Source organism: Dama dama, chromosome 9 (genome assembly GCF_033118175.1).
Source record: "Dama dama isolate Ldn47 chromosome 9, ASM3311817v1, whole genome shotgun sequence".
Classification (NCBI taxonomy): domain Eukaryota; kingdom Metazoa; phylum Chordata; class Mammalia; order Artiodactyla; family Cervidae; genus Dama; species Dama dama.
In genome coordinates, this window is record NC_083689.1 from 16,969,296 (window position 1) to 17,041,384 (window position 72,089).

At 41.1% G+C, this 72,089-nt stretch overlaps 6 protein-coding genes and 1 pseudogene across 6 annotated transcripts; 1 reads left to right on the forward strand and 6 right to left on the reverse strand.

Annotated features, from left to right (window-relative positions):
• Positions 1–5,694: 5,694 nt before the first annotated feature.
• Positions 5,695–6,636, reverse strand: LOC133061227 (olfactory receptor 1M1). Its single transcript, XM_061149218.1, has one exon. The coding sequence runs from the start codon at positions 6,634–6,636 to the stop codon at positions 5,695–5,697; it is 942 nt and encodes a 313-aa protein (XP_061005201.1).
• Positions 6,637–24,018: 17,382 nt separating this feature from the next.
• On the reverse strand, positions 24,019–24,980 carry LOC133061228 (olfactory receptor 1M1-like; annotated as a pseudogene).
• Positions 24,981–27,193: 2,213 nt separating this feature from the next.
• LOC133062744 (olfactory receptor 7G2-like) lies at positions 27,194–37,196 on the forward strand. The gene is made up of 2 exons (XM_061152144.1): positions 27,194–27,198; positions 36,266–37,196. The coding sequence occupies exons 1-2, from the start codon at positions 27,194–27,196 to the stop codon at positions 37,194–37,196; spliced, it is 936 nt and encodes a 311-aa protein (XP_061008127.1).
• An 8,841-nt stretch (positions 37,197–46,037) lies between these two features.
• Positions 46,038–46,991, reverse strand: LOC133062745 (olfactory receptor 7G1-like). The gene has a single exon (XM_061152145.1). The coding sequence runs from the start codon at positions 46,989–46,991 to the stop codon at positions 46,038–46,040; it is 954 nt and encodes a 317-aa protein (XP_061008128.1).
• An 8,029-nt stretch (positions 46,992–55,020) lies between these two features.
• Positions 55,021–55,953, reverse strand: LOC133061230 (olfactory receptor 7G1-like). The gene has a single exon (XM_061149219.1). It carries the CDS (start codon positions 55,951–55,953, stop codon positions 55,021–55,023), a length of 933 nt encoding a protein of 310 aa, XP_061005202.1.
• A 5,643-nt stretch (positions 55,954–61,596) lies between these two features.
• On the reverse strand, positions 61,597–62,535 carry LOC133061231 (olfactory receptor 7G1-like). Its single transcript, XM_061149220.1, has one exon. The coding sequence runs from the start codon at positions 62,533–62,535 to the stop codon at positions 61,597–61,599; it is 939 nt and encodes a 312-aa protein (XP_061005203.1).
• A 5,643-nt stretch (positions 62,536–68,178) lies between these two features.
• Positions 68,179–69,117, reverse strand: LOC133061232 (olfactory receptor 7G1-like). Its single transcript, XM_061149221.1, has one exon. It carries the CDS (start codon positions 69,115–69,117, stop codon positions 68,179–68,181), a length of 939 nt encoding a protein of 312 aa, XP_061005204.1.
• Positions 69,118–72,089: the final 2,972 nt, after the last annotated feature.

Genomic DNA, 72,089 nt, shown 5'->3' on the forward strand with positions numbered 1-72,089 from the left:
AATACAGTATTGCATATTTGAAAGTTGCCTAGAAGTTCTCTTCATAAGAAAAATAAATTTGTAACTATGTGTGGTGACAGAAGTGAACTAGACTTATTTCGATCTTTTTGCAATATATACAAATGTTGAATCATCATGTTATATCCTTGAAACTGATAAATCAATTATACCTCTATAAAGGTAATAATAATTAAAAATTAAAATCTTATTTGTACAAAACTTCTATGTGAATGTTCACAATGGTATTATTCAAAAGAGGCAAAATGTGGAAACTACTCAAATGCCCATGAACTGATGAATGGATAAACAAAATGTGGTCTGTTAAAACATATACCCCAAATATATATATATATATATATTTATATTTATATATATATATTTTTGTGGTTTAGTCGCTCAGCTGTGTCTGACTTTGCAATCCAATGGACTGTAGCTGGCCAGGCTCCTCTGTTGCTAGGATTTCCCAGGCAAGAATACTGGGGTGGGTTGACATTTCCTCCTCCAGGGGATCTTCCTTGTCCAAGGATCCAGCTGGTGTCGTCTACATCTGTGGGCAGATTCTTTAGTGCTGAGCCACCAGGGGAAGTGGCCCCATAATCCATTGCTGTCAGTCTTGTCTCTTTACCTTCACCTTGACTTCTTCAAATTCTGTCGTGTTCCCCACCCCTCAGATGAAATGGACCCTACATCCTGTCTTGTTCCAAGGTCTCCTCTGGACTTATACACGCTTATTTTTGTTTTTTTTAAATTCATTGTATCTTCCCTTCTCTCTCTCCCACTGCCTCTCTCTCTGTCTCTCTTCTCTCTCTCTCCCTAATCCCTTCCTCTCTGCCCCCCTGCCGCCCTCCCTCTCTCCCTGCCTGGGAAAGAACTGGGCCCTGTGGACCCTCCCTATTTGGACCCCAGACAGTGCTGGTCTGGGGTGTGGTGGGAAGAGGGGGCCCAGATTCCTTGAATCCTGAGGGTGGGTGGAATGGATGAGAAATTCAGAACCCTTAAGGCTACTTTCCTAAAGTGCCCCAACTTGGGAAGCCTTTGGGGAAGCTGTCAGTTTGTGGCTCCCCTGTGGTGAAGAACCTGAGGCGGGGGTAGTGTAAGGACCCAAGATTTGCCAGCCTATGCCTGGTACCAAAAAGGCATTACATGGAAACTTGGAAACTGGTTTCAAGGACTTGAGGGGAGAGAGACGTCCTAGGTATGTGTATCTGCTGCCCCTGTGTGTCTCAATGTGGAACTGCATGAATTGAGTGTCTAGACCAGCACCAATGCCCAGCTTTGGAGAACAGCCATCCTCAACCTCCCATTACACTGTGGGTCAATTCATCTGAAAAGATGCCTCTAGGAGGATGTCAGGGCATCAGGCAGCCTCTAAGGTGCTATGACCCCCAAATCCCTGTCCCCTGGTATTTACTCCGTGTATAATGCTCTTGCCTTGAATATGTGCTGGACATGTGACTTGCTTCAGACAAATGGGATACAGCAAAAATGATAAAAACTCATTCTGCTATTGGATTATAAAGATTGTCCGGTTGTAGCCTCCTCCTCCTCACCTTCACTCATCCCTTCCCCCGCCCCCTCCTTCCTTTTCCATCTCTTTCTCACTCTCTTTTTGTCTCCCTGTGTGTGTCTGTCTCTCACCCTCTTTCTCTCTCTGCACCATGAAAAGGTCTTTATGTCCAGGCACTGTTAGCAATCAGCAGAGAACTGAGATCTGCTCAGTGTAAGACTGGAAAACAGATCCTCTATCCTCAGTCAAGCTATGAGATGACCACAGTCTTTGCTAGCATCATTTGTTTTGTTGTTGTTTTTTTTGGCCACACTGTGTGGTTAGTTCCCTGACCAGGGACTGAACCCACACCTTTCACAGTAAAAGTGGGAGTCCTAACCACTGAACCACCAGCGAATTCCCCTTTCTAGCATCTTGACTGCAATGTTATGAAAGACCCAGAACCAGTCACCCAGCTAAGCCACGCCCAGTTTTCTGACCTAACAAGACCGTAAGTTAATGACTGTTGGTTGTTTTAAGCTGAGTTCTATGTTGGGTTGATAATACTTGCAGGATTTTGTTCCAGGATTAAGAAGTGAACAAATCTAAATATATATTAAAAAGCATGGGGTCTTCCCTGGTAAAGAATCTGTGTAAAGAATCAGTGGTAAAGAATCTGCCTGCCAGTGCAGGAGACATGGGTTCAATCCGTGGTCTAGGAAGATTCTGCATGCCATGAAGCAACTAAGCCACAACTACTGAGCTCGCATTCTAGAGCCTGGAAATTGCAACTATTGAGCCCATGTGCTGCAACTACTGAAGCCCCAGTGTTCTAGAGCCCCGGCTCCTCAACAAGAGAGTAAAGCCTACACGGCAATGAAGACCCAGGATGGGCTCTGTAGCTGTGGCCACTGGCTTGGCTGCTCTGGGCGTGGCATGCAGAATCTTCCTGGACTAGGGATTGAACCCGTGTCCACTGAGCCTCAAAGGAAGTCTGCTCTTAACTTCTTAACAAAAAGCAAGACAGAGATAGTTTGGCTGACAGAATCTTAAGAGATTTTTATTGAGGCATTAATGAGGTATTCCACATTGCACAGGAGAGGGAGGGAGGTAAGCAAGTGCCTCAATTCAAACAGGAAACAAAGGGAAAGGTTTGCACGAAATTCTCTGACCCCCGAGTTCTAATAATGTCCCGTCTCTGGTCATTCCAGTCCTCTCCCAACCAGCGTTGTAACGATTTGCATTCTTATGGCAGGAGGACAAAGGGAAATTTTGAGGAGCACTGTGGACCAACTTTCACTTGATTTTTGGTTTTTCCAAAAAAGGACCCAACCAGACTGATGGGTTCCACCTCCTTCTCCAAACTCCGATATTCTGAAATTCTGGGTTTTATTTACCAGAAAATGGAGGATTTCACTGTCTTTCCAGTCTCCCACAGGGCCAGGTCTGGAGGTCTGTTGTTTCAACTGAAAAAGTCTAATTTAATACTCTTGAAAAGAAAGCAACAGTGATGATCCTTAAAGATTATTTATGGTGATACTCAGTCCTTATAACAGTGAGGTCATGTCTCTAGGAATAATAATACATGTGCATTCAATCTATCTGCCTTCTTTTTTCAAAAGAAATAAAAAATAGGTCCAGCAAGTGACCTATATAAGCAATTCAGCTTTGAATGAGGTTGTGTCAAACTAATACGCCTTTCTCAAATGGTAATTTATTTAAAAAATTAAGATATTGGAATAGATAAAGAAATGTGGTACATATATACAATGGAATATTACTCAGCCATAGAAGGAATGAAACTGGGTCATTTGCAGAGAGGTGCATGGACCTAGAAACTGTGGTACAGAGTGAAGTAAATCAGAAAGAGAAAAACAAATATATCTTAATGCTTATTTGTGGAATCTAGAAAAATAGTACAGATTAATTTATTTGCACAGCAGAAATAGAGAGGCAGATGTGCAGAACAAATGTGTGGACACCAAGGGGGGAAAGGGGGTGGGGTGGAATAAGAGATTAGGATTGACCCATATACACAACTGATACTATGTATAAAATAGACAACTAATGAAAACAGCATATATAGCATAGGGAAAGGTCTGTTCCCTCAGTGCTCTTTGATGACCTAAATGGGGAGGAAGTCCAAGGAAGAGGGGAATGTATGTATGCATAGTGGATTCATTTGCTGTGCAGCGAAAACTAACACAACATTGTAAAGCAACTATACTCCAATAAAAAAATTAAAACATTAAGTTGTTGAATACAAGAGTGGGAGAAGGAGATAAAATTGTAGATGAGGTAGGATTGGCCAGAGGTTGGTAGTTAAGTGGCTGAGGAAAGAGGTGTATGGGAGTTCATTAAACAATTATGGCAGCATTGTGTGTGTTAAAATTTTCTATTAGAAAAGGTTTAAATAAATAATTGAGAGATTGTGAAAAAAAAAACAAAGGAAAGCTACAAAAGCAAATTAGATGTAAGATTATGCAAAACCATTCTGCTTAAGATGGTGTCAGCTGCTTAGCACCGTTTGACAATTTCTGGCCCCATTCAAATTCACCACTCTTTCCATTTTAGTTGTAAATCTCGGTATGAGAGGTGCAGTGCTAAAGAATCTGTCTGCCAATGCAGGAGACACACGAGACGCAGGTTCAACCCCTGGGCCAGGAAGATCTTCTGGAGTGGAAATGGCAACCTACTCCGGTATTCTTGCCTGGAAAATCCGATGGACAGAGGAGTCTGGTGGGTCACAGTCCATGGGGTTGCAAAGAGTCAAACATGACTGAGCACACACACACATGCACATACACTCCATGTGAGTATTAAGGTTACTCCACGATAGACATAAATATAATGTATCACCCTTATAGGAACTTTAGAGTGACGAAAAGAGCTCAGAGAAGCATGGTAAGATGGCAGAAATGTGCAATGAATAGCTCTCATTTCTGGTATCAGCTGTGTTACTACTTATTGCAATGCATGGAATAAGTAATGCAATACGCACATAGGTATGTATTGAGAAGGAGACATACCTCGGCTTTCTTCTGGTTTAGAGGTTCATCATCGCATTGACTAATGTTCTCCTCTTTGTCTATGAAGATAAATGCGACAAGTGATGGTTCTTCACTTTCATAGTGTATGGTCTGAATCTCTTTCTCCCTTGGGCCTCTCACAACTTTTATCTAACACAAGCCATCTTGCTCCCCAAGAAGATAGGATAAGTGACAGGAAGGGTGGACAGCTCACTCAAAGTTGCTCCTTGATGTTGGTCCCTGCAAGTCAAATTAACTCTCTGGTTCTCAGGAGAAAGGCCATAGGCTTGGTCCTAAAGCCCTCAGGACCTAGCATTCCCCAAGTCTTTCACCATAACTGGACTTTTCACCTCACAAATGCATGTTTTTCTCTCTTTCGCTTGCTTTGTCACTTTTTCACAAGCTGTCAGTTTTCTGAGGCACTCATTCTCCTCCTTTGGCCCGAATGACACCATCTTACACTTCAGGTTTCTGGCTCACGTCTCCCAGGAGACCTTCCCTGATTCTCCCTTCCAGACTCTGTTGGATATTCCTACTATATCTTTCCTCTTATGTTTATATTCCGTTTTACAATAACTGTCAAGGAACTTCTCCAACTCTCAGCTATAAACTTCAAACTATAAAGATTTTTGTTGCTCCTGTTCATGACTCTATGTTCAGCATCTAACATCAAACCCAGGATACATACTCAATAAATATTTGTTGAGTGCTCATTGATGGCTCACTTGGTAAAGAATCTACCTGCAATGCAGGAGACGTGGGTTCAATCCCTGAATCTGGAAGATCCCCTGGAGAAGGAAATGGCAATCCACTCCAGTATTCTTGCCTGGGCAATCCCATAGACAGAGGAGCCTAGCAGGCTACAGTCCATGGAGTCGCGAGAGAGTCAGACATTACTGAGCGACAACACATCAAAGTAGATTGTGAACCAGAATAAATCCAATCTGCTAGAACTAGACTGATCCTTGTAGAAACACAGCATGAGACATGCTCCAAAGGACCCTTAGTGGTCCCAATAATTGAGAAAATAATTACAAACTTATCTTGAGGTTACCTTTTAAGCTTCTGCAATTCAAAATTTAAAGTGGTATTCTCCCAACCCATGCAATTCCAGATTTTTGCCCAAGGACCCAGCTGTTTACATCATAACTCCCTGGAAGCTTCCAGGTGTCCTGGTGGTCAGGAGGGTGAGGTGATTTTTCTGTTGACCAGCTTCATCAGGGCCCCCTTCAGGTCTCTGTTCCTCAGGCTGTAGATAAAGGGGTTCAGCATGGGGGTGACGGCAGTGTACATCACAGCAGAGGCTTTCTCCTTCACGGCTTTGCGGACAGATGAAGGACACAGGTAGACCCCAATGGTGGTCCCGTAGAAGAGCACAACCACAGAGAGGTGGGAGCTGCAGGTGGAGAAGGTTCTCTTCCTGCCTCCTGCAGAGGGCACCTTCATGATGGCCACAATGATGCGAGCATAGGAGGCCAGAATGCAGATGAAAGGCGTGGCTATGACCATCCCCGCCACAATGAGCACAAAGATCTTGTTCACAGAGGTGTCCGTGCATGAAAGTCTGAGGAGCGGGGTGAGGTCACAGAAGTAGTGAGGCATCTCATTATTGCCACAGAAAACCAGACGGGCCATCAGGAGGATGTGGGTGAGGGAGATGAAGCCAGAAAACACCCACGGGCCACCGACCAGCAGGCCACAGAGGCGTGGGCTCATGATAGCGGTATAGTGTAAGGGGTGACATATAGCCACAAACCTATCATAAGCCATCACGGCTATTAAGACACTGTCCATGATGCCAAAGAAATGGAAGAAGTACATTTGTGTCAGGCAGCAGGAATAAGAGATGGACTTGCTCTTGATTTGGATGTTCACCAGCATCTTGGGGACAGTGTCAGTGGCCAGGCAGAAATCAACCAAGGAGAGATTGGCCAAGAAGAAATACATGGGGGTGTGGAGGTGGGAGTCTGTGCTGATGGCCAGGATGATCAACAGGTTCCCCACTACTGTGACCACATACATGCAGAGAAACAGGGCAAAGAGGAGAGTCTCCTGTTCTGGCTTTTCTGAAAGTCCCAGGAGGATAAACTCAGACGAGCTGGTTTGGTTGTCTGGTTCCATGGATATGATTCTTCTGGAAGTACTGAAATGGTGAAGTTACGTGAATGCTATTGAGATGATTCTGGAAGATTTGAAAAGATTACCTTCAATTTCTGTGCATGCCTGTGTTTAGTCATGTATGACTCTTTGCAAACCTCGCCAGGTTCCCCTGTCCATGAGATTTCTCAGGTAAGAATCCTGGAGTGGGTTGTCATTTCCTCCTCTGGGGGATCCATCCTAAATTTCCAACCTGGACTAATTATGATGTCAAATTATATATGTGTTCCATCTTGAACCACTGATATAGTGTTTACATCTCTTATGTCAAGCTTTGGCTCAAGGTTGCTCCCTTGAATACCTCTGATTCATACAAAGATGGGCAGTAAACCACGCGTGAACTCTGGCTGAGGAAACAACTAAAGGGTTTGCTGCTGCTGCTGCTAAGTCGCTTCAGTCGTGTCCGACTCTGTGCGACCCCATAGATGGCAGCCCACCAGGTTCCGCCATCCCTGGCATTCTCCAGTCAAGAACACTGCAGTGGGTTGCCATTTCCTTCTCCAATGCATGAAAGGGAAAAGTGAAAATGAAGTCGCTCAGTCGTGTCTGACTCTCTGTGACCCCATGGACTGCAGCCTACCAGGCTCCTCCGTGCATGGGATTTTCCAGGCAAGAGTACTGGAGTGGGGTGCCATTGCCTTCTCTGCCTAAAGGGTTTACTTCATGACAAAACAAACTGAATCCAGAAAAAAGCATTACCTGAGAACAATGATCAGCCAAGAAATCGGTAGTAACGTAGAAAAAATCTGAACAAAACATTGTTTTAACATAGTAATAATACAGGTTTGCCTTAGCTCAGCTGGTAAAGAATACGCCTGCAATACATGAGACCCCAGTGTCATTCCTGGATGGGGGAGATCCCCTGGAGAAGGGACAGGCTACCCACTCCAGCATTCATAGGCTTTCCTAGTGGCTCAGACGATAAAGAATCCTCCTGCAATGCAGAAGACCTGGGTTTGATCTCTGGGTTAGGAAGATCCCCTGGAGGAGGATGTGGCAACCCACTCCAGTATTCTTGCCTGGAGAATCCCCTGGCAGGCTACAGTCCATGGGGTCGCAAAGAGTCAGACCTGACTGAGAGACTAAACACACACACAATTTGTACCTGTGCTGTGCTCAGTTGGGTCCAACCCTTTCAGACCCCATGGACTGTAGCCCGCCAGGCTCCTCTGTCCATGGGATTTCCCAGGCAAGGATGCTGGAGTGGGCTGCCATTTTCTCCTCCAGGGGATCTTTCCAACCTAGGGGTCAAACTTGCATATCTTGCATCTCCTGCACTGCAGGTGGATTCTTTATCAGCTGAGCCATCGGGGAAGCCCATGCATGTAAATAAGGGGGATTAAAATACTATGCAAAGTAATATGAGACAAAATGGAGAATTAAATAAAATTGTTGTAATGTTTTTGTGTTGAGTTGCAGGAAAATAGAAACAGTGAACATTTTGGACTTTCTACAAAAATACACATGATTAAAGTTTTAGTATAACCATTTAAATAATGGGTATAAAATATATAATTTTAAAATTACAATAGGGGTATGACAGGCTTCCCTGATGGCTCAGCAGTAAAGAATCTTCCTGCCAATGCAGAAGACGGGGCTTGGATCCTTGAGTGGGACCCCAACTCTGAAAAATCAAAAAAACCTTCTTGGTAGAAGTCTCATGGTTTTCAGAATTGATTTCCAGATTTATAACTCCAACTCCTCACTCCCAGACTTGAATTTCTGCCTGCCAACTCAATTTTTCTACCAGGATAATTTGCACGAATATAGTGTTTCTCAGAAGGTAAAGAATCTGCCTACAATGCAGAAGATCTGGGTTCCATCCCTGGGTGGGAAGATACCCCAGAGAAGGAAATGGCAATGCACTCCAATATTCTTGCCTGGGAAAATCCCATGGACAGAGGAACCTGGCTGGCTACAGTCTGTGGGGTCACAAAGAGTTGGACACAACTGAGCAACTAACACTCACTCAGTGTAGAAAGATGGAAGCACTTAGATAACTGGATCAGACAGACCAGGATTCAAATTCTGGTTCCATTACTTGGTGACTACTAACCTCTCTTGGTGGCTCAGTGATAAAGAATCCACTTGTCAGTTCAGGAGACATGAGTTCAAAGCCTGAGTTGGGAAGATCCCCTGGAGAAGGACATGGCAACCCACTCCAGTATGCTTTCGTGGGAAATCCCATAGGGTTGCAAAGAGTCAGACACGACTGAGCCACTAATGCTAACACTCACACCTCCCCCACCTCCAGCCTCTCTAAACTTCATTTTCTGTATCTTTATCCTTGGGAGTGATAATACCCACCTGTATTTTCTTAGAAGATGAAGTGATGTAGCCCATGGAAGGTGACTGAAATAGTGCCCCAAAATATAGTATGACCTCAGCCAACATTTGGCAGCATCATCTCAGTTTTAAGGAAGGGCTGTGAAAAGAGAAATATACCTGGGTATATTTCTGGGTGTGATTCATGGGCTCACTGCTTACTGGCTAGATGATCTTTATTTATTTTTATTTTTTAAAATCGGATCATAATTTGCTTTCCAATGTTGTGCTAGCTTCTGCTGTACGGCCATGTAAATCAGCTCTAAGTATACATCTATTCACTCCCTGTTGAGCCCCCCTCCTACCCCCATCCCTCCCACCCCTCTCGGTTCACAGAGCCCTGGGCTGAGCTCCCTGTTTTATAGAGCAGCTTCCCACTTAGCTAGGCGATCTTAAGTGGGTTACCTAACCACTAAAATCTCACTTTCTTGGTCAAAAGGGGATGAGAATAATGGTGTATGGATAATAGGCTTGCTTTGAGGATTAAATGAGATGTTGGTGTAAAGTTTTCTACACAGTATCTGACAAAGAATAATATGATTATAAAAATGGTGGTTTTCCTTTCCTTTTCTTCCTGGCACGACAAGTTTATCATGGAAAATACAAAGTCGATTTCTTTTCTGGTGACCTTATTTCCGTGAATAAAATCATCATTGCTTCAGACACCTATGATTGAAACTTTGACTTTTCCTCCCTTGTTACTTCCACTGCCAAAGCCACTCTGTCAATGAATTGCTACGTCTTCTACAAGCTGAACTGTCTATTCTTACATCTTTCCATCTACCTCCTCCCACCACCAACTCGCATCAGGGCTCTTCTTAGTTCTGGTTGTCAAGTATTAGTCTTCATGCATCCTTTCTGTCTCCTCCAAACCATCGTGAAATCACTGGCAGAATAATCTTCCTGATAAGTCAGAAAGAAAGAAGCAAATATCATGCATTAATGCATACATGTGGAGTCTGGAAAAACGGTTTACAGATGAATCTATTTGCAAAGCAGAAATAGAGACACAAGTATAGACAGCAAATATATAGATGCCAAGGGGGAAAAGGGGAGGGTGGGATGAATTGGGAGATCAGGATTGGCATCTACAGGCTACTAGGTATCACAGAGATAACTAACGAGAACCTACCTTATAGCACAGGGAACTCTACTCAATGCTCTGTGGTGACAAAGAGGGGATATATGCACTCACAAAGCTGAATCATTTAGCTATGCAGCAGAAACGAGCATATCATTGTAAGCGTCTTAACTCCAATTATAAAAAGGGATAACTCTGATCATATCACTGTTATTCACTTATTTATGCACTCACTGTCTCCCCCCCACCCATAAACTATTGATGGCTGCATTACGCCAGGATTTGGGGTGAGTGGTGCAGACAAAGACACAAATAGGCACAACCCCTGTCCTCCAGACACTCTAAAGCAGGAGCTGTGTGCCTTTGTTCATTTTTTAAATGTTTATTTTTAATTGGAGGATAATTGATTTACAATGTTGTACTGATTGCTGCCATATGACAACCTGAATCAGCTGTTAAGTTTACATATTTTCCTTCCCTCTTGACCTCCCTCCCACTCCCCACACCATGCCAGCTCTCTAGGTCATCACAGAGCACACTGCTTGTGCTACACAGCTGCTTCCTCCTAGCTATTTTACATATGGTAAATATTTTACATATGGTAATGTACATGTTTCAACACTATGCTCTCAATTTGCCCCACTCTCCTTCCCCCGCTGAATCCACAAGTCTCTTCTCTATGCCTGTGTCTCTATTCCTGCTACGGAAATAGATTTCTTTGTTCATTTTGTAGCCAATGTCTTAACTGGATATAGAAGATATATATCCCATCTCCAATAAATGCATGAATAAATAATGATCCTCTTTTTTATTGTCTCCTACAGTACCAGGCCCTGTTCTACATTCTTTTTCAATCAGCTACTCGGAACAACCCAGTGTTGGTGGGTCTGTGTCACACATAAGGAAGTGGAGATGCAAGGAGATTAATAAAATCAAGTGGAACGCCACAGAAAGTGGGCGGCAGAACTAAGCTATGCAGTCTGAATATGGAGCCTGTACTCTTTTAAAAATTTTATTTATTTATTTGGCTTCCAGAAGCCTTAATTGTAGCACTTGGAATTTTTGTTGCATCGTGTGGGAGCCTTTGCTGTGGTGCGCGGACTCTCTAGTTGCCTCTTGGACTTAGTTGCTCCAAGACATGTGGGATCTTATTGACCAGGAATCAAGGGATCAACCAGGTATCAAACCCAAGTTTCCTGCATTGCAAGGCAGATTCTTTATCGTGGACCATCAGGAAAGTTTCTAGAGCCTGTACTCTTAATCCCTTTAATTTAAAAAATCAAGAGTGAATTAATGAATTTACAATTGAATGAAGGAAACAGACTCAGGAGGCATTTATCAACATATGCTGAAATGGGCATAATAGCAAATTATTCTGAGAATTCCAAGACTACTTAGTATCTGCAATTCCAAGGGCTTCAGAGACTCAGTGATGGAAAGAGCTCAAACCTTCACCTACAAAAGTTTGATGGAAACTCCTTTGTCCTTTGAGATGCTCGAGTGAGCTTTGGAAAATCTGGTGCAGGTACTAAGAAAATCATGAGCTTTGGAAAGGGCTTGGTGGCATCACATTTGGACTAAGCTGAACTAGGTAGCCAAGTGTGGTTATTGGATTCTGGGTGGGAAACTGTGTTGAATTGAGCCAACTAGACTCTCCCAGTTCTCTGAGAACATAGCAGCTCTAATATCTGCTGGCATTCTCTCAAAGTTCTCTCTTTCTCCTCCTCCCTCCCTCTTTTCTTGTCCCCAAATCCACTTACAGGGCTGTCTTTCCTCTTCTTGACATTATCACAGGGGCATGAGGCAAACACAGTTCCATTCCCTCCCTGTGGATGGGCAATAAAGATGCTGGCTTTGCTTTCAGAAAAGGACAAGAATGATGAAGTTAGATCAGAACAGAAAGATGCTCATAAAGGCACAGGTATGCAGCCTCCTGACCCAAAGAAGGAAAGCTGGGGTGGAGGATAAATTGTAGGAATGGAGGGAATATTTATGACTTCTGGGCCAATAAGAAGTCAATTCCCAAGGCTCCTTGTTAGATTAATTGTTCCGTTTCACCTCTGTTCCCTGAATAGTTCGACTTCCTTAGGGGGCTGGAACATGGCAGTAAGAAGGTTGTATTGAGTATATTATGTCTTCAGGAGGCAACTTGGAGCAAGCTGTGTTTCCCAACTTGCTCTGTACCCTGTCCTCAGGGAACAAACTTTCCTAGTCTCCCAGACTCTGTCTCCCCAAGGCCCAGGGCTTCTCATAGAGGAAGTTTCCATTTTTGTTTGAAGTCAGTCTTCCTCATCACTCTAAGAATCAAAAACAGGGCTTCCCTGCTGGCTCAGAGGTAAAGAATCCACCTGCCAATGCAGGAGACACCGGTCTTCCTGGTCTGGAAAGATCCCACACGCCACGGAGCAACTAAACCTGTGAGTGAACCACAACTATTGAGGTTGTGCTCTAGAGCCCAGGAGCCGCAACTACTGAAGCCTGCATGTGCTAGAGCCTGTGCTCCACAACAAGGGAAGCTACAGCAATGAGAAGCCTGCACACCCCAACTAGAGAATAGCCCCTGCTTGCCACAACTAGACAAAAGCCGGCACAGCATTGAAGACTCAGCACAGCCAAAAATAAAAAGAACTCACTGAATAAAAGGGTAACCCTTAATCGGGTGGAGAGGGAGGTGGGAGGGGGGATCGGGATTGGGAATACATGTAAATCCATGGCTGATTCATATCAATGTATGACAAAACCCACTGGAAAAAAAAAATAATAATAATAAAAAAAAATTAAAAAAAAAATAAATAAATAAAAATTAAAAAAAAAAAAAAAGGATAACCCTTGTAGCTCAGTCAGTAAAGAATCTGTCTGCAATGCAGGAAACCTGGGTTTGATTCCTGGGTGAGCAAGATCCCCTGGAGAAGGAAATGGCAACCCACTCCAGTATTCCTACCTGGGGAATCCCATGGACCAAGGAGCCTGGCAGGCTGCAGTCCATGGGATTGCAAAGAGTTGGACACTGCGGAGAGACTAAACCACCACCACCTAAATAAAAATTTTAAAAAAATCTTAAAAACATTTTATTTGAAACAAACAAGCAAAAAGTCTCTCTACATCCACTCAGCAACGTAATACACAGATACAAGGCTGCTTCCGACACCACTTAACCTCAAGAGGGAAACTCTGTAAAGACACCATTTCTCCCTTCCAGTTCTGCCAATGGAGGAAGCAGAATTTAGCTTGATGGGCATCATAGAAAGGGGTTGGCTGAATGGGTCTGCAGAAAGATCTTCGATCTGAATATGGGTCCCAAGGTGGTATCAGTGGGTGTCTTTCCCTTTGCATTCTTAGGAATTTAGTTTCCTGAAGTCTTTGTCAGATTTTTGGGTTTTGTGTCCACTTAATAAACATCCACAAAACTGACTGGTATGTTTAGTGTCAGTTTAAAAAGTCTTTTGTTATAGAAATAACCAATTGCAGACAGAAGTAGATTACATAGCACTGAAAGATGATGCTGTGAAAGTGCTGCACTCAATATGCCAGCAAATTTGGAAAACTCAGTGGTGGCCACAGGACTGGAAAAGGTCAGTTTTCATTCCAATCCCAAAGAAAGGCAATGCCAAAGAATGCTCAAACTACCACACAGTTGCATTCATCTCACACGCTACTAAAATAATGCTCAAAATTCTCCAAGCCAGGCTTCAGCAATACCTGAACCGTGAACTTCCAGAAGTTCAAACTGGTTTTGGAAAAGGCGGAGGATCCAGAGAACAAATTGCCAACATACGCTGGATCACTGAAAAGCAAGAGAGTTCCAGAAAAACATCTATCTCTGCTTTATTGACTATGCCAAAGCCTTTGACTGTGTGGGTCACAATAAACTGTGGACAATTCTGAAAGAGATGGGAATACCAGACCACCTGACCTGCCTCTTGAGAAACCTGTATGCAGGTCAGGAAGCAACAGCTAGAACTGGACATGGAACAACAGACTGGTTCCAAATAGGAAAAGGAGTACGTCAAGGCTGTATATTGTCACCCTGCTTATTTAACTTATGCAGAGTACATCACGAGAAATGCTGGGCTGGAGGAAGCACAAGCTGGAATTAAGATTGCCGGGAGAAATATCAATCACCTCAGATATGTAGATGACACCACCCTTATGGCAGAAAGTGAAGAAGAACTAAAAAGCTTCCTGATGAAAGTGAAAGAGGAGAGTGAAAAAGTTGGCTTAAAACTCAACATTCAGAAAACTAAGATCATGGCATCCGATCCCATCACTTCATGGCAAAGAGATGGGGAAACAGTGGCTGACTTTATTTTTCTGGGCTCCAAAATCACTGCAGATGGTGATTGCAGCCATGAAATTAAAAGATGCTTACTCCTTGGAAGGAAAGTTATGACCAACCTAGACAGCATATTAAAAAGCAGAGACATTACTTTGTCAACAAAGTTATGCCTAGTCAAGGCTATGGTTTTTCCAGTAGTCATGTATGGATGTGAGAGTTGGACTATAAAGAAAGCTGAGTGCAGAATAATTGATGCTTTTGGACTGATGCTTTTGCATTGGAGAAGACTCTTGAGAGTCCCTTGGACTGCAAGGAGATCCAACCAGTCCATCCTAAAGGAGATCAGTCTTGGGTGTTTATTGGAAGGACTGATGTTCAAGCTGAAACTCCAATACTTTGGCCACTTGATGCAAAGAGCTGACTCATTTGAAAAGACCCTGATGCTGGGAAAGATTGAGGGCAGGAGGAGAAGGGGATGACAGAGGATGAGATGGTTGGATGGCATCACTGACTCAATGGACATGAGTTTGGGTAAACTCTGGGAGTTGGTGATGGACAAGGAGGCTTGGCATGCTGTGATTCATGGGGTCCCAAAGAATCAGACACAACTGAGCGACTGACCTGAAGGTTGAGTCATATGATATTGTCAGTACTCTGATTTTTGACCAAGAAAACTCAGTTTTTAACATGACTCGGCTTTATGTAATGAAACCCATGTATTCATCACACAGGTTCAGTGATTACCAATTAGATGCTTGTTTCATCTGTATTCTATCTACTTTGACCTCTTCCCCAGGATTATTTCAGAGCAGATTTTGTATATCACATGATTTCAGTACAACTCTAAAAAGACAAGTTATTTCTAACACCATATACAAAAATAAACTCAAAATGGATTAAAGATCTAAACATAAGACCAGAAACTGTAAAGCTCCTAGAGGAAAAACATAGGCAAATCACTCTCCAACGTAAATCACAGCAGGATCCTCTATGACCCACCTCCCAGAGTACTGGAAATAAAAGTAAAACTAAACAAATGGGATCTAATTAAACTTAAAAGCTTTGGCACAATGAAGGAAACTATAAGCAAGGTGAAAAGACAGCCTTCAGAATGGGAGAAAACAATAGCAAACGAAGCAACTGACAAAGGATTAATCTCAAAAATATAGAAGCAACTCCTGAAGCTCAATCCCAGAAAAATAAATGACCCAATCAAAAAATGGGCCAAAGAACTAAACAGACATTTCTCCAAAGAAGACATCCAGATGGCTAACAAACACAAGAAAAGATGCTCAACATCACTCATTATCAGAGAAATGCAAATCAAAACCACAATGAGGTACCATTACATGCCAGTCAGAATGGCTGCTATCCAAAAGTCTACAAGCAATAAATGCTGGAGAGAGGTGGAGAAAAGGGAACCCTCCTACGCTGTTGGTGGGAATGCAAACTAGTACAGCCACTATGGAGAACAGTGTGGAGATTCCTTAAAAAACTGGAAATGGAACCGCCATACGACCTAGCAATCCCACTGCTGGGCATACACACCGAGGAAACCAGATCTGAAAGAGATATGTGTACCCCAATGTTCATCGCAGCACTGTTTATAATAGCCAGGACATGTAAGCAACATGTCTATCAGCAGATGAATGGATAAGAAAGCTGTGGTACATATACATAGCAGAATATTACTCAGCCATTAAAAAGAATACATTTGAATCAGTTCTAATGAGGTGGATGAAACTGGAGCCTATTATACAGAGTGAAGCAAGTCAGAAAGAAAAACACCAATACAACATGTTAATACATATATATGGAATTTAGAAAGATGGTAACGATAACCCTATATGCGAGACATCAAAAGAGACGCAGATGTATAGAACAGTCTTTTGGACTCTGTGGGAGAGGGTGAGGGTGGGATGATTTAGGAGAATGGCATTGAGGCATGTATATTATCATATGTGAAACGAAGCACCAGTCCAGGTTGGATGCATGAGACAAGTGCTCAGGGCTGGTGCACTGGGAAGACCCAGAGGGATGGGGGGGGTAGGGAGATGGGGGGGGTAGGGAGGTGGGAGGGGGGTTCAGGATGGGGAACACATCCTGTAAACCTGTGGCGTATTCATGTCAGTGTATGGCAAAACCACTACAATACTGTAAAGTAATTAGCCTCCAATTAAAATAAATAAACTTATATAAAAAAGCATAATCACAATCCCATTAGTGTACTTTAAAGTATTAATGATAATTATATTATCAAATTATAATTTTATTAAAAAATAAAATATCCAATACTCAGATTAACCCAAATCCCTCATGATTTTTTTTATACTTTTTCACATTAGAATCCAAATAATATCCCTATATTCCAATTGGTTGATAGTTGTCTAATGTCCTTTCTAACCTATAGGACTATTTTTCCCCCTCTTGTATGTAATTCTTGGAATTTATTTGTTGAAGAAATGGTCTGGGTTTTGCTGATTGCATTTGTGTGCTATTGTTTCAAATATGCTTCTTGTAAATTATAAATATAAATTGATGTGTAGATCTAGATACTTGATCAGGTCCTGGGTTCATTTTTTGGGGAAATGATACTTTATGGTGATTTTGTGGACTCTCCTGAGGAAGCACATACTTTTTTTCAGCTTTACTGACACATAATTGACTAATAAAACTGTAACATGTTTAAGTACACAAAGTGAGACTTCTTCAGTGGTCCAGTGGTTAAGACAGCGTGCTTCCAATGAAGGGGGCAAGGATTTGATTCCTGCTTGGGGAACTAAGATCCCACATGTCATGCAGTGTGGCCAAAAATAAATAAACAAGTAAAGTAAGAATGAAAAATTTGAATTAAAAAAAATACAGGAAGCAATAATTTGATATACATATACATTGTGAAGGGCTTTCCTGGTAGCTCAGCTGGTAAAGAATTCACCTGCAATGCAGGAGACCCCAGTTGGATTCTTGAGTTGGGAAGATCCCCTGGGGAAGGGATAGGCTACCCACTCCGGTATTCATGGGCTTGCCTGGTGGCTCAGATAGTAAAGAATCCTCTTGCAGTGCAGGAGACCTGAGTTCCATCCCTGGGTTGGGAAGATCCCCTGGAGGAGGGCATGGTAACCCACTCCAGTGTTCTTGCCTGGAGAATCCCCGTGGATAGAGGAGCCTGGCGGGCTACAGTCCATGGGGTTGCAAAGAGTCGGTCATGACTGAGTGACTAAGCACAGCATAGCACTGCATATTGTGAAAGGGTTTCCACTACCAAGTTAGTTAACATATCCATCACCTCACATATCCCCCCACCCTTTTCTTAGATTCTGAATGTAAATTATACCGTGAAGTAATTTGTTTTATCTCATTTCATTTAGCATAATGCCTTCCAGGTACATTTTTTGGGTCACAAATGGTAGGATTTCCTTCTTTTACAAGGCTAAATAATATTCTATTGGACATATATACACCACATTTTCTTTATCTTTTCATCTGTCTATGGACTCTGTTTTCATATCTTGACTGCTGCAAATAATGCTGCAATGAACATGAAAATATCGAAATTTCCTTGAGATGGTTTCATTTCCTTTCGATGTAGTGTCAGAAGTGGAATTTATCTATTATATGTTAGGTCTACTTTTCATTCTGAATTAGGGTGTGTGCTGGGCTTCCCTTGTAGCTCAGTTGGTAAAGAATCTGCCTGCAAGGCAGGAGACCTGGGTTTCATTCCTGGGTTGGGAAGATCACCCAGGAAGGAAATGGCAACCCATTCCAGGAGTCTTGCCTGGGGAATCCCATGGACAGAGGAGCCTGGCAGGCTACGGTCTATGGGGTCAGAAGAGTCGGACATGGCTTAGCAACTAAACCACTACACCACCTGGGTGTGTGCTACATCTGATGATGGACATCATCCTTATACAAACAAGGAGGGGCAGGTTTGAGGCACACAGACACAGAGAAGGCTCATGTGAGGATGAACAGATTAGGATTCATGTAGCCCCAAGCCGAGGACGGCCAAGGGTTTCCTGCCGTGCTACCGGAAGTTTTACATTTCCACCAATAAAAGCTATTTTTTTCTCTTTGTGTGTTCTGTTTCGTTGTTTTTGTCTGTTTGTTTTTATAACAGCATCCTAATGGGTGTGAAATTTCACTGGGTTTCATTTGCATTTCATGTGGAGTGCCTTTTCATGTGCTTGCTGGTTATTTGTACATTGTCTTTGGAGGAATGTCTATTTAAGTCCTTGCCCCATCTTTAATTGAGCTGTTTAGCTTGTTATTGTTGTTCACATGAAGGAGTTCTTTATGTATTCTAGATATTAATTCCTTAGTAGATCTTTGATTTACAAATGTCTTCTCCTATTCCATGAGCTGTATTTTTATTCTGTTCGTAGGGCATTTTGATGTTCAAAAGCTTCAAATTTTGTTAAAAATTTTTATTGGAGTATAGTTGATTTACAATGTCATGTAAATTTCAGGTATACAGCGGAATGAATCTTATATGTATGCATGTATCCACTCTTTTTTTCATTCTTTTCCCGTAAAGGTCATTACAGAGTGGAGTTCCCTGTGTAACACAGTACGTCTTTATTAGCTGTCTATTTTGTGTGTATATATCAATCCACATCTTCCAGGTTGTTCCCTGCCACATATGCCCTGGTAACCATAAGTTTGTTTTCTATATCTGTAACTGTATTTCTGTTTTGTGAATAAGTTCGTCTGTACCCACTGCCCTTTTTTTTAAGATCCCACATATCAGCCACATCTTATGATATTTGTCTGTCTGTTTCTGGCTTACTTCACTAGGTACTGCAATCTCTAGGTCCGTCCATGTGCCGCAAATGGCATTATTTCATTCTTTTTTATGACTGAGTAAAATTCCATTGTATATCATTGTATATATAACACAGTTTCTTTATTCCTCCATTGAAGGACATTTAGGTTGACACCAGGGTCAATCTGTTGCTAGTATATAGAAATGGAACTGATTTTCGAGTATTGCTCTTATATCCTTCATGAACTGTATAGCTTTGCTGAATTTGTTTGTAAGTTCTAATAGGCTTTTTTTTTTTTTTTTTTTTGTGGCATCTTCAGAGTTTTTCACCTATAAGATTATGTCATCTGTGAACAAACATCATTTTACTTTTTCTTTCCCAATTTAGATGGCTTTCATTTATTTTTCTTGTCTAATTGCTCTTTGTAAGAGTTCTAGTACTATATTGAAAGAAGTAGTAAAAAAAAAAAAGGCATTTTTGTTTTTTCCTTACATTAGAGGAAAAGCTTTTGATCTTTCATCATTGAGTATGGCAGGACTGATGCTGAAGCTGAAGGTCCAATACTTTGGCCACCTGATGTGAAGACCCAACTCATTGGAAAAGACCCTGATACTGAGAAAGATAGAGGGCAGGAGCAGACGGGGGCAACAGAAGGTGAGATGGTTGGATGGCATCACTGTATCAATGGACAAGAGTTTGAGCAAACTTAGGGAGATAGTGAAGAACAGGGAAGCCTGGCATGCTGCGGTCCACAGGGTCTGAAGAGTCGGACATGATTTAGTGACTGAACAACATTAAGGATGGGGTGGAGGTGGTGGGGGTCAGGATGGGGGACACGTGTACACCCATGGCTGATTCATGTGAATGTATGGCAAAAACCACTACAATACGATAAAGTAGTTAGCCTCCAATTAAAATAAAATAAACTAATTTACAAGAAAAAAGAAAAAAAGAACAACAATCCCACTCATGATACCTTGATTGCAGTCTATAAGAGAGCTTAAAGCAAAGTCATACTTGAATACTTGGTCCACAGAAATTACGAAACAGTAAATGTGTATTATTTTAGCTGAACCACATGTTGGACTTAAAACACTTGCAGAATTTATCCAAGATTGAGAAAGGAAAGAAAAACTTAAATGAGAAGCACATAGAGGGAGTTCCCTGGCGGCCCAGTGGTTAAGAATCCGCCTTCCAATGCAGGGTATATGTCTGAGAGCTAAGATCCCACAAGCCTTGCAGCTATGAAATGTAAAACAGAAGCAATATTGAAGCAAATTCAATAAAGACTTCAAAAATGGTCCACATCAAGAAAACATCTAAAAAAGAAAAGAAAAAAAAAGATATGGACAGCTCCTAATCCAACTTGTTTCTGACTGCATATTTAGCTTCCTTCATCTAGCACACCGTCCTTGCATTATGGCTTTCATGTCCTTCTCACTATCAGTATTTGGTTAGTTAATTAATTTTTCTTTAAAAATTGTGATTTCCCCTGCGGCTGCTGCTGCTGTCAAGTCTGACTTTTTGTGACCCACGGACTGTAGCCCACCAGGCTCCTCTGTCCATGGAATTTTCCAGGTAAGAATACTGGAGTGGGTTGCCATTTCCTACTCCAGGGGATCTTCCTGTCCCAGGGATCGAATCCAAGTCTCTCATCTTCTGCATCAGCAGGCAGATTCTTTACCACTAGCGCCACTTGTGAAGCTTGTTTTGGCTAGTAATGGCTGCTTTGCTCAATTTTATTTTTTTTAAAGGAATATCAGTAAACTGTGTTTTGCTTTTAATGTTCAGCACTTGGAATTTTATCCCATGTATACATTCATGATAATTGAAGGGAAGAGTACCATTTAAAAATTTCTGACCTCTAAAAGTCATTGCCCTACAATTAGGAGAAAAGAGTTGATAAGCTCTCATGCTATCTTTTTGTAGACATGGGGGAAAGCCGTTACTTTCTCTTGTTTAATGCTTCATGCCCACTGCTAAGAAAAATAGCCATCATGGAATAGATGTTTGGTAAATGTTTGTTGAATGAATGGACGAAGCATATATTGGGGTCAACAAATGATGGAAGTTGATATCAGAATGACGAACAAGACAAATCTCTCCCAGAGCTCTGATTTTTATTTATTAACATGAAACAAGATGAAAATATTCTGGAAATCTTAGGTTTTTATTGGCTGATGGAAATTCTTCTTCCATAGAGAAAAGGGTGGTTAAATTAGTGCTTTACCTCAAGTTGTATCTATCTGTATCAGAGAGAGAATTATTCATAAAGATTCTATGAGTCCCCATATTGTGATCATTTTTCCCTTTTTAAAAATGTAGACCATTTTTTAATGTCTTTATTGAATTTATTACAATATTGCTTCAGTTTTATGTTCTGGTTTTTTGGCCGTGAGGCATGTGGGATCTCAGTTCTCTGACCAGGGATTGAACCTACATCTCCTGCATTAGAAGGCGAAGTCCCTGTAATCATTTTCAAAGTCACTGGCAATTCAAACCCTCTCCCAGCCAACACCGTAGAATGGTAATTTCTATTCATGTGGCAAGAGAATGGAGGGGAGTTAGGAAGAAGGAGTGATGTGGTTCAACTTTTACCTGTGTTGTGTGTGTGTGTGTGTGTGTGTGTGTGTGTGTTATTCTAAAAGGGCATGACCAGGGACTTCTCTGGTGGTCCAGTGGCAAAGACCCTCTGCTCCCTATGAAGGGGGTCTAGGTTTGATCCCTGGTTGGGGAACTAGATCCCACATGCCCCAACTAAGACCCAGCACAGTCAAATAAACACATAAATATTAAAAAAAAAATAAAAGGGCATGATCAGATCCATGAGTGTCCCATGGGCAAACTTTAGTGTTTTTCAATTTTGGATTTTATCCTTTAGAATATTACCCACAAAGGGCTTTTTCACTTTTCTCACATGTACCCTTACTAATAGAGTACTAAGATGGGACTGTAGCAGGTCTGTTGGTTCAACTGATACATTCTAATTTAATTTTCATGAAAGGAAAATACAGAGGCAAATTAGATGTAGGACTCTTTCAAGCCATTCTACTAAGGATGACATCAGATTCTTAGCACCTTTTGAAAATTTCTGACCTCTGCAAAGTCCCTGCCTACTTTACTTTAGTTGTAACTCTCCATATATGTAATAAGATTACTCTCTAGTAGAGTAAGTGAGACTTACCGCCTTCAAAGGAACTTTAGAATGACTAGATGAGACACAGAAAAAAAAAACAAACCATAGTGTTAGGCACAAGATAAACTCATAATGAGTAGCTCTTATTTCTGGTTTGGGCTTCTCTGGTAACTCAGCTGGTAAAGAATCCACCTACAATGCAGGACACCTCCATATTCTTGGGCTTCCTTGGTGGCTCAAATGGTAAAGAATCTGTCTGCCACGCGGGAGACCTGGGTTCAATCCCTGGGTTGGGACGATCCCCTGGAGCAGGGCATGGCAACCCATTCCAGTATTTTTGCCTGGAGAACCCCCTTGCCTGGACAGAGGAACCTGGTGGGTTATAGGCCATGGGGGAGCAAAGAGTCAGACAGAACTGAGCAACTAAACACAGCATAGCGTATTTCTGGTATAAGCAGTGTTACCACTTAGATACATTCCACAGGCATATGTGGCAATTGAGACATGCCAAAGCTTCCCTCTGGTTTAGAGATTTACGATCCAATTGACTGGTATTTTGCTCTGTCAATGAGATATACAACAAAAAGTAGTATTTCCTCATTTCCTTCGGGCATGGTCTAAATCTCTTTCTCCCTTGTGTTTCGCACAACTTTTATCCAGCACAAGCCATCGTGCTCCCTATGAAGACAGGACAGGAGTGGGAGGAAGGGGGCTGTACAACTCATTCCCATGCTCCCTGATTTTAGTCCTTGGAAGTCAAGTTAACTGGCTGGTTCTTTGGAGAAAGGCCACCCTCTTAGGTTGGTCCTAAAGCCCTCAGTACCTGGTACCTCCCACATCATTCAGCGTAACTGGACTTTTAACTTCACAAATGCAATGCTTCACTCTTTCTCTTGCTTTCTTACTTTTGCACGAGTTGTTTTGTCTTTCTGAGATGTTCTTTCTCCTCATTTTGCCTAATCAACATATTCTCATCCTTTGGGTTTTTGGATCACCTCTCCAGGAAGAATTTCCCTAATTCTCCCTCAGACTCTGTTGTGTGTTCCTACTGGATTCTATCCTTCCTCTCATGTTCACATTCCATTCTATAACAACTAAGTGTACAGTGTCTTCTCCCACACTCAGCTGTAAACTCCAGACTATTGGGATCTTATCTCTCCTGCTCACCTTTCCAGGAGCAGCATCTATATCCAGCCCAGAATATGTACTTAATAAATATTTGTTGAGTGTTCAATGGTTTCAAAACCAGGATGAACCCAAGCTGGTAGGGCTAGGCTGATCTTCTGGATGATAGCATGAAGTTTACCTAAAAAACACCCTTTTTGGTCCCAGTATTGGAGAAAATGGACTTTCCTGGGGGCTCAGTGGTTAGGAATCTGTCTGCAATGCAGGAGATGCAGAAGAGGCAGGTTTGATCCCTGGGTGGGGAAGATCTCCTGGAAAGGAAACAACAACCCACTCCAGTATTCTTGCCAGAAAAATCCCACAGAGGAAGGAGCCTGGTGGGCTACAGTCCATGGTGTCACAAAGAGTTAGATGCCACTGAGTGTGCATGTGCACGCACACACACACACACACACACACACACACACACACACACACACATTTGAGAAAATAGTTATAGGACCCTCCTGATATTCCCTTTTAAACTTCTGCAATTCAAAATTAGAATGGCTGCACTTCCAACTCTTACAATTCCATACACTTGCCCAGGACACTAAACTTTGAGGTCCTGCCTCTAGGAAGCTCCCAGATGACCTAGTGGTCATGAAGATGAGATGACTTTTTTTTTTTTTCTCATGAGATTCCTTAGGGCCCCCTTCAGGTCTCTGTTCCTCAGGCTGTAGATAAAGGGGTTCAGCATGGGGGTGACGGCAGTGTACATCACAGCAGAGGCTTTCACCTTCATGGCTGTGCGGACAGATGAAGGACACAGATAGTGTCCCGTAGTGGACCACCATGATGGTGGTCCCGTAGAAGAGCACAACCACGGAGAGGAGGGAGCTGCAGGTGGAGAAGATTCTCTTCCTGCCTCCCGCAGAGGGCACCTTCATGATGGCCACAATGATGCGAGCATAGGAGGCCAGAATGCAGATGAAAGGTGTGGCTATGACCATCCCCGCCACAATGAGCACAAAGATCTTGTTCACAGAGGTGTCAGTGCATGAAAGTCTGAGGAGCGGGGTGAGGTCACAGAAGTAGTGAGGCAACTCATTATTGCCACAGAAAACCAGACGGGCCATCAGGAGGATGTGGTGAGGGAGACGAAGCTGGAAAACACCCATGGGCCACCGACTGGGAGGCCACAGAGGCGTGGGCTCATGATAGCGGTATAGTGTAAGGGGTGACTTATAGCCACGAACCTTCATAAGCCATCATGGCTATTAAGACACTGTCCATGATGCCAAAGAAATGGAAGAAGTACATTTGTGTCAGGCAGCAGGAATAAGAGATGGACTTACTCTTGATTTGGATGTTCACCAGCATCTTGGGGGCAGTGTCATTGGCCAGGCAGAAAACAACCAAGGAGAGATTGGCCAAGAAGAAGTACATAGGGGTGTGGAGGTGGGAGTCTGTGCTGATGGCCAGGATGATCAACAGGTTCCCCACTACTGTGACCACATACATGCAGAGAAACAGAGCAAAGAGGAGAGTCTCTGGTTCTGGCTTTTCTGAAAGTCCCAGGAGGATTAACTCAGAGGAGTTGGTTTGGTTGTCTGGTTCCATGAATATGATTCCTCTGGAAGTATTGAAAAGGGAAAGTTACATGAATGCTAGGACAATTATTCTGGCAGTTTAAATAATCTTATTCCCAGTTTCTTCAGTCAGTTCAGTCGCTCAGTTGTGTCTGACTCTTTGCAACCCCATGGACTGCAGCACGCCAGGCTTCCCTGTCCATCATCAACTCCTGGAGCTTACTCAAACTCATGTCCATTGATTGAGTCGGTGATGCCATCCAACCATCTCATCCTCTGTTGTCCCCATCTCCTCCCACCTTCAATCTTTTCCAGCATCAGGATCTTTTCCAATGAGTTAGTTCTTCAAATCAAGTGGCCAAAGTATTGGAGTTTCAGCTTCAGCATTAGTCCTTCCAATGGATAGTTAGGACTGATTTCCTTTAGGATGAACTGGTTGGATCTTCTTGCAGTCCAAGGGACTCTCAAGAGTCTTCTCCAACACCATAGTTCAAAAACATTAATTTTTCGATGTTCAGCTTTCTTTATAGTCTAACTCTCACATCCATACATGACCACTGGAAAAACCATAACTTTGACTAGATGGACTTCTGTTGGCAAAGTAATGTCTCTGTTTTTCAATATGCTCTCTAACTTGGTCACAGCTTTTCTTCCAAGGAGCAAGCATCTTTTAATTTCATGGCTGCAGTCATCATCTGCAGTGATTTTGGAGCCCTTCAAAATAAAGTCTGTCACTGTTTCCACTGGTTCCCTATCTATTTGCTATGAAGTGATGGGACCAGATGCCATAATCTTAGTTTTCTGAATGTTGAGTTTTAATCCAACTTTTTCACTCTCCTCTTTCAGTTTCATCAAGAGGCTCTTTAGTTCTTCTTCACTTTCTGCCATAAGGGTGGTGTCATCTGCATATCTGAGGTTATTGATATTTCTCCTAGTAATCCTGATTCCAGCTTGTGCTTCATCCAGCCCAGCGTTTCTCATGATGCATATAAGTTAAATAGGCAGGGTGACAATATACAGTCTTGACGTACTCCTTTTCCTATTTGGAACCAGTCTGTTGTTCCATGTCCAGTTCTAACTGTTGCTTCCTGACCTGCATACAGGTTTCTCAAGAAGCAGGTCAGGTGGTATGGTATTCCCATCTCTTAAAGAACTTTCCACAGTTTGTTGTGATCCACACAGTCAAAGGCTTTGGCACAGTCAATAAACCAGAAATAGAAGTTTTTCTGGAACTCTCTTGCTATTTTGATGATCCAATGGATGTTGGCAATTTGATCTCTGGATCCTCTGCCTTTTCTAAATCCAGCTTGAATATCTGGAAGTTCATGGTTGAAGTTCACTGTTGAAGCCTGGCTTGGAGAATTTTGAGCATTACTTTACTAGCATGTGAGATGAGTGCAATTGTGGGGTAGTTTGAGCATTCTTTGGTATTTCCTTTCTTTGTGATTGGAATGAAAATTGACCTTTACTATTTCCTTAATAGTATATACACAAACAGAATCAATGTTAAATAGGCCATACATAAAATTAGCCCTTAGTGTTTGCATTTGTAGGGTACATTCACCATAGTATCACGTGCACGTATACAGGTAACATGTATCTACCTGTATATGGAAACTACATTTTTGAGCTTAAATGTAGTATCAGTTAGGAGAGCTGATTTTTTTTAATGTAGGAGATTTATATTTTTTAATATAGATTAAAAAAAAGAACTATAATACAACAACAATAAAAAAACTGTTGAGGTGTGTAGGGTACTTGAAATTAAGGTGAGCCAAGAAAGATTCAGGGAAAAGGTGTCATACATTTCACCTCTCAGTGTAAAGAATTATTCACAGCAAAAAGTTTTTCACTTCTGAGCCTTGCTCCTCAAGAACCCGAACCGCCCCGTGATCACATGAGAGTAAAACAATTTGACTAATGAGGAGCTTTGGATATTGAACCCCGAAGAGACAGAGAGACTGCAAATACGTCTGCCTTTGACCACCCCACTCAACAACCACCCCAGGTCATGTCAAGCACACGCGACACTAGTCACAGGGACCATCATTCCTGCCCAGCAGCCGGTGTTCACTGTCTCTCTGTGCTGCTCGAACGGACCCAGAGCTTCTGTCTTCCCTCCTTCACATCCAGGGAAGAACTGAATGTCGTCACTTAGTGTTGGCACCGCGAGCTCTGGCGTCCTCTATTTCACCTTCTGCAAATAGGGACAGGCGTTTGTTTAGCAGTTGATCTGGGGCAGCAATGAGGTGAGTTCCCGAAGATGAGCAGAACTGGGTCGCCTGGGAGGGGCTGCTAATGGTCCATTAATCTCCCTGGTCTATTTCCTTGTATCTATGCACTAATGCATGACTGTCTTTCGTTCTGCTGATCTGCTCTGATCCCAAAGTCCAGGGACTTTTTCCATCCTCAAGATTAATCTGCTTGCTCAATTTTTCCATCCTCAAGATTAATCTGCTTGCTCAACCTGAAGAATGTTCTAAACTTCTCTTACATACCCTTTCTTACTTTGTCAAAGGGCAGAGGGGTGCACCCTTCTGCTTTCCTTCCCATTTTTGGCTCATGATACCACTTTATAGAAGAAAAATTAGAAATGAAAATATTTCATCATTATGAATAATCTAAGAAAGAAGAGGTAGAGAATGAAGCAGATCCCAGTCTACTGGTTTCTCTTTAGTAATGTATGAAATATCTTAAAGTGCAGAGCACCATAGAAAAAATAAACATCTATCCATGCTTCCAGAATTAGTAAAACTTTTCGTTTTGTCATCAGAGTTCTTTTATTTATTTGTTTATTTTATTTTTGGCTGTGCTGGGTCTTTGTTGCTTCTTGGGCTTTTCTCTGGTTGTAGCAGGAGGGGTAGCTCTCCAGCTGTGGGGCTTGGACTTCTCATGGCAGTGGCTTCTCTTGTAGAGAATGGGCTTTAGGGTGCACAGGCTCCAGCAGTTCTAGTTCCTGGCTCTAGAGCACAGGCTTGATAGTTCTGTTGCACAGGTTGAGTAGCTCCATGGCATGTGGGATCTTCCTGGACCAGTGATTGAACCCGTGTCTCCTGCCCGCTGCATTGGCAGGAAGATTCTTTACCACTGAGCCAGAGCAAAGCCCCAGACTTCTTTTATTAAACTAAAAAAATTGTGAATAAATAGAACCTATCTTTTAAGTTTGGTTTCATTCCTAGAGGAAACCACAATCTTGAATTTGGTTGTTCTCCATGTGTTATTTAAAATTGTTTTACACATTACATGTGTGTGTTTGGGCGTAAAAGGCAGTAATGATAGTGCCCTGAAATAGGAAAAGGGATAAATAGTGATGTAATAAGATGTAGGAACTAGGTAATTAACTAAGATCGTTAATGAACCAGAAAAAAACTGTACCAAGACATTAAACTTTATTTTAAAATGCAAAATTCCATGTACAACGTATGAAGATAAAATTCAAAACAAGAATATAATTTATGGATACTTAGTCACTGTATTAAAATCAGAGGAGAATAGTGAACACCAAGTTCATTATCATGGTTCCCTTGGGAATGAAAAGCAATTGAGGATGTAAAAAAAATATTAGTTCTTTAAAATATCTACTGCAAATTTTGGCAATATATTTTAATTTAGTGGTCCTTAGTGGGTGGACTTTGTTAAATGTACTTATTTATGCTTGCAATGTTTCATAATAAGAATTGAACTTTTAATATCTTTTTATTTTATTTTATTTTATTTTTGTGGGAGGTGGGCAAGAACACCAGAGTGGGTTGTCATTCCCCTAACTCCAGGCAATCTTCCTGCCCCTATATCTTTTTATTTTAAAGCATTTAAATTGTATCATGACATAGATGTCTTTGGGGGCAAATTCTTTCTGTGAAGTTTTTATTTGGGTTGATATATTGAAGTCTAACTTATTCACTTTAATTGCGACATGTTTTATCATGTGTCCATGAGAAACAAGCATTAATCACTGATGTCATTTTTTTTTAATATATATTTTTTCATTTATTTTTATTAGTTGGAGGCTAATTACTTTACAATATTGTAGTGGTTTTTGTCATACATTGACATGAATCAGCCATGGATTTACATGTATTCTCCATCCCGATCCCCCCTCCCACCTCCCTCTCCACCCGATCCCTCTGGGTCTTCCCAGTGCACCAGGCCCGAGCACTTGTCTCATGCATCCAGCCTGGGCTGGTCATCTGTTTCACCATAGATAATATATGTCATTTGAATTGTGCACTCCTCCTATTTCTCTGGGGTTTCCCTGGTGGCTCAGATGGTAAAAGCTCTGCCTGCAATTCAGAGATGTGGGTTTAATCCCTTGGTCAAGAAGATTCCCTGGAGTAGAAAATGGCAACCTATTCCAGGATTCTTGACTGGAGAATTCCTGTTTCTCTATCTAAGCAAGATTCCTAACAGGAGTTTCAGCATATCCATTTTCCTCTGAAAATTACAGTTATCATGCTAAAGATATTCTTCCTTTCTCCTCTCTTCCTTTGTCTTACTCTTCCAATTACTTTTCTTCTATAATAAACCATGCCCAAGGGTGTCACTTGTGTCCATTGCAGAAACAAATCACAATAAGTAATATTAAGAGTGTCTTGTATATAAAACACTGTATTTGTGATTTTTGTCTGCTTATCCTTCCTGCATTCCCATAAGGTTTCATGATGGTTCTTATTGTCCAAATGGGACTGGGGCTTCTCCCACAATTGAAAAAATTTCCTCGTTTATAGAGCAAGTGCTGGAGACATAATTAAACTCAGGAGTGACTGAGTCAAAAATCTTAATTGATGCTGTTACAGTTGCTAGCTTTTATAATTTCATGTTAAGAGCACGTATTTTGTCATTGTTGAAGCAGAGTTTACCGAGGGCCAATCAGTTCCAAATATCAGTATCCTAATGAGCTATTCGAGGTTTTCAGATGGCTTAGAGGTAAAGAATCTGCTTGCCAGTGCAGGAGACATGGATTTGATCCCTGGATTGGGAAAATCCCTTGTAGAAGGAAATGGCAACCTACTCCAGTATTCTTGCTTGGGAAATCCCACGGACGGGGGAACCTGGCAGTCTAAAATCACAGAGTTGGACACGACTTAGCGACTAAACACAAAAATTAAACCCAGAGTGAGTTTAGTTACAACAATGGTGGAGCTATCCCTGTCATAAACTTTTTCTAAATCATTGGTTCACCAGAATATTTGGCATAATCATTGATGCACCCAGGACACAGTCAAATACCTCTTGCGTGTTTCAGTTGAACCAATGGTTGTATGTGTATGGTGAGGAAACCATAACACAGAAGATTGGAAAGCTTTTGAGTTGATCCTGATACATAAAGGTTTCTTTTGGAAGCAAGTGGGCAAGGCTTCCTGACCTGGACATAGATGGGGCACTTACAGTCATAGAAGATGTTCTGAAGTGCCATACTAATTTTCTACATTTCTTTTTCTAATATTGTCAGTTTTTATACAACAGAGACAGATGTGCCCGCAACAAAAGCAATATGGAATCAATCATATTGCTGAGTTTAATTATTTCCGTGTGTGTGTGTGTGTGTATGTGTGTTTGGTTGTGTCTGAGGCTTTGTGACCACGTGGACTCTAACTGGCCAGGCTCCTCTGTCCATGGAATGTTCCAGGCAAGATTAATGGACTAGGTTGCCATTTCCTTCTACAAAAGATGTCCAGGGCATCTTCCCGATCCAGGGATCAAACTCGGTTCTCCCACATTGCAGGCAGATTCTTTACCGTCTGAGCCACCAGGAAGCCCAATTATTTCCATGAAAGTGAAAGTGTTAGTTGCTCTGTCCTGTCTGACTCTTTTCAACCCCATCTGAACTACCAGGGACGCCCCATAGTCTACCATAAAAAGAAGGAAATGAAAGAAGGGACAGATCTCACTGGCTGGGCTACATTGGAAGGAAAAACAAAAAAGAAAAGGAAAAAGAGATTTACAAGTAATTGTCCATTAATGGAGCTAATTATGACTTGTTAGTTTAAGGTCTCCAGGGGGTCTTCCCGACCCAGGGATTGAACCAGGGTCTCCTGCATTGCAGGCAAATTCTTTACCATCTAAGCAGCTACACACATATATAAAACCCCTCCTTCTTGACCATCCGTTTCTCTTGACTCTCTCTCCCTCCACACCCATCCCATTCCATCCTTCTAGGTTATTACAGAGCCCTGAGCTGAGCTCCCTGTGGTATACAGCAGGTTCCCACTAGCCAGTTATCTTACACATTATAGTGTGTGAATGTCTGTGCTCATCTCCCAGTTCTTCCCACCTTCCCCTTCCCCAACTGTCCACATGTCCTTTCTCTACATCTGCATTTCTATTCCTGTCCTTCAAGTAGGTTCATGTATACCATTTTTCTAGATTCCATACATGTGCATTAATATACAACATTTGTTTTTCTCTTTCTGACTTACTTCACTCAGTATAACAAGGTCTAGGTTCATCCACCTCACAACAACTGACTCAAATTCATTCCTTTTCACGGCTGAGTAATATTTCATTGTATATATGTACTACAATTTCTTTATCCATTCATCTGTTGATGGACATATAGGTTGCTTCCATATCCTAGCTATTGTAAATAGTGCTGCATTAAACATTGGGGTACATGTGTCTTTTTTTGAATAATGGTTTTCTCAGGGTATACTGGGGCTTCCTGGTTGGCGCTAGTGGTAAAGAACCTGTCTGCCAATGCAAGAGACATTAAAAGATGTGGATTTGATCCCTGAGTCAGGAAGATCCCCTGGGGAAGGGCATGACAACCCACCCACTCCAGTATTCTTGCCTGGAGAATCCCAAGGACAGAGGAGCCTGGCAGGCTATAGTCCATAGTATCGCAAAGAGTCAGACACCACGGAAGCAACTTAGCGCTCATGCCTGCAGACAGAGTATAAGAAGCCATTTTTACTGATTACAATTTTAAGTTCCACAATCATCAAGGTTTTCAGGTATCTGGAAGTAGGATTCTCACTTTGCTTTTTCCATTTTAAGACTGATTGACAATTGTCTCCCTCTTTCTACTGTCATAGCAATTCTTCTGTCAAGCAAACTGGACACTTGTGCTGGGAGATTTTATCTTCCTCACCCCAGGATTGTGCTTTAACAAGCTAACAGATTGTTGCTTTTTAGTTATTTTTTCCTTCATTTTCAAAATGCCATGTACTTTCTATTTCCTCCAATTTTTCTTTTTTGGAATATATAAGTAGTCTCATCATATCATATGTTAAATACTCTCAGAAGAAAAGAGAAAAGAAAAATATATGTTTTCAAGTAGCATATTCTTTTTAAAAAACATTTATTTTTGGCTACACTGGGTCTTCATTGCCGCACACAGGCATTCTCTAGTTGCAACAAGTGGGGGCTACTCTCCGTTGCTGTGTGCAGGCTTCTCATTATTGTTGGCTTCTCGTGTTGCAGGGCACAGATTCTAGAGCATGGGCTTAGCAGTTGTGCATGGGTTTTAGTTGCTCTGCAGCATGTGGGATCTTCCCAGACCAGGGACCGTACCCAAGTCCCCTGCACTGGCAGGTGGATTCTTAACCACTGGACTCCCAGAGTCTTCAAGTATCATATTCTAATCTTGATCTCAGGTTCTGAGTGTGGACTCTTTTCTGTTGCTGTCACGTCTAGATACCACCCTTGTGGTCAGATGTTAGAAGAGTTTCAAAATCAGGGTAAGGATTTATTAGGTGGAAGTTTTCGAAGGCAAGTGATGGAATTTGGTCAACCCTTCCTGATACTTAAATCTGTACTCCCTAAAGTTTGTATCACCTGGTGGTAGGAGTTCAGCTCTAAAGTCTGGAAACCTGAGTGCAAATCATTTCACCAGCTCTTGCTGGAATGCCAAGTATTTTGCATCCGTACCTCATACCTTCATCTCACTTTACATTTATCTTTCCACAGGGTCATAGATAAACAGGAGGATGTTAGAAGAACCTGACTCATAGGTCAACAGAGAATAAAATTAGTTAGAATGACATATTGACAATGTACGAGATTTGCCATACATTTGGTATTGTTCACCAATTTTGTGCTTAGCCGCTCAGTCACGTCAGACGCTTTGTGATCCTGTGGACTGTAGCCCTCGAGGCTCCTCAGTCCATGGAACTTTTGAGGCAAGAATACTGGAGCAGGTTGCCATGTCCTATTCTAGGGGATCTTGCCGACTTAGGGATCGAACCCAGGTCTCTTGCATCTGGCAGGTGGATTCTTTGCCACTAGTGTCACCTGGGAAGCCCCCTTACCAACTTTATTGAAGTATAGTTATAGTACATCACCCATTTTAAGTGTATGAGTCCATGATTTCAGTAAATTTATAGAGTTGTGCGACTATCAGCATAATCCAGTTTTAGAACATGTCCATCACTTTGAAAAAGCTCCCTCAGTGCCTTTCACAGTTAATGTTCACTCCCACACTTTACAGCTTGACCAATACTTTTCTGCTTTCTGTCTCTATAAACTTGTCTTATGGGGACATTTCATATAAATGGAATCATATTATATGTAGTTTTTTGTATCTATCTTCTTTCCCTTAGCATAAAAGTTTCCCGTTCATTCATAACATGTATCAGCAATTTGTTCCCTTTAACTGCTTCATGGTATTCCATTGTTAATGATATTCCATTGTATGGAAATACTTTTTCCCCCCCTCCATTCTTTAGTTAATGGGCATTTGGATTCCTTCCACTTTTCACTATGGTGAATGATGTTATGAGCATTCATGTATGTAAATGTCTATGTGAACACGTTTGCATTTCTCTTGGGTAAATGCCTGGGCATGAGACTGCTAAGTCATATAATATTTGTTCTTAAATTTTTAAGAAATTTTTTGTGGCTACACTATTTCGTATTCCCAGCAGCTCCAGTTTCTCCACTTAGTAGTGTCTGCTTTATTATAATAATAATGATTATTATTATTATAATCTATCTAGTGGGTGTTGTAGTGGCGTCTCACTGAAGTTTTCATTTGCATTTTCCTAATGACTAATGATATTCAGCAAATTTTTATGTGATTTTTGGACTATTCATGTATCTTTTTTTGAGAAATATCTATTAAGAATCTTGTCCATTTAAAAAATTTGAGTTACTTGTCTTTTTATTGAGTTGTAAGAGCGCTTTAAATTTTTTAGTGTAAGCTCTTTATCAAACATATTTGCAGAAAGAATTCGTGAGAATGAGAAAAGTGCTGAGAAGTATGCCTCACACTAGAACGCTGCGCTGGTGGTAGTGTGAACAGTTAATTAATACATTTATTTCAGTGATACCTGTTAATGCGATTATTAACTACAATGCTTATAGCACAGTTTTGTGATAAGAATTCAATGAGGCAGAAGGAAAGGGGGAAGAAAAGCATAGAATTTTATGACCATTGAAAAGGGAGTGGTTGAACTGAGTTTTGGACTCGAATTCCCAAGGCACTGAGAGAGCACAGGTGAATCAGGCCATCATTTTCCCCATTAAATGTGCTGGGTCTGCACCAACACGTGAACCAGTTGATATTCTAGTTCCGCATTGATCTGGGCTCCAGAAGATTGGTCTTCAAAGTAAAACCTAATCCAGCCACAACAACATTTGGGAATTTATTAGAAAGGCAAATTTTAAGTCCCATGACCAATCTTCTGAATCTCATATTCTGAGTGTGATGCCAGCAATATGGATTTGAACAGACGCTCCAGTGGATTTTCATGCAAGAAACAGTTTGAAAAATTCTGCTCTAAAGCCTATGTTTAATATGCTTATGGTTTGTACGTGTGTGTATGTTATTTCATTTTTGGTCTTTCCAGGTGGCTCAGCTGGTAAAGAATCTGCCTGCAATGCAGGAGACCTGGGTTCAATCCCTGTGTTGGGAAGATCTTCTGGAGAAGGGAAAGGCTACTCACTCCAGTATCCTGGCCTGAAGAATGCCATAGACTGTATAGTCCAAGTGATTACAAAGAGTTGGACATGACTGAGTGATTTTCACTTCACTATTTTATTTTTAAAATTTTTATTTGGGGTATAGTTGATTTACAATTTTGTGTTAGTTTCAGGAGCTGTACAGCAAAGTAAATTAGTTACACGTATATTCACTCTTTTTAAAAATATTTATTTACTTATTTATTTTTGGCTGCACCAGGCCTTAGTTACAGCATGCAGACTTTAGTTGTGTGGTGAGGGTTGCAAGGTGTGAGGGCTCAGTAATTGTGGAGCATGGGCTCAGTAGTTGTGTCTTGGGGGCTTAGTTCCCCTGGGGCATGTGAGATCTTAGTTCCCCAACAAAGGTTTGAACCCGTGTCCCATGCATTGGAAGGTGGATTCTTCGCCACTGGACCATCAAGGGGAGTCCCTATCCACTCTTTTTTTTTTTAAGATTCTTTCCCCATATAGGTCATTACAGAGTACTGAGTAGAGTTCCCTGTGCTATACAGTAGATCCTTATTAGTTATCTATTTTATATATAAATGGATATTATTTATCTATCTATAAAATAGATACTAGTTTGTATATAGTAATGTGTATATTCCTGGAGAAGGAAATGGCAACCCACTCCAGTATTCTTGCCTGGAGAACCTCATGGACAGAGGAGCCTGGAGGGTTCTTGGGGTCACAAAGAGTCGGACACGACTTACCACTGAACAACAGTGTGTATATGCCAGTCCCAATCTCCCAATTTACCCCTCCATCCCCTTTCCCTATGCTTGGTGTGTTATCTCTGCTTGCTGGTTGGAAGCTTTGGAGGATTCCCAAGGAATAAGCTATACATTGTTCCCTATTTTATTTCTATTAGTTGGTACAATGTGGGAAAGAATAAATTAGTTTAGAGTGAGTACAGAGGATAGAAAGAAAAGAGGTTGAGAAAGTAAGACTAAAAGAGGGGCAGAAGGTAAAGAAAAAGATGAAAAATATTTTCAGTTCAATTTACAATGTACAACGTTACAGTGTTCTAAAAGAATGGGTTCTTGTACATCTATTATGTGTCCTATCACATGTATTTGTTCTTTTTTAAAAAATTTTTATTTTAAATTGGAGTATAGCTGATTAACAAACAATGTTGTGTTAGTTTCAGGTGAATAGTGAAGATACTCAGCCGTGCATATGCATGTATCCATCTTCCCCCCAAACTCCCCTCCCTTTCAGGCTACCACATAACACTGAGCAGAGTTCTTTGTGCATACAGTAAGTCCTTGTCAGTTATCCATTTTAAATATAGCAGTGTGTACCTGTCCATCCCAAAGTCCTTAACTGTCCCTTCCCCCCGGCAATCATAAATTCATTCTCTAGGTCTATGAGTCTGTTTCTGTTTGCACATGTTATTTTTTTTTTTTTCCTCATCAGACTCACCCACAGCGTGGAAACCCAAAACCAAACAGATGTAGCAGGATTTCTCCTCCTTGGTCTCTCAGAAGATCCAGAGCAGCAGCCCCTCCTCTTCGGTCTATTCCTGACCATGTACCTGGTCACTGTGCTTGGCAACCTGCTCATCATGCTGGCCATCGGCTCTGACTCCCAGCTCCACACCCCCATGTACTTCTTCCTCTCCAACCTGTCCTTCACGGACCTCTGTTTCAGCACCACTACCGTCCCCAAGATGCTTGTGAACATTGAACGACAGAGCAAATCCATCAGTTACCCAGGCTGCCTCACTCAGATTTGTTTTGTCCTGTTATTTGCAGGCTTGGAAAACTTTCTCCTCGCAGCGATGGCCTATGACCGCTATGTGGCCATCTGCCATCCACTGAGATACGTTGTCGTCATGAACCCCTGCCTCTGTGGCCTGTTGATTGTACTCTCCCTGGTCATTAGCAGCGCGGATGCCCTGCTCCACACTCTGATGGTATTACGACTGTCTTTCTGCACAGAGCTAGAAATCCCCCATTTCTTCTGTGAACTGGATCAGGTCATCAAGCTGGCATGTTCTGATACCCTCATCAATAACATCCTGGTATATTTAGTGACTAGCATATTGGGTGGTGTTCCTCTCCTTGGCATTATCTTCTCTTACACTCAAATTGTCTGTTCTATTCTGAGAATGCCCTCAGCTGGTGGGAAATATAAAGCCTTTTCCACCTGTGGATCTCATCTCTCTGTGGTTTCCTTATTTTATGGGACAGCTTTTGGAGTGTACATTAGTTCTGCACTTACACACTCTTCCAAAGAGACAGCAGTAGCCTCTTTGATGTACACTGTGGTCCCTCCGTTGTTGAACCCCTTTATCTACAGCCTGAGGAACAGAGACATGAAGCAAGCCTTGTGGAAACTTATCTGAGGAACATCTCCTTTTTCTAGTTGTGTCACCTACCTCGTACTTGGGCTCCAGTATGAGTCAGCAAACAAGAATAATAGGTTAGACAGAATGCCTGACTCTGACTTCACCAAAGTCTTATGCTGCTGCAATGGTGAAATTCCAAAATAACTAAAGCAGTTCAATTTAGTCTTGAAAACCAACTTTGCTCTTCTGTAATATTGAGATGTTTAAAATGTGTGTGAACTTTTTGATTATGATTTTTTGGTCAGGGTCCATCAAATTAGAACCTGAATTAGGCATTCTTTCTATAGTGATACTGAGGGGAATGGTTTTAGGAGAATGGTTGGGATAGAAAGAGGACATTACAAAAAATTGTAATTATGTGAAGGGATGGATATGATCATTATTTTGGCTGCAGTAGTAATTTCATTAGGTTTATCTATCAAACTGCCAAGTTAATTTCCATTGATTATCTGTTTTACATAGCCAATGGAAATTAACATGACAGTTTGATATATATACCTAATGAAATTATAACATTGATATACGGCAGAAATGAAACCAATATTGTAACGCAATTACCCTTCAATTAAAAATAAGGATAATTTAAACTGTCATGTTAAACAACTCAAATGAATATATATTTTTTATTTACTTATTTATTTTGGCTTCACTGGGTCTTCATTGCTGCTTATAGGCTTTCTCTGGTTGTTGAGCATGGAGCCAGTTACCCTACCACATGTGGGATCTTGGTTCTCCCAGCAAGAATTGAACCTGTGTCCCATGAACTAGAAGGTGGATTCTTAACCACTGGACCACTGGGGAAGTCCCAGTATGTATTTTTAAAAACAGGTGGAGAGGAAAACATGGTATCCTCTTAGCTTCTCAGGGTGAGACAATCAGTCAACATGAATTTGGGAAAAAAGAAGGAATTTATCAAATTAAGGTCTTTTTTGTTTGTTTCCTTTCCTATTCAAAAGCTTTTTAGTTTCTGGTAGCGCCCTTGTTTGTTTATTTGTTAAAGTTTTTTTTTTTTTTTTTTTTTGCTGTGCATCATTTTAAAAGTCTTTATTGAATTTGTTACAATATTATTTCTGTTTTAAGTTTTGGTCTTCTGGCTGTGAGGCATGTGGGAGCTTAGCTCACTGACCAGGGATTGAACCCGAATACCCCGCATTGGAAGGCAAAGTCTTAACCACTGGACCACCAGGGAAGTCCCAGTTTACTTTTTTATTTTTGTTCTGTAGCCTTTGCTTTTGGTGTCAAATCCAAATATTCACTGTCAAAACCAGTATCAAAGAGCTTACGCCCTGTGTTTTCTTCAGGAGTTTTACATTTCAGGTGGTACATTAAAAAATTTTAATCCAGCCTGAGTTGACTTTTGTGAGTGGTGTAAGAAAGGGGTCAAGTATTATTTTTTAATCCATATTACCTGAAAGAGAGAGTATTGACTTACTAATGGAGACAAATCAGCAGAGCCACTTGGCTCCACCTTACCTATCCTTTAATGTTTCCAGTCTTTTGGTGAAACATGGAACATGAAAAGCTTTATTGTTCTGTGAGCCCCAGATGAATCTTTGCATATTTTACTCAATATTCATATGTTTGAAATTTACTGCTATTAAGATGGTGAACAGTGATATTACAATGCCATCCTGTCATTAGTTTATTTTGTAAAGATTTTCTGATGTGGATGAATTTTAAAGTCTTTGTTGAATTTATTACAATATTCCTTCTGCTTAATGTTTTGGGTTTTTGGCCGCAAAGCCTGTCAGATCTTAGCTCTCCAAACAGGGATTGAACCCACACCCCCTGCAGTGGAAAGTGAAGTCTTAACCACTGGACCACCAAGGAAGTCCTTTGCCATTAGTTTGTTTTCAGAAAATATGTCTTGAAAAATATAAACTAAGAAAATTCATATTGAAAGCATTAAAAATGTAAAGTAAATTGATGACCACATGAGAATACTGAAGTTCTTAAAGAAAATGTTTTTAAGTGGATATTAAATGGATCATCATTTACTTCTTCAATTATGGATGAAATGTCATGAAATCTACTAAATAATGGACAAAGCTAGTGCATGGGCATTGTCTTTTTATCATAACACAATTGAATATGAAGGACATAATTCAATCCAAAGTTCTCCAATGTGGAGAAAATGTATATTGAATCTATTATGTAAAAATTGAAAAAAAGGTGATAATGAAAGTCTAAAAAGGGAGTAGGAAGTCTGTGCATATTGATCACAGTAATGATTGATCACAGAGGAAAATCACATTCTGCTCTGTAAAACCAAGGTGAGAAATAAAGAAACAGAAAACATTCAACAACTCTAGAGTTGTTGCACCATAAAGAAGGTTGCACCATAAAGAAGGTTGAGTGTCAGAGAATTGATATTTTCGAATTGTGGTGCTGGAGAAGACTCTTTGAGTGTTCCTTGGACAGCAAGATTAAACCAGTCAATCCTATAGAAAATCAACCCTGAATATGCATTGGAAGGCCTGATGCTGAAGCTGAAGCTTCAATACTTTGACCATCTGTTGCGAAGAACTGACTCATTGGAAAAGGCTATCAAGAGTAGTAGCCCTTGCTCACTGCAACTAGAGAAAATCCACATGCAGCAAAGGAGACCTAGAGCCCCCACAAATTAAGAAAACAAAAAATTTAAAAAGAGGAAAAGGTTGTCATCAGCCTTAAGGAGAAAAAAGGAAATTGAGCAAAGTTCACTTGGATACTTCAAATGCCTTTGTAGTTGTGGGATTTTAAACAATTTAATCTGTGCTAATTACCTAGCAGGGGCCTTAGCACCTGGTATAAAGGACTTGCTATTTAAGATGCTCACAACTGGATGAGAAAATGGGACCTTATATCTAGAATCTCTTACCTTCCCTACCACACACACAACAGTGTTTGAAATAAACACACACACGCTCCTTCCTGTTTAGCTGCCAGTCACATTTTTACTTGAAAGCTAATGAGAAAAGACAGCATACTATTTCAGACTTTAAATGAACAGTAGTAATTAATCCCCATGAATAGGTTATTAATTCTAGACCTATTTTTCCTTTCCTTTATTCTCTAGCTAGGTAGCCCAATAGGACCCATCCTGTCCTTCATTTCCAAGTTTTTATGACATGTACTAAGTTGCTTCAGTTATGCCCAACTCTTTGCAACCCTTGGTCTATAGCCTGCCAGGCTCTACTGTCCATGGGATTCTCCAGGCAAGAATACTGGAGTGGGTTGTCATTTCTTTCTCTGGTTTTATGACATATTTAGAAATAATTAATCCCTGGATACTCAGTAACTTGATCTGTTCTCTCTTACTTTTATGTTTTGACACATCTGTCTCAGTTGTATAATTAGCAGGTAATGTCAGGAAAGTAAATATTGAAAATCAATCATGATAGTCAGATCCTCTTCCTCTTTTTCTGTTGGGTCCCATTACAGACTGGGTGGCTTGGGTCCTGGCACCTGCAGGAGTCCCTAGTTTATGTGCCAGGATCAATTCAATGACACTTTTACTTCCTGTGTTAAGACCTCTAGAATGTGCTTATTGATTGCCCAAAACAAGCAAGAGTTGATTCCCGAAATTCTGGTTGCTTTAATACATTTTTGCATTTTTCTTGAGAATCGATGGTTTTGAGAAAGTCTCCAAGGTGCGAACAGCTTATTAGTATACTAATGTTTAGAGCTGAATGGACCTAGGCATATTTTCTTCATTAATGGGAAATTCTGCACCATGAACATGGAGTCAGCACAAATAACCGTAAAAACATCAATCCTCCGGGCTAAGACTTTGACTCAGACAGCCCTGAGCATAACTGTGCTGCAGCACTTGCTCTGTGAATAAATATGGCATGGTGAAGATCCTACATGCCACAACTGAGACCTGATGTAGCTAAATAAATGAGCAAATACTTGTGGACACAGTAGGGGAAGAAGAGAGTGGGACAAATGGAGAAAGCATCATCAACATATATACACTACCATGTGTAAAACAGATAGCCAGTGAGAAGTTGCTGTATAAAACGGAGCCTAGCCAGGTATTCTGTGATGACCTAGAGAGGCGGTTTGGCGGGAAGGGAGGGAGGCTCAGGAGGGAGGGGACATATGTATAATTGTGTCTGATTTGCACTGTTCTACAGCAGAAAACTGATAAAACACTGTGAAGCAATTTCCCCCAATTGTACACCTATGGCTGATTCATGTTAATGTTTGGCAGAAGCCGACACAATTCTGTAAAAAATTATCCTTCAATTAGAAAATAAATAAATACAAAAAAAGAAAAAATAATAAATTTCAAAATAAAATTTAAGAGGAATGAAATAGTGCCGTTTACAGCAACATGGATGGACCTAGAGACTGTTGTTACTGTTTAGTCACTAAGTCGTGTCCGACTCTCGGGACCCCGTGGACCGTCAGGCTCCCCTGTCCACGGGATTCTCCAGGCAAGAATACTGGAGTGGGTTGCCACGTCCTCCTCCAGGGCATCCTCCCAACTCAGGGATCCAACCCAGGTCTCCTGCGTTGGCAGGTGGTTTCTTTACCACTGAGCCACCAGGAAAGCCCAGAGATTGTCATGCTGAATGAAATAAGTCAGGCAGAGGATGACAGATACTGTATGGTATCACTGGGATGTAATATAAAAAATACAACAGACAAGTTAATATAACTAAAAAGAAGCAGAGTCTCAGATATAGAGAACAAATTAGTGGTTACCGGTTGGGAGGGAGGGGCAATAGAGAGGTGGGGGGAGTAGGTGGCACAAACTATTGTGTATAATACAGACTACAGGGATGTATTTTGCAACATGCAGATTACAGTCAGTATTTTATAACAATTGTAAATAGTGTCTAACCTTCAAAAATTGTGTAAAAATTAAAAATCACTCATTTAAATTTTCTCATGCTATAGCTACCTTGAAAACCATACTATGTTTCTCTTTTGAGTTTTTATTTGTGTTGAAACGGTGGGGTTATTTATCTTAATTGTTGTATACTTAGACCTGGCTTCAACCCCTGGGTCGGGAAGATCCTCTGGAGAAGGGAATGGCTACCTACCCACTCCAGTATTCTTGCCTGGAGAACTCTATGGACAGAGGAGACTGGTGGGATACAGCCCGTGGGGTTTCAGAGAGTCAGACACGACTGAGCTACTAACACAAAAAAGACTGCCATAAGTCCATGCCAAATGATCATTGACATCATTGATATTTTGGGGGGTGGTTCCTTTATTTAACTTCTCTACTTAAGTTTGATTGTCAGCACATCTATTTTTCCTTGACATTCACAGCTGTTATGCACATGATTGTCTTCTTCTCCTCTTTTTTCACCTAGCATAAAAATACTCAGGACTAACTGGTTTTTTGGATCTTCATTTCCTTATGAAGGCTCCTGTGTCACAGGAAACTTAAATAGACAGTAACACCAAGCACAATTCTTGACATCTGAGACATCTTAATCTCAATGTAGTGATTTGCTTATGGCATAAACATGACTGGACAAAATAACACAGTTTATTATAGGAAAGATAGTGAGGGATGGAATAAGAAGAGGAGAGATATAAAGAACAATCCTGAGATGATAACTTCTAATTTCAGGGAAGAATTCATGTTCTGAAATGACCACTACATCTTGCTTATGTATAGAAACAGAAAGAGGGAACCAATTTTAGTACATTTCATTCTGATTCACTAATGTCACTTCCCTACTCTATTCTCCTGTCTCACAATATAACAGTTAATTTCTTCTAGAAGCAAGGGGCATTTGCATTGGGACACACACACACACACACACACACACATGCATATAACCACACATGCACACACATGCTCACACATGTGTATCAGTTCAGTTCAGCTTAGTCGCTCAGTCGTGTCCGACTCTTTGCGACCCCATGAATCGCAGCACGCCAGGTCTCCCTGTCCATCACCAACTCCCGGAGTCTACCCAAACCCATGTCCATTGAGTTGGTGATGCCATCCAACCATCTCATACTCTGTCATCCCCTTCTCTTCCTGCCCTCAATCTTTCCCAGCATCAGGGTCTTTTCAAATGAGTCAGCTCTTTGCATTAAGTGGCCAAAGTATTGGAGTTTCAGCTTCAACATCAGTCCTTCCAATAAATACCCAGGACTGATTTCCTTTAGGATGGACTGGTTGGATCTTGCAGTCCAAGGGACTCTCAAGAGTCTTCTCCAACACCACAGTTCAAAAGTATCAATTCTTCAGCACTCAGCTTTCTTTATAGTCCAACTCTCACATCCATATATGACTGCTGGAAAAACCATAGCATTGACTAGATGGACCTGTGTGGACAAAGTAATGTCTCTTCTGCTTTTTATTTATTTATTTATTTATTTTTCATTTATTTTTATTAGTTGGAGGCTAATTACTTTACAATATTGTAGTGGTTTTTGTCATACATTGACATGAATCAGCCATGGATTTACATGTATTCCCCATCCTGATCCCCCCTCCCACCTCCCTCTCTACCCAATCCCTCTGAGTCTTCCCAGTGCACCAGGCCCGAGCACTTGTCTCATGCATCCAACCTGGGCTGGTGATCTGTTTCACTATAGATAATATACATGTTTCGATGCTGTTCTCTCGAAACATCCCACCCTTGCCTTCTCCCACAGAGTCCAAAAGTCTGTTCTGTACATCTGTGTCTCTTTTTCTGTTTTGCATATAGGGTTATCTTCTGCTTTTTAATATGCTGTCTAGGTTGGTCATAACTTTCCTTCCAAGGAGTAAGCGTCTTTTAATTTCATGGCTGCAACCACCATCCGCAGTGATTTTGGAGCCCGAAAAAATAAAGTCAGCCACTGTTTCTACTGTTTCCCCATCTATTTGCCATGAAGTGATGGGACAAGATGCCATGATCTTAGTTTTCTGAATGTTGAGCTTTAAGTCAACTTTTTCACTCTCCTCTTTCACTTTCATTGAGAGGCTCTTCAGTTCTTCTTCCCTTTCTGCCATAAGGGTGGTGTCATCTGCATATCTGAGGTTATAAAAACAGCTTAACACAATGCCAAGGGACCCAATAAAGTTAAGACTGTAGTTGCCTCCGAGAATGGAAGGGCAGGAATGGAGGAAAATAAAAATGGAATGTTGTCTCTATGCAAAATGTTTTGTTACTTTAAGAAGAGAACTGTTCTGTTTCTGCATTCGCCATATCCATTTTTAACTTTTTGATCTCCAGGGAAGTTCTCATTTGATGATGATGTCTTCTGATGACTTACCTGCTTATTTTATTTCGAGGTGATTTTATTTTCTTATGCACAGGTAAAAAGAAAATGAAAGGAATCCTTTAGGCTTTGTTTTGTTGTTTAGTTGCTAAGTCGTGACCCCATGGACTGTAGTTGGGGCTTCCCAGGTGGCGCTAATAGTAAAGAATTCACCTGCCAATGCAGGAGGCACAGGAGAGGTGGGTTTAAACCCTGGGTGGGGAAGATCTCCTGGAGGAGGAAATGGCAACCTGCTCCAGTATTCTTGCCTCGAGAAGCCCATGGACAGAGGAGCTTGGCAGGCTACAGTCCATAGGGTTTCAGAGTCAGACATGACTGAAATTACTCAGCAAGCATGCACACACACTTTATATTACTATGTGATCCAGGAATCCCACTCCTAGGTATATATTTGGAGAAAAACATGGTTTATTCAGAAAATAAATTTTAGGTAGAGAATTAAGTATCTCCTTGTGAGTAGATATTTTAAATAAGTGAATTAAATTGTCTAACCCGAAGCACAGAGATTGGGAAAAAGATAAAAGAAACCTCATGTGAATATGTGTGATTTATAAGAGACTCACTGTAGATCCACAAACACAAATAGATTGCAAATGGAAGAATGGAAAAACTTACGTAAATAGTTACCAAAAGAGAGTTAATATAGTAAAAATGTAGACTTTAAGTCAAAATTGTTAAACTAGACAAAGAAGGATAGACAGAAATAGGTAGACAGCCAGATAGAGATAAAATGGTTAATACTCAAGATTATAGAACAATTAGAGATATATATATACACCAAACAATAGTGCCTCAAAATATGTGAAGCAAACTTGACAGAAGTGAAGTGAGAAATTCAAATTTCGACACTAACACTTACAGATTTTAATGCAAATTTTCAGCAAAGGATAGTAACTCTGGATAAACAAAAAATGACACAGAGGGCTTAAAAATCACTATAAACTAACAAAACCCAAGAGACACTGTGCTGTGTGCTTAGTCGCTCAGTCGTGTCCGACTCTTTGCAAACACATGGATTGTAGCCTGCCAGGCTCCTTTGTCCTTGGGGATTCTCCAGGTGAGAATACTGGAGTGGGATGCCATGCCCTTCTCCAGGGGATGTTCCCAACCCAAGGATTGAACCCAGGTCTCCCGCATCGCAGGCAGATTCTTTACTGTCTGAGACACCAGGGAAGCCCTATGTAAACACCACACACAACAAAAGCAGATAGAGCAATCTTCTCCAGTGCACAGAGAACACTCTTTAGATGGTTCACATCTTAGGCCACAAAGCAAGTATCAATAAATTTGAAAATATTGAAATCATACAGTGTCATTTCTGACTACAGTGGTATGAATCTAGAAATAAGAGAATGTGTGTGTACATGCTAAATTGCTTCAGTTGTATCTGACTCTTTGTGGCCCCATGGATTACAGCCCACCAGTCTCCTCTATCCATGGGATTCTCCAGGAAAGAATACTGGAGTGGGTTGCCATGGTCTTCTCCAGGGAATCTTCCCAACCCAGGGATCGAACCCTATCTCCTGCATTGAGGGCAGCTTCTTTACTGTCTGAGCCACCAAGAAAGCCCTATATAAGAGAATAACAACTAGAAAACACACAAGTGTGTGGCAATTAAATAACACAGTCCTCAAAAGGCAGTGGTATCTTACTGATGAGTTTTCTCAAAGCTTCCTTCATGTCCCTGTTCCTCAAACTATAGATGAAGGGGTTCATCATTTGAGGGACTACTGTATAAATCACTGAAGCCACTGCAGTCTGCCTGGAAGAATTGATAAGGGCAGAACTAATGTACACCCCCAAGCCTGTGCCATAGAATAAGGACACAACAGAGAGGTGAGACCCACAGGTGGAAAAAGCTTTATACTTTCCACCCGCTGATGGCATTCTCAAAACTGAGGAGACAATTTGAGTATAGGAGAATATGATTCCACACACAGGAACACCACCAAATATGCTAGTTGCCAAATATATCAGGATATTGTTGATGAGGGTATCAGAGCATGCAAGCTTGATGACCTGAACAACTTCACAGAAGAAGAGAGGGATTTCCAGGTCTGTGCAAAACGTCAGCTGCAACACCATCAGACTGTGGAGCAGGGCATCCATGATGCTAATAAACAAGGAGGATAGAATCAGCCGGCCACAAAAGCGAAAGTTCATGATGGCCATGTATTTCAGTGGGTGACAAATGGCTACATATCGGTCATAGGCCATTATTGCAAGGAGAAAACTTTCCAAACTAGCAAACACCAGCACAGAGCAGAGCTGGGTGAGGCAGCCTGTATAAGTGATGCTCTGATTCTGTGTTTGGATGTTCACCAGCATCTTTGGGATCGTGGTTGTGCTTAAACAAATGTCCGTAAAGGACAGGTTGTAGAGAAAGAAGTACATGGGGGTGTGGAGGTGGGAGTCAGAGGTGACAGCCATGACGATGAGCAGGTTTCCCAGAGTGGTTACCAGGTAAATGGACAAGAACAGAATGAAGTGGAGTGGCTGCAGTTCCGGATCTTCTGTCACTTCCATAAGAAGGAATTCCGAAACTCCTGTTTTGTTTCTGGGTCCCATGTTGTGGACAAATCTGGTAAGAAAGATGGAAACTGACAGCACAATCAAATGTGGGTTTTATGCACCAGCAGGAAGCAAAACATTATCATGGGATGAGGTGGAGACAAACAGAAGAATAAGAACCGTGTCTTCTGTATGCACGTTATTCCGTTACTTTCTTAAAAAACTGAGGCTGATATAGCAGAATGTCATCCATGGTTAATTCCCACAAGGGCTTAATGGGTAGTCATCTTTGTATATTACACTATTCATACTATTATTTCTATTTATTTTTGGCTGTGCTGGGTCTTCCTTGCTGCATGGGCTTTTCTCTAGTTGCAGCTGCAGCAAGAGGGGTCTACCCTCAGGCTTCTCACTGCGGTGGCTCACCTTGTTGCAGAGCATGGGCTCTATGGTGTGCGGGCTCAGTAGTTGCGGCTCCAGGGCTCTGGAGCACAGACTCCATGGTCGTGGCGCATGGAGCTTAGTAGTTCCACAGTGCGTGGGATCTTCCTGGATCAGGGATCAAACCCATGCCTCCTGAATAGGCAGAAAGATTCTTCACCACTGAAGCACCAGGAAAGCAACTATATTATTTATACTATACTATTTGGTAATTTTAGAAAGAGAAGCAGACTAAGGAGGCAGCTGAACATTGTGTCTTGACCCCCAGAGACCCCAGAGCCAAGCAACTCAAAAAATATGTAGGTGAGTGACTAAGCACACATGTCAAGAACCAGGAATGGGAAAATAAGGTGAACTTCACCAAACTTCCTGTCCACCCACTACCAACCACCACAAGATTGCAAGCGAATGTCAGACAATTTTATAATAGTCATCCTGTTTTAAGAGATGCAGATTTCAAATATAGACATGTGTACATATCAATCCCAAACAGGGATTCTTCCTTCCATTCTTCCCTACTGGCAACCAGAAGTTCATTCTCTAAGTCTGTGAGTCTATTTCTGTTTTGTAAATAACCAACAACGTCCTTTTCATACTGTTCATGGGGTTCTCAAGGCAAGAATGCTGAAGTGGTTTGCCATTCCCTTCTCCACAGGACCACGTTTTGTCAGAACTCTCCACCACAACTTATCCGAAGATATTAAGAAGAGGTGGCAAGAATACACAGAAGAGCTATGCAAAAAAAATCTTAATTACCAAGATAACCTCAATGGCGTGATCACTCACTTAGAGCCGGACATCCTGGAGTGTGAAGTCAAGTGGGCCTTAGAAAGCATCATTATGAACAAAGCTAGTGGAGGTGATAGAATTCCAGCTGAACTATTTCAAATCCTAGAAGATGATGCTGTTAAAGTGGTGCACTCAATATGCCAGCAAATTTGGAAAACTCAGCAGTGGCCTCAAGACTGGAAAAGGTCAGTTTTCATTCCAATCCAAAAGAAGGGCCAAAGAACTAAACAGACACTTCTCCAAAGAAGACATACAGATGGCTAACAAACACATGAAAAGATGCTCAACATCACTCATTATTAGAGAAATGCAAATCAAAACCACAATGAGGTACCATTACACGCCAGCCAGGATGGCTGCTATCCAAAAGTCTACAAGCAATAAATGCTGGAGAGGGTGTGGAGAAAAGGGAACCCTCTTACACTGTTGGTGGGAATGCAAACTAGTACAGCCGCTATGGAGAACAGTGTGGAGATTTCTTAAAAAACTGGACATAGAACTGCCATATGACCCAGCAATCCCACTTCTGGGCATACACACTGAGGAAACCAGATCTGAAAGAGACACGTGCACCCCAATGTTCATCGCAGCACTGTTTATAATAGCCAGGACATGGAAGCAACCTAGATGCCCATCAGCAGATGAATGGATAAGGAAGCTGTGGTACATATACACCATGGAATATTACTCAGCCATTAAAAAGAATTCATTTGAACCAGTCCTAATGAGATGGATGAAGCTGGAGCCCATTATACAGAGTGAAGTAAGCCAGAAAGATAAAGAACATTACAGCATACTGACACATGTGTATGGAATTTAGAAAGGTGATAACGATAACCCTATATGCAGAACAGAAAAAGAGACACAGAAATACAGAACAGACTTTTGAACTTTGTGGGAGAATGTGAGGGTGGGATATTTCAAAAGAACAGCATGTATACTATCTATGGTGAAACAGATCACCAGCCCAGGAGGGATGCACGAGACAAGTGCTCCGGCCTGGTGCACTGGGAAGACCCAGAGGAATCGGGTGGAGAGGGAGGTGGGAGGGGGGATCGGGATGGGGAATACATGTAAATCCATGGCTGATTCATATCAATGTATGACAAAACCCACTGGAAAAAAAAAAAATAATAATAATAATAAAAAAATTAAAAAAAAATAAAATAAAATAAAAAAAAAAAAAAGAAAATAAAAAAAAAAAAAAAAAAAAAAAAAAAAAAAACAAAAGAAGGACGTTGCTAAAGAATGTTCAGACTACTGCAAGAACTTCCAGATGTTGAAACTGGATTTAGAAAAGGCAGAGGAACCAGAGATCAAATTGCCAACATCTATTGTACCATAGAAAAAGCAAGAGAATTCCAGAAAATCATCTACTTCTGCTCCATTGACTATGCTAAAGCCTCTGACTGTGCGAAACACAGCAAACTGTGGAAAATTCTTAGAGATGGGAATACCAGACCACTTTATGCGCCTCCTGTGAAACCTGTATGCAGGTCAAGAAGCAGCAGTTAGAATCGGACATGGAACAACAGACTGTTTCCAAACTGGTAAAGGAGTATATCAAGGCTGTATATCATTACCCTACTTATTTAACTTATATGCAGAGAACTTCATGTGAAATGCCAGGCTGGATAAAGCACAGGCTGAAATCAAGATTGCCAGGAGTGATATCAATAACCTCAGATATGCAGATGACACCACCTTTATGGCAGAAAGCAAAGAGGAACTAAGGAGCCTCTTGATGAAAGTCAAAGAGGAGAGCGAAAAACCTGGCTTGGAACTCAACATTCAAAAAACTAAGATCATGGCATCCAGTCCCGTCACTTCATGGCAAATAGATACAGAAACAATGAGAACAGTGAGAGACTTTATTTTTTGGGGCTCCAAAATCACTGCAGATGGTGACTGCAGCCATGAAATCAAAAGACATGCTCCTTGGAAGAAAAGCTATGACAAACCTAGACAGCATATTAAAAAGCAGAGACATTACTTTACCGACAAAGGTCCATCTAGTCAAAGCTATGGTTTTTCAAGTAGTCATGTGTGGATGTGAGAGCTGGATTATAAAGAAAGCTGAGCGCCGAAGAATTGATGATTTTAAACTATGGTGTTGAAGAAGACTCTTGAGAGTCCCTCGGATAGCAAGGAGATCAAACCAGTCTATCCTAAAGGAAATCAGTCCTGAATATTCATTGCAAGGACTGATGCTGAAGCTGAAACTCCAGTACTTTGGTCACCTGATGCAAAAAAAAAACTGACTCATTGGAAAAGACCCTGATGCTGGGAAAGATCGAAGGCAGGAGGAGAAGGGGACGACAGAGGATGACATGTTTGGGTGGCATCATGGACTCACTGGACATGAGTTTGAGAAAACTCCAGGAGATGGTGAAGGACAGGAAAGCCTGGCATGCTCAGTCCATGGAGTTGCACGGAGTCGGACATGACTGAGTGATTGAACAAGAATGAGGTCCCACTGTACAGCATAGGGAATTCTGCTCAATATTATGTGGCAGCCTGGATGGGAGGGGAGCTCTGGGGGAGAATGGACACATGTATATGTATGGTTGAGTCCATTTTCTGTCCACCTGAAACTATCACAATAGTGTTAATCAGCTCTACTCCAATATAAAATAAAAAGGTAAAATAAGAGTTGCAGGTTTCAACTCAAGAGGAAATGGTCTTGATTATGGGAGAGAGTGAATACAGTATTAGTAAATGAGAGGTGTTTGAATACTGGTGCAAAGTATAAGGAAACATGAGATGAAGATGATGGACAGTCAGGCAGGAAGCCTTGTTCTAATCATCTGATGCATGTTCTCTCATCACAGATAAACCTATTGTGAGACACCTGTCCTTATTTTCAAACCTTACTGAGGGACATTAGGTTACCTGGGTGGAATCACAGTGGAATTATGGTTGACATTTCTGCCGAGTGTTCCATCTGTATTTAGGAGGGGCAGAGGAACTGAGTGAGCCGCCAGGCTCCTGGGCAAGAGGGGTCTTCTATGAAGGAGGCTCAGGTGTGTTACTTCTTTTGGGGGAAAGGACTATTGAATGGGACGGTCACAGGCAGATCACAATCTCTGTACTCCCTAGAGGTTCAATTTCCAAAGCTCCTCATTAGTCAAGCAATTTTATTATCACTGTGATCCCAGGACTGTGCAAATCCTTAGAGACCAAGGATACAATTCCATAATGCTATACTATACTATATATATAATCTTATAATAAGTTATTTTATTGTATTTTATATATTATAATTACTTATAAAATATATGCTGTATATTACACAAATAGCATATTTTAAAGCATAGTTGTTAGTGTAAAAAACAACACAAAAATTTCAGGGTTTATCTCTCCAAGAGTCTTTAAATGTTTCCTGATCATAATCTTAACTGTGTATATTTTACACAATTGAACTGCAAAATATTCTCTGTGACAATCCTGTTTTTGATCAATTACTATATCACAACCACCTTCTCTAATTTGTCAAAATGGCTTCAATATATATTAATAGTTTCTTCGCTTTCCGTCTCTGTGTGTGCTCAGTCATGTCCAACTCTCTGTGACCCCACGGACTGTAGCCTGCCAGGCTCCTCTCTCCATGGGATTTCAAGGCAAGAATACTAGAGTGGGTTGTCATTTCCTCCTCCAGGGGATCTTCCTGACCCTGAGACTGTACCCTCATCTCCTATGTCTCCTGCATAGCGTGTGGAATCTTTACCGCTGAGCTATGGAGGAAGCTCTTTAGCTGAATAGTGTGCTACAATAATTAAGACCTATTAAGTTGGTACAGGTGTAAATATAAGACTTGTTGATGATAATATAGAGCCCAGAAAAAGACCAGAACATAAATGGACAGTTTATTCAGGGACATAAAAATGAATTTGGATCCTTACCTCCCATCAAGGCAAAACTAAATTCTAGAAAAAGTATTGTTTCAAATGTAAAAGCCAAAACGGTGAATTCCTCAGATTGAAGTAACCTTGGGTTTTATTAAAAAATATCTAGGGAGCACAAACCATTATGGAAAATATTAACAAATGCACTGCATTAAAACTAAGCACTTGTGTTCATCCCATCACTACCCCAAAGCTTAAAAAAAAAATCCAAAAGTAATAAACACATGCAAAAAGAAATTTGCAGTGCATACAACTGAAAATAATAATCTGGTAATACAAAGTCAGGTGAATCAATTAGAGAAAGATAAGCAACTCAGGAGAAACACCACAAACAGAAACTTAACAGAAAGGAAATAAGTATCTGAAAATTTTATCAATCATTTAATAATAAGATATATGTGAATTATTAAGTCATTTTTATACCCATTAGACTGTCAATATTCTTGAAAATGTATTGGTGATGATATAGATCATCAGTAGTTTCCAATGTCAATCTCAAAGGAAATCAATTCTGAATATTCATTTAAAAGGACTGTTGCTGAAGCTGAAGCTCCAATATTTTGGTCACCTGATGCAAACAGCCAACTCATTGGAAAAGATCCTGATGCTGGGAAAGACTGAAGGCAGAATGAGAAGATGGTGTAGAGATGAGATGACTGGATGGCATCACTGATACAATGAACTTGGGCAAACTCTGGGAGATGATGAGGGACAGGGAGGCCTGTCACGCTGCAGTCCTTGGGGTCATGAAGAGTCGGACGTGACTGGGAGGTTGAACAGCAATTTTCCAGTTCAGTTCAGTTCAGTTGCTCAGTTGTGTCCACCTCTGTCGTGTCTGACAGCTTTCCAATATACGTATAAATTTGCTCAAAAGAAGACTTATTGTAACCACACAAAGGAGACTCAGTATCTCTAATACCCAATATTTCCATCTCAATTACACAACACTCTCATTTACACCAGACACATATTAGGCACTATTCAAAATGATTTATTTATAACACCAGAAAACTGTTACAAAGAAACAAAATTTCCAACAGTATCAGAAAGAACATATATTTTGAAAAGATACCACATATGACTTACAAGTCCAGAGTATTTGAAATGAGTTCATTTCTGCTGCGTAAATACTATTTATTTTATTAAATGACACAGATTAGAAAAACAAGCTGATAATACAACATGAAGGAAAACTAACCTAATTGCTAAAGAAAGTAGTAAAAATATGTGAGAACAGTAAGTTTACAAATTATGAATAAAAGCACATCATGGAACCCAATGATATTAGTTAATTTTATTGAGTCCTTTACTACATGTCAGAAGTTATCTAAGGTGTTTTTAATGCTTATGGGGGTGGAATTCAAAGGAAGAATTACACTGCATATAGTCAGTCTTAAGCTCTCAAAATAAGCATTTTCCCCACCTTGAGAATGAACTTCAGATGGGACATTTGATCTTATTCATGGTGAAGAGAATGAAGGGTGTATATTGCAGATGATTCAATGAATGGTTAAATATTAAGACATATAGGATTGAGTCAGTTTTCTGTTTCTGGTAAACATTTTGTGATATGATGCCTGCACGTGTTGCAGCCGTCTTGGCTCACAAGGGAAACAACCGCTCCCAGGTTAAAGACACTGCCTGGAGGAGTAAACGACTTTTCTCTACCTCCCCCAGTTCTGAAGCCATTGTAATGTAAGAGAACACTGTTTTGGCACATTCGAATCAGGGTTACTTTATCTCAGTAAAGATGAAAGCTTCCTCACTGATCAAAATTGAATGTCTCGTAATCATCCCAAACCACTGAGACAGCAACAATATAGCAATTACAGAGGTCAGAAAACTGAGCTGTGGTGGATGTTGATGTTGCCATGCACAGATGCAGTTTATCTGTGGTGGGTATCAGGAATGACTGAGTTGGAATTTGCAGGAACAGCTCTCCACATGTTTCACAGGAGGCTTGACCACGGGATGCAATTCTGTTGTTGTTCAGTCACTAAGTTGTGTCTGACTCTTTGGGACCCTATGAACTGCAGCACACCAGGCTCTTCTGGCCTTTACTGTCTCCTGAAGTTTGCTCAAATTTGTGTCCATTAGGTCAGTGATCCTATCTAACCATTTTATCCTCTGCTGACCCCTTCTCCTTTTGCCTTCAATCTTTCCCAGCATCCCAACTCCAGTGAGTCGGCTCTCCCATCGGGTAGCCAAAGCATTGGAGCTTCAGCTTCAGCGTCAGTCCTTACAATGAATATTCAGGGTTGATTTCCTTGAGGATTGACTGCTTTGATCTCCTTGCAGTCCAAGGAACTCTCAAGAGTCTTCTCCAGCACCACAGTTTGAAACCATCAATTCTTCGGTGTTCAGCCTTCTTTATGGTTCAAGTCTCATATCTGTACATGACTATTGGAAAAACAATTTGTTATTGTTCAGTCATTAAATCTTGTCTGACTCTTTGAGACACCATGGACTGCAGCAAGCCAGGCTTCCCTGTCCTTCATATCTCCTGGAGTTTGCTCAAACTCATGTCCACTGAATTGATGAAAAAGCATAGCTTTGACTATATAGATCTTTCTCAGAACCAACCAAGAGATTAGGCAAAATCAAGGCTCTTAAGTCCACAAATTTATTAGACCCTCTCCCTGACATATCCAAATTTTCCACATTTCTTCTTCTGATGTTCCAACAATATCAGTATACCTACTGCCTCCATTAGCTTCTTAAGGAATGCATGGAGGAAACCAAGATTAGAGAATGGAACTCTTTATTGAAACATCACTGAGCCAAGCAAACAGCAAGATGGGTTTCAACCTCAAGTTAAAATTCACTTAGCCACTATGTTATCTAGTCATTTTAGAACAAGTTGGTGGTTCAAGAGTCAGGCTTTCTGGCTAACCTGACATTCTGTGACTCTGGTTCATTCTAGAAATGCCAGTACAAAGCAGAAGAGACAGTCACAGAAGACAAGCAGTCCTAACGACGAGTTTCTTCAAGGCTCCTTTCATGTCCTTGTTCCTCAGGCTGTAAATGAAGGGGTTCATTATTTGAGGAACAACAGTGTACATCATTGAAAGCATGGCAGTGTTTCTGGAAGAGTTAGTAAGAGCAGAACTAATGTACACCCCAAAACCTGTCCCATAGAATAAGGACACAACTGAGAGGTGAGACCCACAGGTGGAAAAAGCTTTATACTTTCCACTTGCTGATGGCATTCTCAAGACAGAGGATACTATCTGAATATAAGAGAAAATGATTCCACACACAGGAATACCCCCAAAAAGGCCAGTTGCCAAATAAATCAGGATATTGTTAATCAGGGTATCAGAACATGCAAGCTTGATGACCTGAACAACTTCACAGAAGAAGAGGGGGATTTCCAGGTCTGTGCAAAAGGTCAGCTGCAACACCATCAGACTGTGGATCAGGGCATCCACAATGCTAATAAACAAGCAGAATAGAATCAGTCGGCCACAGAGGGAGAAGTTCATGATGGTCATGTACCTCAGTGGGTGACGAATGGCCACATACCGGTCATAGGCCATTACTGCAAGAAGACTATTTTCCAAACCAACAAAGATGAGGATGAAGCAGAGCTGGGTGAGGCAGCCTGTATAAGTGATGCTCTGACTCTGTATTTGGATGTTCACTAGCATCTTTGGGATCGTGGTTGTGCTTATGTCAGTAAAGGACAAGTTGTAGAGAAAGAAGTACATGGGGGTGTGGAGGTGGGAGTCAGAGATGACAGCCAGGATGATGAGCAGGTTTCCCAGAATGGTGACTAGGTATATGAACAGGAACAGAATGAAGTGGAGTGGCTGCAGTTCCGGATCTTCTGTCACTTCCATAAGAAGGAATTCTAAAATTCCGGTTTTGTTTCTGGGTCCCATGTTGTGGGAAAATCTGGTGGGAAGGATGGAAACTGACAACATATCAAATGTGGATTTTCTGCACTAGCAGGAGAATCACAAAAGGCAAACCCTCTCTTGGGATGAGATGGAGACAGAGAAGAATAAGAAACATTCCTTCTGTACACATATTATTCTGTTAATTTTTAAAAAACTGAACCTGATACAACAGATATCCTCCATTATTAATTCCCATAGGGGCTTAAGGGGTAGTCACTTTTTATAATACACTAACTATACCATTCAGATTATTTGAGACACTTGGTAATTTTCTAGAGAGAGATTAGGGAGGCAGCTGAATATTCTGTCTAGATCCCCAGAGACCTCAGAGCCAGGAAACTGAAATAATACATAGGTATGTCAATAACCTTGATCTCCTTTGGACAGCAAGGAGATCAAACCAGTCAATCCTAAAGGGAATCAAGCATGAATATTCATTGGAAGGACTGATGCTGAAGCTGAAGCTCCAACATTTTAGCCACCTGATGAGAAGAGCTGACTCCTTGAAAAGACTCTGATGCTGGGAAAGATTGAGGATGGCAGGAGAAGGGGGCAACAGAGGATAAGTTGGTTGAATGATATCACTGACTTAATGGACATGAATTTGAGCAAACTCCAGGAGACAGTGAAGGACAGGGAAGCCTGGCACCCCGCAGTCCATAGTGTAGCAAAGAGTTGGACACGACTTAGCGACTGAACAACAATAACAAATGTCAGGAAATGAATGAGAAGATAAGATGAACTTTACCAAACTTCCTGTCCACCCACCCCATACCACCACCAGATTGCAAGTGAATGTTGGAAAAATTTTAATAGTTATCCTGTTTTAAGAAATGCAGACGTGAAATATAGTGTGTGTACATATTGATTCCAAACTCCCTAACGGTCCCTTCCTCTCATTCTTCCTGCATTAGCAACCGTAAGTTTGTTCTCTAAGTCTGTGAATCTGTTTCTGTTTTTTAAATAATCATGAGGTCCTACTGTGTAGCACAGGGGACTCTGCTCAATGTTATGGGACGGGAGTTGTGGGAAGGATGGATATATGTATATATATGGCTGAGTCCCTTTGCGGTCCACCTTAAATGGCGACAACAACGTGTGTATGTGCGTGTGAGCATGCTGAGTCATGTCCAACTCTCTTGTGACCCCACGGACTCTAGCCCGCCAGGCTCCTCTCTCCATGGAATTTTCCAGGCAAGAGTACTGGAGTGGGTTGCCATTTCCTTCTCCAGGGCATCTTCCTGACCCAGAGATGGAAACCACGTCTCTTGCATCTGCTGCCTTGCAGGTGGATTCTTTACCACTGTGCCACCCGGGACTCCCATTAACTGGCTCTACTCCAGTGTAAAGTAAAAAGTTCAAAAAAGGGAGATGCAGATTTCAACTCAGGAGGAAATGGTTTTGGTTCTAGTAAGAGTGAATACAGCATTAGTCAATGAGGGGCATTTGAGTGCTGGTGCAAAGTACAAGGAAATGTGAGAAGAAGATGAGAGAAAGGCGTCAGGCCTGGAGTAGCTTATTTCTAATCATCTGGTGTATATTCTTTCCTCGCAGCTTCCTCTGGATAAGTATAGCGAGACACCTGTCCTCACTTCCAAATCTTACTGAGGGACGTTAGGTTACCTGAGTGGCATCAGAGTGGAATGATGGTTGACATTTCTGCCGAGGGTTCCATACAGATCTGTATTCAGGAGGGGCAGAGGACTGAGAGTCACAGGCTCCAAGGCAAGAAGGGTCATGTATGGAAGGAGGCTCAGTGTGACTGCTTTTCAGGGAAAGGACTGCTGGATGGGACGGTTGCAGGCAGATCACAATCTCTGTCATCCCTAGAGATTCAATTTCCAAAGCTCCTCATTAGTCAAGCAATTTTATTATCACTGTGATCCCAGGACTGTGCCAGTCCTTAAAGACCCAGGATATAATTCTATAATGCTTAGTATATTATACTAACCTATACTATATATAATCCTATAATGTAATAAGCTATAATGTTATGTTTTATATATTGCAATTACTTATAAAATATATGCTATGTATTACGCAAATAGCATTTTAAAAGCATTTCTGTTAATGTAAAACAACCCACAAAAATTTCAGGGTTTCATGTTTCCTGAATCTCAATCTTGACCATGTATTTTGCACACAAATTTTATTCATTGCTATATATTCTCTATGACAATACCATCTCTGATCAATTAGTATATCACAGCCATCTCTTCTCATTTATCAAAAGAGCTTCAATATGTATTAATGGTTTTCTTCACTTTCTGTCTCTGTGTGTGCCCAATCATGTTCAGCTTTTTGTGACCCCATGGACTGCAGCCTGCCAGTCTCCTCCATCCATGGGACTAAGACAAGAATCCTGGAGTGGGCTGTCATTTCCTCCTCCAGGGGATCTTCCTGACCCAGAGGTTGAACATGGGTCTCCTGCATTGCAGGCAGGTTCTTTACCACTGCGCCACCTGGGAAGCCCATTAATCACCTCTACTCCAGGATAGAATAAAAAGTTCAAAAAAGGGAGATGCAGATTTCATCATCTGAGCCATCAAGGAAGCTCTATAGCTGAATGGTTTGCTACAATAATTAAGACCTATAAAATTGGTACAGGAGTAAATATGACTTGCTGATCATAATGTAGAGCCCAGCCTAAGACCACACAGAAATGGACAGTTTATTCAGGGATAGAAAAATGAATTTGGATCTCTGCCTCACATCAAGGCAAAACTAAATTCCAGGAAGGGTTTGTTTCAAATGTAAAAGCCAAAGTGATGAATCCCTTAAATTGAAGTAACCCTGGGATTTATAAAAAACATCTGGGGGGCACAAACCATTATGGAAGGTATTGACAAATGCACTACATTAAAATTAAGCACTTGTGTTCACACCGTGTTCCCCCAGAAAACCTAAAAAAAAGATATCCAAAAGCAAAAAACACATTTGAAAAAAAATTGCAGTGCATTCAGGTGAAAAGAATAACCTGGTGATGCAAACTCACATGAATCAATTAGAAAAAGCTAAGAACTCAGGAGAAATGCCACAAACAAAAATTTAACAGATAGAAAAGAAGCATATGAAGATAATAACCATTTAATAATAAGACACACATGAATGAATGAAATCACTTTCATACCCATTAGACTGTCAGCATTCTTGAAAACATTGGTGATGAAACAGATCACTAGTACTTTCCAGTGTATGCATATTTGTTCAAAGGAAAACTTATTGGAACTACCCAAAGGAGACTTGATATCTCTAATACCCAATATTTCCATCCCAATTACAAAACACTCTCATTAATACCAGACACATATAAGACACTATTCAAAATGATTTATCTATACCACCAGAAAACTAGTTACAAAGAAATAAAACTAGATCTGAAAGAGACACGTGCAACCCAATGTTCATCGCAGCACTGTTTATAATAGCCAGGACATGGAAGCAACCTAGATGCCCATCAGCAGATGAATGGATAAGGAAGCTGTGGTACATATACACCATGGAATATTACTCAGCCATTAAAAAGAATTCATTTGAACCAGTCCTGGAACCAAATGAGATGGATGAAGCTGGAGCCCCTTATACAGAGTGAAGTAAGCCAGAAAGATAAAGAACATTACAGCATACTAACACATATATATGGAATTTAGAAAGATGGTAACGATAACCCTATATGCAAAACAGAAAAAGAGACACAGAAATACAGAACAGACTTTTGAACTCTGTGGGAGAATGTGAGGGTGGGATATTTCAAAAGAACAGCGTGTATACTATCTATGGTGAAACAGATCACCAGCCCAGGTGGGATGCATGAGACAAGTGCTCCGGCCTGGTGCACTGGGAAGGCCCGAGGAGTCGGGTGGAGAGGGAGGTGGGAGGGGGGATCGGGATGGGGAATACGTGTAAATCCATGGCTGATTCATATCAATGTATGAAAAAACCCACTGAAATGTTGTGAAGTAATTAGCCTCCAACTAATAAAAAAAAAAGAAAAAAAGCAGTTAAAAAAAAAAAAAAAGAAATAAAACTTCCAGCAGTCTCCGAAAGAACATATATTTTGAAAAGATATAGTGTATGTAACAAGTCCAGAGTATTGGAAATGAGTTCATTTTTGTTGCATAAATAATATTTATTTTATTATGTGACACATCAGAAAAGCAAGCTGATAAATACAACATGAAAGAAAACAAAACTAACCTAATTGCTGAAGCAAGTGGCAAAAATAGGTGAGGGTGGGATATTTCAAAAGAACAGCATGTATACTATCTATGGTGAAACAGATCACCAGCCCAGGAGGGATGCACGAGACAAGTGCTCCGGCCTGGTGCACTGGGAAGACCCAGAGGAATCGGGTGGAGAGGGAGGTGGGAGGGGGGATCGGGATGGGGAATACATGTAAATCCATGGCTGATTCATATCAATGTATGACAAAACCCACTGGAAAAAAATAATAATAATAATAAAAAAAAATATTAAAAAAAAAAAAATAGGTGAGACCAGTAAGTTTACTTAGAATATAAGTACATTATGGAACACAACAATACTAGTTAATTTTCCAAGGTGATGTGTAGTTTTACTTTAGGGAGTACAAACCATTATGGAAAATACTGACAAATGCACTGAATTAAAATTAAGCATTTGTGTTCATACCCTGCTCCCATCAAAAAAAGAAAAAGAAAAACAACTACAAAAGGTATTCAAAAGCAATATCATATGTAAAAAGAAATATATAGTGCATAGAAATCTCCACATGTCTCACAGGAGGCTTGAGCCTGGGATGCAGTTCTGTTGTTCTTCAGTCACTAAGTCGGGTCTGGCTCTGTGATCGCATGAATTGCAGCTCCCACTCTTGGATCCTCTGTCCTTTACCGTCTCCTGAAGTTTGCTCAAATTTGTGTTCATTGAGTCAGTGACGCTATCTAACCATTTCATCCTCTGCCGACCCCTTCTCCATTCTCCTTCAATATTTCCCAACATCCTAATTCCAGTAAGTCAGTTCTTCCCATCAGGTGGCCAAAGTATTGGAGCTTCAGCTTCAGTATCAGTCCTTCCCATGAATACTCAGGGTTGATTTCCTTTAGGATTGATTGGTTGGATCTCCTTGCAATTCAAGAGATTCTCAAGAGTCTTCTCCAACACCAGAGTTCGAAAGCATCAATTCTTTGGCATTCAGCCTTCCTTATGGTCCAATTCTCACATCTATATATGACTACTGGAAAACCATATTTTTCACTATATGGACCTTTGTTGGCCCCAACCATAAGATCAGACAAAATCAAGGCTCCTAAGTCCACAAATTTTTTAGACCCTCTCCCTGACATATCCAAATTTTCCACATTTCTTCTTCTGATGTTCCAACAATGTCTGTATATGTCCTGCCTCCATTAGCTTCTTAAGGAATGCATGGTGAAACCAAGATTAGGGAAAGGGATTCATTTTTGAAACATCACTGAGCCAAGCAAACAGCAAGTTGGGGTTCAACCTCAGGTTAAAATTCACTTAGCCACTATGTTCTCTAGTCATTTTAGAATAAGTTGGTGGTTCAAGAGTCAGGCTTTCTGGTTCACCTGACATTCTGAGACTCTGGTTCATTCTAGAAATGCCAGTACAAAGCAGAAGAGACAATCACAGAAGAGAAGGAGTCCTAACAATGAGTTTCCTCAAGGCTCCTTTCATGTCCTTGTTCCTCAGGCTGTAAATGAAGGGGTTCATCATCTGAGGAACAACAGTGTACATCATTGAAAGCACAGCAGTGTTTCTGGAAGAGTTAGTAAGAGCAGAACTAATGTACACCCCAAAACCTGTCCCATAGAATAAGGACACAACTGAGAGGTGAGACCCACAGGTGGAAAAAGCTTTATACTTTCCACTTGCTGATGGCATTCTCAAGACAGAGGACACTATCTGAATATAAGAGAAAAGGATTCCACACACAGGAATACCCCCAAATATGCTAGTTGCCAAATATATCAGGATGTTATTGATGAGGGTGTCAGAACATGCAAGCTTGATGACCTGAACAACTTCACAGAAGAAGAGGGAGATTTCCAGGTCTGTGCAAAAGGTCAGCTGCAACACCATCAGACTGTGGATCAGGGCATCCATGATGCTAATAAACAAGGAGAATAGAATCAGCCAGCCACAGAGGGAGAAGTTCATGATGGTCATGTACCTCAGTGGGTGACGAATGGCCACATACCGGTCATAGGCCATTACTGCAAGAAGACTATTTTCCAAACCAACAAAGACGAGGATGAAGCAGAGCTGGGTGAGGCAGCCTGTATAAGTGATGCTCTGACTCTGTGTTTGGATGTTCACTAGCATCTTTGGGATCGTGGTTGTGCTTAAACAAATGTCGGTAAAGGACAAGTTGTAGAGAAAGAAGTACATGGGGGTGTGGAGGTGGGAGTCAGAGATGACAGCCAGGATGATGAGCAGGTTTCCCAGAATGGTGACTAGGTATATGAACAGGAACAGAATGAAGTGGAGTGGCTGCAGTTCCGGATCTTCTGTCACTTCCATAAGAAGGAATTCTAAAATTCCGGTTTTGTTTCTGGGTCCCATGTTGTGGGAAAATCTGGTGGGAAGGATGGAAACTGACAACATATCAAATGTGGATTTTCTGCACTAGCAGGAGAATCACAAAAGGCAAACCCTCTCTTGGGATGAGATGGAGACAGAGAAGAATAAGAAACATTCCTTCTGTACACATATTATTCTGTTAATTTTTAAAAAACTGAACCTGATACAACAGATATCCTCCATTATTAATTCCCATAGGGGCTTAAGGGGTAGTCAGTTTTTTATAATACACTAACTATACCATTCAGATTATTTGAGACACTTGGTAATTTTCTAGAGAGAGATTAGGGAGGCAGCTGAATATTCTGTCTAGATCCCCAGAGACCTCAGAGCCAGGAAACTGAAATAATACATAGGTATGTCAATAACCTTGATCTCCTTTGGACAGCAAGGAGATCAAACCAGTCAATCCTAAAGGGAATCAAGCATGAATATTCATTGGAAGGACTGATGCTGAAGCTGAAGCTCCAACATTTTAGCCACCTGATGAGAAGAGCTGACTCCTTGAAAAGACTCTGATGCTGGGAAAGATTGAGGATGGCAGGAGAAGGGGGCAACAGAGGATAAGTTGGTTGAATGATATCACTGACTTAATGGACATGAATTTGAGCAAACTCCAGGAGACAGTGAAGGACAGGGAAGCCTGGCACCCCGCAGTCCATAGTGTAGCAAAGAGTTGGACACGACTTAGCGACTGAACAACAATAACAAATGTCAGGAAATGAATGAGAAGATAAGATGAACTTTACCAAACTTCCTGTCCACCCACCCCATACCACCACCAGATTGCAAGTGAATGTTGGAAAAATTTTAATAGTTATCCTGTTTTAAGAAATGCAGACGTGAAATATAGTGTGTGTACATATTGATTCCAAACTCCCTAACGGTCCCTTCCTCTCATTCTTCCTGCATTAGCAACCGTAAGTTTGTTCTCTAAGTCTGTGAATCTGTTTCTGTTTTTTAAATAATCATGAGGTCCTACTGTGTAGCACAGGGGACTCTGCTCAATGTTATGGGACGGGAGTTGTGGGAAGGATGGATATATGTATATATATGGCTGAGTCCCTTTGCGGTCCACCTTAAATGGCGACAACAACGTGTGTATGTGCGTGTGAGCATGCTGAGTCATGTCCAACTCTCTTGTGACCCCACGGACTCTAGCCCGCCAGGCTCCTCTCTCCATGGAATTTTCCAGGCAAGAGTACTGGAGTGGGTTGCCATTTCCTTCTCCAGGGCATCTTCCTGACCCAGAGATGGAAACCACGTCTCTTGCATCTGCTGCCTTGCAGGTGGATTCTTTACCACTGTGCCACCCGGGACTCCCATTAACTGGCTCTACTCCAGTGTAAAGTAAAAAGTTCAAAAAAGGGAGATGCAGATTTCAACTCAGGAGGAAATGGTTTTGGTTCTAGTAAGAGTGAATACAGCATTAGTCAATGAGGGGCATTTGAGTGCTGGTGCAAAGTACAAGGAAATGTGAGAAGAAGATGAGAGAAAGGCGTCAGGCCTGGAGTAGCTTATTTCTAATCATCTGGTGTATATTCTTTCCTCGCAGCTTCCTCTGGATAAGTATAGCGAGACACCTGTCCTCACTTCCAAATCTTACTGAGGGACGTTAGGTTACCTGAGTGGCATCAGAGTGGAATGATGGTTGACATTTCTGCCGAGGGTTCCATACAGATCTGTATTCAGGAGGGGCAGAGGACTGAGAGTCACAGGCTCCAAGGCAAGAAGGGTCATGTATGGAAGGAGGCTCAGTGTGACTGCTTTTCAGGGAAAGGACTGCTGGATGGGACGGTTGCAGGCAGATCACAATCTCTGTCATCCCTAGAGATTCAATTTCCAAAGCTCCTCATTAGTCAAGCAATTTTATTATCACTGTGATCCCAGGACTGTGCCAGTCCTTAAAGACCCAGGATATAATTCTATAATGCTTAGTATATTATACTAACCTATACTATATATAATCCTATAATGTAATAAGCTATAATGTTATGTTTTATATATTGCAATTACTTATAAAATATATGCTATGTATTACGCAAATAGCATTTTAAAAGCATTTCTGTTAATGTAAAACAACCCACAAAAATTTCAGGGTTTCATGTTTCCTGAATCTCAATCTTGACCATGTATTTTGCACACAAATTTTATTCATTGCTATATATTCTCTATGACAATACCATCTCTGATCAATTAGTATATCACAGCCATCTCTTCTCATTTATCAAAAGAGCTTCAATATGTATTAATGGTTTTCTTCACTTTCTGTCTCTGTGTGTGCCCAATCATGTTCAGCTTTTTGTGACCCCATGGACTGCAGCCTGCCAGTCTCCTCCATCCATGGGACTAAGACAAGAATCCTGGAGTGGGCTGTCATTTCCTCCTCCAGGGGATCTTCCTGACCCAGAGGTTGAACATGGGTCTCCTGCATTGCAGGCAGGTTCTTTACCACTGCGCCACCTGGGAAGCCCATTAATCACCTCTACTCCAGGATAGAATAAAAAGTTCAAAAAAGGGAGATGCAGATTTCATCATCTGAGCCATCAAGGAAGCTCTATAGCTGAATGGTTTGCTACAATAATTAAGACCTATAAAATTGGTACAGGAGTAAATATGACTTGCTGATCATAATGTAGAGCCCAGCCTAAGACCACACAGAAATGGACAGTTTATTCAGGGATAGAAAAATGAATTTGGATCTCTGCCTCACATCAAGGCAAAACTAAATTCCAGGAAGGGTTTGTTTCAAATGTAAAAGCCAAAGTGATGAATCCCTTAAATTGAAGTAACCCTGGGATTTATAAAAAACATCTGGGGGGCACAAACCATTATGGAAGGTATTGACAAATGCACTACATTAAAATTAAGCACTTGTGTTCACACCGTGTTCCCCCAGAAAACCTAAAAAAAAGATATCCAAAAGCAAAAAACACATTTGAAAAAAAATTGCAGTGCATTCAGGTGAAAAGAATAACCTGGTGATGCAAACTCACATGAATCAATTAGAAAAAGCTAAGAACTCAGGAGAAATGCCACAAACAAAAATTTAACAGATAGAAAAGAAGCATATGAAGATAATAACCATTTAATAATAAGACACACATGAATGAATGAAATCACTTTCATACCCATTAGACTGTCAGCATTCTTGAAAACATTGGTGATGAAACAGATCACTAGTACTTTCCAGTGTATGCATATTTGTTCAAAGGAAAACTTATTGGAACTACCCAAAGGAGACTTGATATCTCTAATACCCAATATTTCCATCCCAATTACAAAACACTCTCATTAATACCAGACACATATAAGACACTATTCAAAATGATTTATCTATACCACCAGAAAACTAGTTACAAAGAAATAAAACTAGATCTGAAAGAGACACGTGCAACCCAATGTTCATCGCAGCACTGTTTATAATAGCCAGGACATGGAAGCAACCTAGATGCCCATCAGCAGATGAATGGATAAGGAAGCTGTGGTACATATACACCATGGAATATTACTCAGCCATTAAAAAGAATTCATTTGAACCAGTCCTGGAACCAAATGAGATGGATGAAGCTGGAGCCCCTTATACAGAGTGAAGTAAGCCAGAAAGATAAAGAACATTACAGCATACTAACACATATATATGGAATTTAGAAAGATGGTAACGATAACCCTATATGCAAAACAGAAAAAGAGACACAGAAATACAGAACAGACTTTTGAACTCTGTGGGAGAATGTGAGGGTGGGATATTTCAAAAGAACAGCGTGTATACTATCTATGGTGAAACAGATCACCAGCCCAGGTGGGATGCATGAGACAAGTGCTCCGGCCTGGTGCACTGGGAAGGCCCGAGGAGTCGGGTGGAGAGGGAGGTGGGAGGGGGGATCGGGATGGGGAATACGTGTAAATCCATGGCTGATTCATATCAATGTATGAAAAAACCCACTGAAATGTTGTGAAGTAATTAGCCTCCAACTAATAAAAAAAAAAGAAAAAAAGCAGTTAAAAAAAAAAAAAAAGAAATAAAACTTCCAGCAGTCTCCGAAAGAACATATATTTTGAAAAGATATAGTGTATGTAACAAGTCCAGAGTATTGGAAATGAGTTCATTTTTGTTGCATAAATAATATTTATTTTATTATGTGACACATCAGAAAAGCAAGCTGATAAATACAACATGAAAGAAAACAAAACTAACCTAATTGCTGAAGCAAGTGGCAAAAATAGGTGAGGGTGGGATATTTCAAAAGAACAGCATGTATACTATCTATGGTGAAACAGATCACCAGCCCAGGAGGGATGCACGAGACAAGTGCTCCGGCCTGGTGCACTGGGAAGACCCAGAGGAATCGGGTGGAGAGGGAGGTGGGAGGGGGGATCGGGATGGGGAATACATGTAAATCCATGGCTGATTCATATCAATGTATGACAAAACCCACTGGAAAAAAATAATAATAATAATAATAAAAAAATATTAAAAAAAAAAATAGGTGAGACCAGTAAGTTTACTTAGAATATAAGTACATTATGGAACACAACAATACTAGTTAATTTTCCAAGGTGATGTGTAGTTTTACTTTAGGGAGTACAAACCATTATGGAAAATACTGACAAATGCACTGAATTAAAATTAAGCATTTGTGTTCATACCCTGCTCCCATCAAAAAAAGAAAAAGAAAAACAACTACAAAAGGTATTCAAAAGCAATATCATATGTAAAAAGAAATATATAGTGCATAGAAATCTCCACATGTCTCACAGGAGGCTTGAGCCTGGGATGCAGTTCTGTTGTTCTTCAGTCACTAAGTCGGGTCTGGCTCTGTGATCGCATGAATTGCAGCTCCCACTCTTGGATCCTCTGTCCTTTACCGTCTCCTGAAGTTTGCTCAAATTTGTGTTCATTGAGTCAGTGACGCTATCTAACCATTTCATCCTCTGCCGACCCCTTCTCCATTCTCCTTCAATATTTCCCAACATCCTAATTCCAGTAAGTCAGTTCTTCCCATCAGGTGGCCAAAGTATTGGAGCTTCAGCTTCAGTATCAGTCCTTCCCATGAATACTCAGGGTTGATTTCCTTTAGGATTGATTGGTTGGATCTCCTTGCAATTCAAGAGATTCTCAAGAGTCTTCTCCAACACCAGAGTTCGAAAGCATCAATTCTTTGGCATTCAGCCTTCCTTATGGTCCAATTCTCACATCTATATATGACTACTGGAAAACCATATTTTTCACTATATGGACCTTTGTTGGCCCCAACCATAAGATCAGACAAAATCAAGGCTCCTAAGTCCACAAATTTTTTAGACCCTCTCCCTGACATATCCAAATTTTCCACATTTCTTCTTCTGATGTTCCAACAATGTCTGTATATGTCCTGCCTCCATTAGCTTCTTAAGGAATGCATGGTGAAACCAAGATTAGGGAAAGGGATTCATTTTTGAAACATCACTGAGCCAAGCAAACAGCAAGTTGGGGTTCAACCTCAGGTTAAAATTCACTTAGCCACTATGTTCTCTAGTCATTTTAGAATAAGTTGGTGGTTCAAGAGTCAGGCTTTCTGGTTCACCTGACATTCTGAGACTCTGGTTCATTCTAGAAATGCCAGTACAAAGCAGAAGAGACAATCACAGAAGAGAAGGAGTCCTAACAATGAGTTTCCTCAAGGCTCCTTTCATGTCCTTGTTCCTCAGGCTGTAAATGAAGGGGTTCATCATCTGAGGAACAACAGTGTACATCATTGAAAGCACAGCAGTGTTTCTGGAAGAGTTAGTAAGAGCAGAACTAATGTACACCCCAAAACCTGTCCCATAGAATAAGGACACAACTGAGAGGTGAGACCCACAGGTGGAAAAAGCTTTATACTTTCCACTTGCTGATGGCATTCTCAAGACAGAGGACACTATCTGAATATAAGAGAAAAGGATTCCACACACAGGAATACCCCCAAATATGCTAGTTGCCAAATATATCAGGATGTTATTGATGAGGGTGTCAGAACATGCAAGCTTGATGACCTGAACAACTTCACAGAAGAAGAGGGGGATTTCCAGGTCTGTGCAAAAGGTCAGCTGCAACACCATCAGACTGTGGATCAGGGCATCCATGATGCTAATAAACAAGGAGAATAGAATCAGCCAGCCACAGAGGGAGAAGTTCATGATGGTCATGTACCTCAGTGGGTGACGAATGGCCACATACCGGTCATAGGCCATTACTGCAAGAAGACTATTTTCCAAACCAACAAAGACGAGGATGAAGCAGAGCTGGGTGAGGCAGCCTGTATAAGTGATGCTCTGACTCTGTGTTTGGATGTTCACTAGCATCTTTGGGATCGTGGTTGTGCTTAAACAAATGTCGGTAAAGGACAAGTTGTAGAGAAAGAAGTACATGGGGGTGTGGAGGTGGGAGTCAGAGATGACAGCCAGGATGATGAGCAGGTTTCCCAGAATGGTGACTAGGTATATGAACAGGAACAGAATGAAGTGGAGTGGCTGCAGTTCCGGATCTTCTGTCACTTCCATAAGAAGGAATTCTAAAATTCCGGTTTTGTTTCTGGGTCCCATGTTGTGGGAAAATCTGGTGGGAAGGATGGAAACTGACAACATATCAAATGTGGATTTTCTGCACTAGCAGGAGAATCACAAAAGGCAAACCCTCTCTTGGGATGAGATGGAGACAGAGAAGAATAAGAAACATTCCTTCTGTACACATATTATTCTGTTAATTTTTAAAAAACTGAACCTGATACAACAGATATCCTCCATTATTAATTCCCATAGGGGCTTAAGGGGTAGTCAGTTTTTTATAATACACTAACTATACCATTCAGATTATTTGAGACACTTGGTAATTTTCTAGAGAGAGATTAGGGAGGCAGCTGAATATTCTGTCTAGATCCCCAGAGACCTCAGAGCCAGGAAACTGAAATAATACATAGGTATGTCAATAACCTTGATCTCCTTTGGACAGCAAGGAGATCAAACCAGTCAATCCTAAAGGGAATCAAGCATGAATATTCATTGGAAGGACTGATGCTGAAGCTGAAGCTCCAACATTTTAGCCACCTGATGAGAAGAGCTGACTCCTTGAAAAGACTCTGATGCTGGGAAAGATTGAGGATGGCAGGAGAAGGGGGCAACAGAGGATAAGTTGGTTGAATGATATCACTGACTTAATGGACATGAATTTGAGCAAACTCCAGGAGACAGTGAAGGACAGGGAAGCCTGGCACCCCGCAGTCCATAGTGTAGCAAAGAGTTGGACACGACTTAGCGACTGAACAACAATAACAAATGTCAGGAAATGAATGAGAAGATAAGATGAACTTTACCAAACTTCCTGTCCACCCACCCCATACCACCACCAGATTGCAAGTGAATGTTGGAAAAACTTTAATAGTTATCCTGTTTTAAGAAATGCAGACGTGAAATATAGTGTGTGTACATATTGATTCCAAACTCCCTAACGGTCCCTTCCTCTCATTCTTCCTGCATTAGCAACCGTAAGTTTGTTCTCTAAGTCTGTGAATCTGTTTCTGTTTTTTAAATAATCATGAGGTCCTACTGTGTAGCACAGGGGACTCTGCTCAATGTTATGGGACGGGAGTTGTGGGAAGGATGGATATATGTATATATATGGCTGAGTCCCTTTGCGGTCCACCTTAAATGGCGACAACAACGTGTGTATGTGCGTGTGAGCATGCTGAGTCATGTCCAACTCTCTTGTGACCCCACGGACTCTAGCCCGCCAGGCTCCTCTCTCCATGGAATTTTCCAGGCAAGAGTACTGGAGTGGGTTGCCATTTCCTTCTCCAGGGCATCTTCCTGACCCAGAGATGGAAACCACGTCTCTTGCATCTGCTGCCTTGCAGGTGGATTCTTTACCACTGTGCCACCCGGGACTCCCATTAACTGGCTCTACTCCAGTGTAAAGTAAAAAGTTCAAAAAAGGGAGATGCAGATTGCAACTCAGGAGGAAATGGTTTTGGTTCTAGTAAGAGTGAATACAGCATTAGTCAATGAGGGGCATTTGAGTGCTGGTGCAAAGTACAAGGAAATGTGAGAAGAAGATGAGAGAAAGGCGTCAGGCCTGGAGTAGCTTATTTCTAATCATCTGGTGTATATTCTTTCCTCGTAGCTTCCTCTGGATAAGTATAGCGAGACACCTGTCCTCACTTCCAAATCTTACTGAGGGACGTTAGGTTACCTGAGTGGCATCAGAGTGGAATGATGGTTGACATTTCTGCCGAGGGTTCCATACAGATCTGTATTCAGGAGGGGCAGAGGACTGAGAGTCACAGGCTCCAAGGCAAGAAGGGTCATGTATGGAAGGAGACTCAGTGTGACTGCTTTTCAGGGAAAGGACTGCTGGATGGGACGGTTGCAGGCAGATCACAATCTCTGTCATCCCTAGAGATTCAATTTCCAAAGCTCCTCATTAGTCAAGCAATTTTATTATCACTGTGATCCCAGGACTGTGCCAGTCCTTAAAGACCCAGGATATAATTCTATAATGCTTAGTATATTATACTAACCTATACTATATATAATCCTATAATGTAATAAGCTATAATGTTATGTTTTATATATTGCAATTACTTATAAAATATATGCTATGTATTACGCAAATAGCATTTTAAAAGCATTTCTGTTAATGTAAAACAACCCACAAAAATTTCAGGGTTTCATGTTTCCTGAATCTCAATCTTGACCATGTATTCTGCACACAAATTTTATTCATTGCTATATATTCTCTATGACAATACCATCTCTGATCAATTAGTATATCACAGCCATCTCTTCTCATTTATCAAAAGAGCTTCAATATGTATTAATGGTTTTCTTCACTTTCTGTCTCTGTGTGTGCCCAGTCATGTTCAGCTTTTTGTGACCCCATGGACTGCAGCCTGCCAGTCTCCTCCATCCATGGGACTAAGACAAGAATCCTGGAGTGGGCTGTCATTTCCTCCTCCAGGGGATCTTCCTGACCCAGAGGTTGAACATGGGTCTCCTGCATTGCAGGCAGGTTCTTTACCACTGCGCCACCTGGGAAGCCCATTAATCACCTCTACTCCAGGATAGAATAAAAAGTTCAAAAAAGGGAGATGCAGATTTCATCATCTGAGCCATCAAGGAAGCTCTATAGCTGAATGGTTTGCTACAATAATTAAGACCTATAAAATTGGTACAGGAGTAAATATGACTTGCTGATCATAATGTAGAGCCCAGCCTAAGACCACACAGAAATGGACAGTTTATTCAGGGATAGAAAAATGAATTTGGATCTCTGCCTCACATCAAGGCAAAACTAAATTCCAGGAAGGGTTTGTTTCAAATGTAAAAGCCAAAGTGATGAATCCCTTAAATTGAAGTAACCCTGGGATTTATAAAAAACATCTGGGGGGCACAAACCATTATGGAAGATATTGACAAATGCACTACATTAAAATTAAGCACTTGTGTTCACACCGTGTTCCCCCAGAAAACCTAAAAAAAAGATATCCAAAAGCAAAAAACACATTTGAAAAAAATTGCAG

Excerpts from the sequence above, each read along its gene's own strand:
- LOC133061227 (XM_061149218.1), bottom strand. The coding sequence starts at position 6,636 with ATGGAACCAGACAACCAAACCAGCTCGTCTGAGTTTATCCTCCTGGGA.
- LOC133062745 (XM_061152145.1), bottom strand. The coding sequence starts at position 46,991 with ATGGGACCCAGAAACAAAACAGGAGTTTCGGAATTCCTTCTTATGGAA.
- LOC133061230 (XM_061149219.1), bottom strand. The coding sequence starts at position 55,953 with ATGGGACCCAGAAACAAAACCGGAATTTTAGAATTCCTTCTTATGGAA.
- LOC133061231 (XM_061149220.1), bottom strand. The coding sequence starts at position 62,535 with ATGGGACCCAGAAACAAAACCGGAATTTTAGAATTCCTTCTTATGGAA.
- LOC133061232 (XM_061149221.1), bottom strand. The coding sequence starts at position 69,117 with ATGGGACCCAGAAACAAAACCGGAATTTTAGAATTCCTTCTTATGGAA.